Source organism: Lycium ferocissimum, chromosome 9 (genome assembly GCF_029784015.1).
Source record: "Lycium ferocissimum isolate CSIRO_LF1 chromosome 9, AGI_CSIRO_Lferr_CH_V1, whole genome shotgun sequence".
Taxonomy (NCBI): Eukaryota; Viridiplantae; Streptophyta; class Magnoliopsida; order Solanales; family Solanaceae; genus Lycium; species Lycium ferocissimum.
The window spans coordinates 53934633-54006721 of record NC_081350.1 but is presented as its reverse complement, the minus strand read 5'-3'; the positions used below and the strand labels follow the sequence as shown (position 1 = coordinate 54006721).

Here is a 72089-nt window from a genome sequence, read left to right as displayed (position 1 = left end):
ATTTGGAGTAGTTGGACCCTCTAAATGCAACTGTTGTACTACTCCACATGAAGATTCTATGGATCACAACTTTTTCACAAGTTGGAAAGCTCAAAAGATTTGGCAACACTTTAGTCAACCACTTGGCATCACTCCTGGACCTGATCTGAAACAGACCATCATGAAGTGGTGGCTCACAAAAGCTAAAAATGATATTCATGCTTTTTCCCTCCAAGCTGTCCCCTCAATCATTTGTTGGGAATTATAGAAGAGCAGATGTAATGCAAGGTATAATGATTCTAATTTCTTTACATCCACTAACAAGCTCATTGTGCAGGTCAATTTTCTCAGTTCCACCCTACTCAGGACTCATTGCAAAAGCATGAGCTGGAAGGGGAAATGGCCAGATATTTGTAAGACCATTGAAAGATCCGAACACCTTCTCAAGATCACTAAATTTAAATGGTTCATGCCACCATCTGGGAGGTTAAAGATTAATACTGATGGGAGCAGCGATTCTCACCAACAACAATCTGGAATTTGTGGGGTTGTTAGAAATGGAAATGGAGATGTAATTATGGCTTTTGCCAAATCTCTCCATTTCTATACTAAGAATTTTGCTGAAACTCAGGCTGCTCTTTTTGGTATGCAATGGTGTGCCTCTAAAAACTTTAATAATTTTATACTTGAGTTGGACTCTATGCTTGTGGTTAATTTTTTGCAGGATCTTGCTTCAACTCCCTGGGATTTGTATGATGATATTCTGAAGATGAAGAGGATCATGGACAAGCATCAAGTGATAGTCTGACATTGCTTCAGAGAAGTAAATTTTGTAGCTGATGCTTCAGCCAAATATGGAGCTTCTTATGATAGAATGCTCATAGCAAAAATCTTTAATGAAGCTAGAAGCATGCCCAAAGAGGCCTTTGGACAAAATGGATAAAGCTCAAACGCCTAGTTTCAGGATAAGGAAAGCAAAACTGAACCTACAAGTTGATTGACAGGTTCCCTAGAAATAAATATGTAGAGACCACTTTTGTTAAATAACATGCCCACCTTGTACAGGTCGAGCCTAACCATCTTTTTTGCCAGTCAAAATATATAGGGTTGTGCAACATCTTTGTTTATAGTGGAGGCTTTGGTTATGTCATCGTCCACAAAGTGTAACTTTTTTTGCGAGATATATACAGGTTTGGTTTAAAAAAAAAAAAAAGACTTTCAGATATTTTTCTATCTTGTATTTCAGAGTTGTACTGTATTTAGAAGCTCTTGTATGAGTTAGACCAGGTTTTGGCAATTGTAAAGACTAAGTTATTTCACCGCGTTTTTTTATTCTATCAAGACTGTTAAATACCATTGATGTACTTAATTTCCGCATTTTTTTGTTTGTTATAAATGGTTTATAATTTAGGGATGGTTCGTCTACCGGGGGATAGTGTAGGTGCCATCATGATCCGTGAATTGGGTTGTGACAATTACTCCCTACGGTTCAAAATAAGTGTCCACTTAGCCTTTTAATTTTAGTTCAAAATAAGTGTCTACTTACATAATTAAGAAGGAATTAACTTTATTTTTTCAAATTTGCCTTTATTAAGTGCTAAGTGACCAAGTCCTAATATGTCAAGTTAATGGTAATATGCAAATTTTAATTAAGAGTAGTTTAGTCAAAATACCTATTTGTTCCTAGGAGTTAGTACTTTCTTAAGGGGTGTGTTAAAGGTTAAGCGGACACTTATTTTGAACCCGAAGGAGTAATACATTGCTTGATTTGTGTAGGAGACATGATATCGATAAAGTCATTTCATACGAAGATAAAGCATAAGAATGAGGTACATGATTGAGAATTAAGCTTTCAGAAACTTTTTCTCAATTAATTACTTTAATGCTTAGCTAAGATGTATGTAACTTTGTTGCCTTCTTTCACGGCGTTCCTCGGTTACTGGTATTTCCGCTCTAAATATTAATCACCTGCAATCATTAATATTGAAATATTGTTGTCACCATTACAACCGGTTTCACATTTCTACTGGTAGGCTAGTAGTTTTTCCATTATTAGAATCTCTAGCCCATAATTTGGGCACTAATATAAGCAGGTATGTTTGTTGTGTAAACGACATTTTTACTAAATCCTGCAATCCAGTTTCTTTGTTGATACGTTCACTACTAAAAACAAGAGGAATTAGTGGTTGTAGCAAAACAACAAAATGTGTCGTTAATCCTATTTAACGACGGATTATTATACAATGATATTAGCTACGAGCAAATTAGCGACGAATCATAGCTAATTTCAATTTTTTTTTTTTTTTGTAGTGGTTGAACAATAGGAAGTTTGTTAATTATGTGAAGCTATCCGGATGAAGTATTTGATTTTATTTAGGGTATTTCATCTCAAATCCAGTTGTAGTCCATCCAATGCTTATATTTATAATTTCTAAGAACTACATAGCTTAGTGTATGTATGCACTCTTTATACTAAGAATCCATTTGAATTGTACATCCAGATAAACTTGTCATATAAAGGAGGATTTTGCTTAATGTAAATGGATGAAATTTTGGGGAAAATTACAAACCAATACCTGTGATCTAGTTTATAAAATATATACAACACGTATGGGTTGTGTATACTTATACTAAAATATATATATACTATACATATAATATACATATCTATAAAATATACACACTATTATGTTGTGTATATTTCGGCCATGTTGGTAAACTAGTCGGCCGAACTGTACATATCCGTAACTTTCTCAAAATTTTATCCCTAATAAGTTTGTCATTTGCACGATTGCCCTTCAAAGGCACTGGTCTTTAATTTTTGCCCCTCAAATTTGTGGTCTTTAACTTTTATCCTTCGCTAAAAATCCTTTGATTTCGGATTCGAAACCCCGCTTAATCAAAAAAAAATTTAAAAAAAAAATCGCAAGGTAAAGTTTGAATTCGCAAGGCAGAGTTTTGCCTTCAGGAATAAGGCAAAACTCTGCCTTAAGGTAATTTTTTTTTTTTTTTTTTACTTAATTGGAATTTTACAAACCTCTGCCTTAAGGCCTAACTTTTGCCCGAATAGGCCTAATTTTGGGTAAAAAATTTTCTTAAGGAAAATCTCTGCCTTAAGTCCTAACTTTTGCCAGAATAGGCCTAACTTTGCTACAAATCTCTACCTTGCGAAATCCTTTTTTTTTTTTTTTACTGAGCTGGGGTTCGAAACCAGAACCTCAAGGTATTAGGCGAAGGACAAAAATTAAAGACCACCAATTTGAAGGGAAAAAATTAAAGACCAATGCCTTTGAAGGACAATCCGCACAAAAAAATGATAAGTTTAGGCAAATCAAAAGACCATTTTGAATATTGGGTTGGGTTCCGCTCCAGTATCCTCCAATGCAAGCTTAAATGACTTACACCTATCCGCTCTAAATTTAAGGCTTAGATTTAAGGGGAAAGGACACAAATGGTCACTGGGCCATAAATAATCCCACACGCCTACCATCTATTCCCAAACCCAAAAATTAGCCCATAAACTATTTCAATCCGCTAGCCAAAATCTGTAGCAAGTCTTCACCACAAAAGATTTAAAAAGTTGCCACTAAAAGCCCAGGCGCTTTTAAAAAAAGACTGTTTGTGGCGATTAAAAGTCGCCACTAAAGGGCTGCTACAGAAAAATCAGGCTTTTTAGTGACAATTAAAAAAGTCGCCACTAAAGGTTAAGCATCCCAAAACATATATAATATGTGTATATTTAGTAAGAAATATCCCAAAAAACTCTAAGACAATTTTTGCATGTAATATGTATCATTTGTGTATAAAAATATGTATCAATACCTATCTGTAATGTATAGAAACTGTATAAAATATAAATCACTAAAGTATGTATCATTTTTGTATATAATATGTATCATTTGTGTATATAATGTGTATTATAGAATAAAAAATTATATCGTTTTTGTATATAATATGTATCATATTTTTATAGAAAGTGTATATATAATTCCAACATGTGTATATAAACTGTATCAGTCTTGTATAGAAAGTGTATCATATGTATAAAAAATGTATCATAGAAACCGTATCGTTGTGGTATATAATATGCATCACTATTGTATATATATAAAAAAAATATCATATCATTATTGTATAATATGTGTATAATAAATGTATAATTAACGTATAGATGTATGATTAATTTTAGCATATGTATATAAACTGTATCATTCTTGTATATAAAGTGTATAATTAATTCCAGTATATGTATATAAACTGCATCATTCTTGTATATAAAGTGTATTAATAATTCCAGCATTAGTATATAAACAAACTGTATCATTCTTGTATATAAAGTGTATATATAATTCCAACATATGTATATAAAAATATATTATTCGTGTATATACTTACTAAATATACACATATTATACATATTTTGGGATATTTCTTACTAAATATACACATATTATATGTTTTGGGATATTTAACCTTTAGTGCGGCTTTTTTAATTGCCACTAAAAAGCCTAATTTTTCTGTAGCAGTTCTTTAGTGGCGACGTTTTTGTTTACCCCGAAACTAGGTAATAAGTTAAATTTTTAAATGAGGTATAGGATATATGGATACTTTAATCTATTTTGGTTAATGAAGAATGTATATGCAGATTCACTTATAAATGACTTAAATATATGTAAATCCGTATGCTAGTGATTTGGGCAAATATGTTAATATTGTGGATTTGAGCTAAGATACTTATGTATATTTCCGTGTAATATTGAACAATATAATTCAATGTATTTAAAGCTGTAAACCGGACCAAAATCAGAGAGAATACGAGGGAGAGAGAGAGAGTTTCAATATAAGTTCTAATACAATGTTTTGGATCTGAAAAGCCAACCCCTAAAAGTAGGAAAATGTCCTCCATTTATAGTTTTGCCTCATGGGCCTTTCATACTCCACCACCCTTTTGGAATAAAGGAAGCCCTAATATGGATAAGGTTGGGTCGTACGGTCTGACACCCGTACGACTGTCAGTAACAGGTGACAGAACGATCTTCACACGTGGCGATCGAACAACTGATTAACCGGACCAACGGCCACGATCACAACGGATATGAGAAAATCGGACTAACGACCATGATCAACTCAGCCATGCATAAGCCGGACCAACGGCCACGATCAACTCGGCTATGTAGGAACCGGTCTAACTGATACGTAGCTTGCCCCGGATAAATCGGACTCTACGATTTTCCTCCGGCTTCTTCTGATCAAGTGCTACCGATGCAATTCCCCCGGCCTGAACGCTTGTATTTGTTTTCTTCTTTTTCTTAGCCCTCGGTCTCACCGGCCAAACATTAATCCGGTTTTTACCGTATACGCTTTTTTGTGGCGACTTCTTCTTCTTCTTTTTTTTAAGCGTCTGGGCTGTTGGGCCGGTAGGTCATTTTTTGGTATTAATATGGGCCGCCCGGACAGCTTATGGTATTAAGCCCAAATATTAGTCAAATGTGGGATTAGTTTGACTGACTGAACACACAGTGTCCTTTTCCCTATATTTAAGGAAAAAGTACACCACGTGGCCTTTATTGAATACAAAAGACAAATTTTAACACCAAATAGGCATAATGACCCGAATTGAACCTTAGGAACAAACTAATGCCAATTTCTAGCCACCACATCTGATTTTCGAATCTCTCCCCTCTCTTGTTTTTTTCCGGACGAATTTTGTAGGTTTCGCCTGTCACCGACGCCGGCTGCATCTTTTGGGAGTTTTTCCGGTCTTTTGTTTCTTCTGTACCGGAGCTTTCTCGGCAGCGAGGTTTTCCCGATGAATTTCTTCTCTGAGAGGAAACAAGAACAACAAAGGTCTTCATCATGCTCTGTAATAAAATCATCTAGATACAAATCTGGCTGGAAAAAGTTTTTCGACAGTCTCCAGTTTTTCTTCGATAATCCTTACCAGTGTAAATCTGTATAAATAGTGTATAATATGTGTATCATTAGTGTGTATATAATATTATACTAATTATACATTTATTATACATAAATTATACAAAAATGATACATTTTTTATACATATATTGTAAGAATACATATTATATAGAACAATGATATAATTTCTATACGTATGATACTTATTCTATACAACAATGATACATTTTCTATAAATATACTGTAAAAATACATATTCTATACAATAATGATACAGTTTCTATACGTATGATACATATTCGATACAACAATGATACTTCCAAAACATATCAGTATGTGTATGAAAAATGTATCATTGTTGTATAATTTGTGTATAATAAATGTATGATCAATGTATAATGTAAACACACTAATGATACATATATTATATAATTATTATACAGAATTTATACACATGCAAGGATTATCAGAGAAAAATTAGAGACCACCAGAAAAGTTTATTGATACAGTTTTGATTTTAAATTGTATCATGTATCCGGCCAGATCTGTGCCAAAACGACCATAGATCTGATGATTTCACGGTGTTTACATGGACTCCGGCAAAAGCACATTCTCCTATGAAGTAGCAAAACCCAGGCGACACAGATCTGGCCGGAGGAGTTTGAAAATCTTGTCCTCCGGCGATTAACTGCTTCATCGGCGAAAAGTTTTCAAGATTTTCGATGTCGATGGTGGTTTGTCCTCCGCGATTAGCTGCTTCATAGAAGCGAGAGCGTTGGCTAGCTTCCGGCGGCGGAAACACAAATGGAGACCTGTTGGATTTAGTTTGGGACTAACAAATGGGTTTACAACATTATTCGGCCATCGACTGTGATTAGTTTGGGCCGGATGGCCAATTATGTCCTTTTTCCTAGATTTAATTAGTATGACCACCTATTTAACTATAGTTAAGAGAGAAACACCTATCCAAATTAATATGACCACCTAATAACGGAAATATCCTTCCAAAATAGGTGAATGAATTAAAGAAGAAGTTTAAAGAAATTTATAATGTGAATGGATCTTGACGATATTGTTAATTTTCAATATTTATCATTGTCTTATTTAAGGCAATTGAAAAATATATGAAAAATTGATATCCAAAAAATGTATTGTATGGCACACAAACAAAGAAAAACAAAAAAGCTATAAATTGCCAATTTGAATAAATCTCTACCGTTTTATTCGTACGTACTTTCTAATTGTGAAATTACTTAACTCTTTTTTCTGCATCTACAAAAGAAAAGCGACATAAAAGACGGGAAAACTTTGAGAATCTTTCATGTATAGTTGACTTAAATTGGTATATTTATATGGTTTTTGATGTGCCTTTTTTTTTTTTTTTGTGTGTGGTTAGATTCTGATGTGCCTTAATTAGGGCTGCTTATCGGGCGGATTATTACACTTAACGGTTCGGCTTATCGGTTATCGGCTTTTAAATGTACTAATTCGCTAGCCAACCGATAAGATATCGGTTGGTTCGGTATCGGGTTAGCAATTATCGGGCAGTTACCATGCGGTGTATCGGTTAAATTACGAGACAAACATGTAGTCCAACTTCCACCGATAAAATGGAAATTACAGCTTCCACTCCCTTTACGACATCCCCATATGTTCGTTACATATCATACAGTGACCGTATGACAGTTTACTTAGGGTAGAGTTTACGCTATCAATTCTACTGTAGCTGTTTCAAATATGAAGTAGGCAAGTGGTAACTGAAGGCTTTAATGATAGAAATAGTGTATATTTCATTATATAATCATGTTTGGCCAAACAAAGAGTTAAACCTATTGGAATATAACAAAAGTACTTTTGCAGTTTGTGATTTCACATATACCTAGGGATAAAAATATAAATATAATAATTTTTAACGGGTTAACGGTTTATCCGATAAGAAATTTGAGTAATCCGCCCTTGCACCGATAAACCGTTAATTATAAAATTTTAATCCATTCACCAACCGTTAATCCAATAATCCAATACCAGTAAGCCGATAAGCCAATTTTGCGGTTGGGTTATTGGTTACGGTTCGATTTTGAACAGCACTAGCCTTAATACTTCTCGAGGCTAGAAACCTATGTACTGCGTTTATTAGTTCTAAGAAGAAAAAAACTACCAATCAATTCGATTAACGATTATATAACAATAAATTATCACTCCTAGGCCCTAGCTATTCCAAATATTCCTTTCCATTTTTATTTTCTCCTCTGCTCTTCCTTTTTTATTTTCAATTAATTAATTTATTTATTTATTTACTTATTACTCCAATTATCCGTTTCTTTGTTTATCTATTCTGTCGTGATACTGTGGTTCATCTGGAGCAGATGCCTGCCCTGCTGCATCCTATGACAGTGAGTGAGTATATTATATTGTCTTCTTGTCAAAAAACTTTGTTTTATTTATATAATAATAAAATATATTTAAATAAAGTCATTATTAGAAAGTGATGGAAGGTTAAGGGCCAAATCACACCTCTACGGTTTAGACAGTTGCAAGATTCTTACATAATCTTTTTTGCTATGCAATTATTTTTTAATAAAGAATCAGTGATGTCAGGTATAAACAATCGTTCTTTTTGTTGTACTTGTCCTCCTGATTGGAGTTTATGTTTCTTTTTTTTCTTTTTCTTTTTTTAAAGTAATCAAGTTTACAACGGAGTGTAGTAGATGATTGAGATTCTACCTATTTTTTTGAAAAAAGAAGAGTTTTAGGTTTGAGTAGTAGAAATAGATAACTTCATGATTAAAAATGTAACTTTTTCTTAGTTAATATTTTGATGCGAATTTAAATTAATCGGCTCGGTAAATCTTGAATACTGAATGCTTGAAGCACAAAAAAAACAAAAGTAAAAGCTTACGTCCAGATGGTTTGTCGACATGTTATGTTTAAAAAGTAATGTCTCCATGTTATGTTTAAAAAGTAACAAGCAAAGAGCTTTTTAGTTTTTTATTTTAAGCATAAAATTAAGGATAAACCCACAGATTAATGGCATAGTGGGATGGATAATACCAAGGGCGGCTGAACGGTTTGGGCGTTGAAGCCATTATTTTAAGTTCCAAATATTAAATCTTCCTAAAGTATTATCATATATAGTATAAATTATACATAGATAAACATCTTAATTTGGCCTTAACTGGCAACTAAATACCCTAATTTTAAAAATGCATATTTAGACACCTTACATAATGCAATTACAATAATGTGCAATGTAATTACATAGTTTGATTGCATCCAATTATACTCAAATTCAATTCATTGCAAAATGTTGTGAAAAGAATTACTAATCTCATTCAAAGAAAATGTTGGTATATTTCCTTAACTTTTAAAGATAGGTTAAGTAAAACTTTCTCTATATTAGACTACACCATCATTAATTTCAATATAAAATAATGTTAGCCCTTTTGAGTATTCAAAGTCCACTTGAAACCTTAGGAGATACAGAGATCCAGACATGAATAAAGAATGCAGCAAGTAAGAGTGATCTTTCTTTGATTTTTTTTTAATTAAAAGATATGATGCCATATCGTGCATAATCAGTATAGTTTAAAGAACTCATCTTTTTAAACTCCTTCAAGTCCACTAATGGTTCCCCCCCCCCCCCTTTTTTTAATTTCTCACCCGGTGTCCGGTATTTAGATTGGAGCTTGACTAAATTTGAATTACATGTTGCATGGCTCATTTTCGGTTGGGGGGGGGGGGGGGGGGGTGGCAATGCTTTAACAGAATTTTTTTCATTTTCGAACGCGAATTCGGGGCATACAATTAAGGGTGAAGGAATTTTGTTGTCCTACTACAATCCGGTGGTCCACTTCTGGTTTCCACCATATACAAATCTATACCCAACACTATCACCTCATACATACTTCACCTTATGGTTTCCACCATATACAAATCTACACCCAACACTATCACCTCATACATACTTCACCTTTTTTTATGGGTTCTGCAGTCAAATCCTACTTAGAAATTGTCTAGCTCATTTGGATGGATACTGATTGTCTCTCACTGCTTCGATTGGTACGTACACGAATACATCACTTTATTTCATTGATTAAGAGGTTTAAGTTATATACAATGACGCTTCGAAAAATAACCTTTCGTTGATAATATATTTTACTTGTTAACTATAACATGTTATGTACTTTAGCTTATTTTTGTTACAAACTGTCATTTGTCATTGCAAATAACTTAATCCGATGATGAAAAAATAAATATATACATGTACAATCAATGCATATAACTTAAACCCTTGAATAAATTGCTCCATGAACTTATAATTGTCTATATATAAACTTGAAATAAAGAAAATTGTGATGTTTTAGATGCACACAGATGTACAAACATACTCTCCTTGTCTTCAGTTTATGTGTTGTATTTTTCTTTTTAGTTCGTCTGAAAAAGGATGTCATGCTTCTTTATTTAGAACGAATTCAACTTTGAATCTTCATTTTATTATCCTTAATGAGTGAATTTATTGGCACACAAATGTTTATGACCTATTTTAAACCACAAGTTTCAAAACTCTTTCTTTATTTCTTAAACTTTGTGTTCAGTCAAACGCTGACACATAAATTGAGAAAGAGAGAATGTTTCGCATAAAAATTTTGAATTGGTATAATGGCACTTTTGATTCCTTAATAGTAAATTTTATTTTTGATCCTTGTGATATTTCACTAGCCATATTTAACCTTAAATTAATTAACATGTGTGTTTTGTCCCTTTACAGAGGAAATAAGTTACATTTAGATCATTCTCTCGACCTCTCTCATGCACACTAGATCATTCTCTCAACCTCTCTCTCATGCAAACCCTAGTCGAGTGAACCCCTAACACCATGACCACGGTGGCCGCCGGCCAGTCTCAGGTGGCTGGCTAGCCTCCATCCACATCAACTCATCATACTACAACACTTTTGAATCAGTTCCCACCTCTAAACCAAAAGAATCCTGCCTCTTCTACACCTACAAACCTTACATCAATTACATCATCTTCCCCACCAAACCAAATGAACCCCAACCCTAACCCTTCTATCCATACTAACCTTACAGTAAATTATGTTGATGCTCTGAATACTTCCATGATCAAATCCTCAATGATGAACAAGGGGCATGTGGAACCAATTCCTATCAAACCAGTTACAATCATCAATGGAAAACATGTTAAATGGATTGAAGCAGAAGTAGCACGTATGGAGCAAATTGAGAATCTTCAATATGCAATGATAGAAATATTTTCATATGGATGGCCAGACCTGGAAGAATTGAGGAATATTATACCTGCACAATGTGGAATTAAAGGTATCAGACTCTCTTTAATGGAAGACTTTATTAATTTGGCATCCAAAGGAGCATACTATCTCAATGCTAAAAATGGACTATCATATCAAATGAGACCACTAATATCTGATTCTAAATTCAAAATTGAGGAGGAAACATCAAAAGCTATGGCATGGATATCCTTTCCAAATCTTTTACCAACATATTTTGTAAAAGAATCATTATTCTTATTAGTCTGCAATAGGAAAGCCATTGCATTTGGATATGGCAACAATTAATAAGACAAGACCTTGTTGTGCTAGGGTAAAGGTCTTAGTTGACTTACTATCAGACTTACCCGAGACTGTGACAATGGAGATTGAAGATGAAGGAACAAAGGCAACCAGGACAGTAACAGTGAAAATTCAATATGATATGGTTCCAAAATACTGCAAAGAATTTAAACTGCAAGGGCATAATGAGAAGGAGTGCAGATCATTACATCCTGAACTGATACAAGGAGGAGCAGAGAAACAAGCAAACAGTAAAGACTCCATTAAGCACATTAGGGATACCAGGCCTACCAACAAGTTTATTGCCAAAATGTTTTCTAATGGAAAGGTGGTAGGCAAAGCAGGTAACTGGAATGTAGTTAAGGATAACAGAGTGTTCAATAAAGGAAATGCTGCTGGTGATAAGATAAATGATCAGAAGGAAATGGAGCAAGCAAACATCCAAGAGATATAAGTTCACAAAAAATATGATGCTTTGGCAGATTAAGATAGTCAGACCACAATGAATGATATAGAAATTCAAAAGCAAGAGGACAAAATTGATGAGGAGGCAGTCCATAAATGCTCCAATGTTGAGGATAATGCAAAGACTAATGCTATTAGCCCAAGAAATGAGAAGCAATCATGTATTGCTATTCAGGATAATGGAGGATAAAGTACCAAAGAGTGGGTGGAATCATATTTTGGCAAGGTTTTAGGGGACAAGGTTCTAGATCTTAAAGAATCGATTGATGACTCTACCAGTATTGTGTCTCAAACTCCTCTAGTTCAGGCTAAAGCTCTTTGGGGTGAGAGGGTAAAGGAAATGAAAGACTTTGATAATGAGCATGTAATCAAGAAGAAGGAAGAGATAGAAATGGAGCAGAGAATGTATCCAGCAGAGGCAGATTTAGTGTTGGAGAAAGATGATGGAAACAATCAATCTACTTTGAATGAAATATTGCCTAGCATGAAGATTGGGGTAGAAGCCTCTAATGATATTAACAATTGTAAAGAAGTAGCGAAGGCTATTGAAATTAGTGATGACAATTCAAAAATATTAGGGGAGAAAATACCAGAGGTAATAGAAGATGATCCAGTTGACTTGGTGAATCCAAAGCCTTATATGATTCCATTAGAAGATCTGCAACACCAACAACATCAACAATAATTAAAGGGGGAAAACATCAAGGAGGATTTAAATCAGGAAATGGAGGAAATACTGAAAACTAATTCAAATCACTGTAGTCCTGAACCAAAATCTGTGTATAATAAGACTTCTCCTAGCAAGGCTTTGCTTGAGATTGTTACTCATCAAGTAACAGTTGAAGAAGTGGAAAAAGCTAAGGAGGATGTGTAACAACTTGAAGATGAAGAGAATAGTATAGAACCTCTTAAACATGCTATTTAAGAGGCTGATGTGTCACCAAAAGTAACAACAAAAGGGGGGAAGAAAGGCAAGAGCATATAATCAACTCAAGTTAAGAGGATCTTACCAAAGAGGACTATAACCCCGTCCAAGTCATGATTACAACAATTATATGGAATATAAGATCTGTAAAGTCTCAACATGCTTTTTAGAGACTTATTAATTTAAAGAAGCAATATAACAGTTTCATTATGGCATTAATGGAACCGTTTCAACATAGTAGGCACATTCATAGATACAAGAGAAGAATAGGGATGGAAACTACTTTATTTGATATCAATGAAAGATTTGGGTTTTCATGGAGGCTGCAGTTCAATGGGAAGTGTTACTGGTTATTAATCAACAAATCTCTCTGAAAACCAAACATCCTGTAACTGGATTGGAGATGATTACTACCTTTGTATATGCAAAATGTGAGAACAAATCTCTCTGAAAACCAAACATCCTGTAACTGGCTTGGAGATGATTACTACCTTTGTATATGCAAAATGTGATGCAGTTGAGAGACTTGAACTATGGGATAATATCTATTCACTTGCTAGTGACATGGAATTACCTTGGTTGGTGGGAGGTGACTTTAATGTCATATTATCAGAAGAGGAGAAGATTGGTGGATTACCTGTTCATCCATCAGAATGTGATGAATTTGCATTTTGTGTTAACTCTAGTGTGCTTTTTGATATGGGTTTTAGAGGAAGTCCTTATGCTTGGTGGAATGAAAGAGCTGTTGGAGATTGTATCCTTAAAAGACTTGATAGGATTCTGGTTAATATTCCATTTCAGAATTTATTCCCTCATATTGAAGTGGAACATCTTACCAAAACAGGAGTTGATCTTTCTCATATGGTGTTGTTTTGTGATGAAGAGGAAGTTCTAGATTCTAAACTATTCAGGTTTTTAATTTTTTGGACTCAGCATGATAGTTTTCAGGAAGTTATTAGGAACAATTGGCAGGCAAACTTTGAAGGGAGTCCATTTCTGGTATTTGAATGGAAGTTGAAGAATGTGAAAATGGCTTTATCTGAATGGAGCAAAGAGACTTATGGTGATATCTGCAAAGAACTGGTAGTGAGAGAAGAAGTTGTAAAGATCAAAAAAGATTTGTTTGAGGAAGATCCTACTATTACTAATAGGATTGTTCTTCAAAAACCTCAGGCTGAAGTGAAGAAATACCTGCATTTAGAAGAACTATATTGGAAACAAAAAGCAGGGCTAGACTGGTATTCTGAAGGTGACAGAAACACTAGTTTCTTTCACAATTATGTGAATGGAAAGAGACCGAAGTTGAAGCTTAATTAAATTCAAGATGGGGATGGTAATTGGTTGGAAACTAGGGAGTTGATTACTATATAAGCAATTAGATTCTTCCAGAATCAATTTATACAAGAGGGTGTATAGAATAACTTTGATATTTTACAGTATTTACCTCTTCAATCACTGTAGATCAGAACAGGGAATTATGCAGATATCTTTCAATAGAAGAAGTAAAACAGGTTGTTGATGCTCTAAGTGAAGAAAGTGCAGGGGGTCCAGATGGATTTCTTTGGAGTTTTCTATCAAAAATGCTGAGCGATTGTGGTAGTTTGATGTGCATGCATTGGTGTTGGCTTTTTTTTACGGTGCATATTTACCAAAATCCATAACACATACTAATTTTGTGTTATTGCCAAAGAAATCAAAGGTAGAAACTTTTGCAGATATGAGACCTATAAGTTTGTCAAATTTCATCAACAAGGTGATTTCCAGGGTGATGCATGATAGACTCGAAGGTTTGTTACAGGTGTTGATTTCATCTAATCAATTTGGTTTTGTCAAAGGTAGAAGTATCTTTGAGAATATTCTATTAACTCAAGAAATTGTCTCAGACATCATAATTAGAGGAAAACCTGCCAATGTAGTGTTGAAATTGACATGGAAAAAGCCTATGATAGGGTTTCTTGAGAATTCTTAAGGCTTGTGTTGAGAAAATTAGGGTTAGCATAACATCATATCAATATGATATGGAGGTTAATTTCTAACAACTGGTACTCTATTCTGGTTAATGGACAGGCTACTGGTTTTTCAAATCTAACAGAGGGTAAAACAAGGAGATCCTTTATCCCCTGCTCTATTCATTATTGCTACAGAGGTGTTTTCTAGGGCATTAAATGCTCTTTTTGAAGACAGGAGATTTATTGGGTATGGGATGCCTAAGTGGTTTACACCTCTAAACAATTTGGCATAAGCAGATGACACCATCATCTTTGCATCTGCAGAACCAGAATCCTTACAGAAGATTATGATAATTTTGAGAAACTATGAAGAAGCTTCTGGCCAATTGATCAACAGGGACAAGAGTTCATACTATATGCATGATAAGGTGTCCTCCAATTTAATTCTATTAGTCGGAACCATTACCAATTTCCCCAAGGGGCAGTTTGCTTTTAAATATCCAGGTTGTCCTGTTTTCTATGCAAGGAGACAAAAGATCTTTTATGCAAACATGATCAAGAAGGTAAAGGCTAAGTTACATTCTTGGAAGGGAAAGCTGTTATTTTATGGAGGCAAAGCTATTTTGATCAAAAGCATACTGCAAAGTATGCATGTGTATATGTTATCAGTGGTAGCTCCAACAAAGAATATTTTGGTGGAGCTTCACAAAATCTTTGCTAGATTTTTTTGGAGCAACAAAGAGGAATGAAGGAGTAGGCATTAGGCTTCATGGAAGAATATGTTTTTTCCTACTTAGGAAGGAGGATTGGGGTTCAGATCTCTATTTGATGTATCTAGTGCTTTATTTGCCAAATTATGGTGGAGATTTAGGAAATCTAATTCTTTGTGGTCAAACTACATGTGGAACAAGTATTGTAAAAAGATCACCCATACAGTGGTTAGATGGAAATCTGGAACACAAATATGGAAAAGGATACTAGAAGCTAGGGAGATGGTAGAGCAGGAGACTTGGTGGAAGATTAAGGGTGGATCGGCTAATATTTGGCTTGAAATTTGGACAAAATTGGGAATTCTTTACCATACAGTACCTGTTGATTTTCCTATCAATAAAGATATTGAAGAAGTGTCAGAACTAACTATTGATGGGGGGATGGAATGTTCAACTACTGCAACAAACTTTCCTTGAGGAAATGGCAGAATATATCACTTCAGAGATTCATATTGATGGATTAGAAGGAAACTGGGACAGACTAGGGTGGATGGCAACTAGTACTGACAAGTTTTCAGTTAGTAGTGCTTGGAATATCATCAGACAAAAAGATCATATCCAATCAGCCTATGAGAAAATGTAGATAAAAGGATTGCCTTTTAAGATTTCCTTTTTTATTTGGAGACTGTGGCAACTAAAAATTCCTACTGATGACCAGTTGTGGAAGATGGGTATTTCAATTGTTTCAAGGTGTTGGTGTTGTAGGGATTACTATCAAGAAACAATCCAATATATTTTCTTGACTAGTTCTTTTGCTAAGAAGGTCTGGTTATTAATCGGAAAAGATGCAGGAGTAGATGTTCCCTTAATCTAAGTGGATCAAGTAATTACGACATGGTGGGAGGTAAAGTATTGTACCAAACTCAAGCCCATTTATCAAGTTGTGCCAGCAATAGTAATTTGGGAGTTATGAAAAAGGAGGAACACTTAAAAGCATGCGGGCCATGTCAGTTTTAAAAGAGTGGTTCATGAAATTAATAATAACTTATACTACTTGGCAAAGATGAGATATCCTTGGTTAAAGAATATTCCATATCTTTGGCCAGAGCTGGTTAAGTTCATGGAAGACTATTCTCCTTCTGTGAGAACTCAGGTTGTTTATTGGCAAAAAACTGAGGTGGGATGGTATAAATATAATACAGATAGTGCTTCAAGAGGCAATCATGGACCTAGTTCCATTGGTATATGTGTTAGGGATGAATTAGAGTATTTAAGATTTGCAAGGGCTAAAGTTTTAACTGATACTACTAATGTAGTAGCTGAGGCAAAGGCAATGTTGGAAGGGTTAGATTATTGTGTGAATCAAGGATTGGCACCCCTTATCTTGGAATCTGATTCATTAATGATGAAGAAGGTATTGGAGGGATTTGGGAGTCACCTTGGTCAATCATTGAGGCAGTGGAGAAGATTAGAAAGATGATAAGCACAACCACTGTGCTTATTCAATATGTATTTAGGAAGGACAACACCATGGCTGATTTTTTAACTAACTATGCTTTTTATTTTGCAGGTGAAGTTTCATTCTATTCATTTTCTGATTTTCCCTCTGCAGGAAGAAGAATCCTGAATCTAGATAAGGCACGAGTCCCTAATATAAGGAACATGAATATACAAAATAGGGAACCAGACTGAACAAGGGACAAGGGAACTATTTGGGAAGCAATTTGTTGTATATGGATAGTAATCCATTGTGTGGTGTTAGCTTATAGCTCATCTTATTGGTTTGATATCAATATGCGACAAGGCTTACCGTATAGCTACCCTTGTAGCAGCAGATTAAAGTCTATTTGGTGCTTGAGCTTGCGTGTTAATTAGAAATCTCTGCTACTGCTAGTGATTTATTTCTTCTAATCCTTGAGAAATTCTCATTTGGTTAAGATTCATAGAACCGTGAGATTGAGGTTCTTCTACATGATATTAAGCACGAGGATAAGGAAGGAAATCACTCAAACATAGCAGTTTTATTCTAATTGCAACAAGTTGGGAAGCATCTAACATAGATACATGAAGAGTAATATAGATACATGAAGATTGGAGAAAACGGAGACAACTTGCCTATTTACTCAGCTCGACGAAGAAGATGAAGGGTTCGATGATCTCAACGGGGAGAAGATGATGCAATCCTAGTTGCTCCAAGGTCGTCTACGTGGAGTCAAGTTAAGGAGCTACATACATCACAAGGGTTGAACATGAAGATAGGTGCCCGTGAGCATGCATTGGCGCCATACCGAGGATCCCAAGTGTGAAAGATAGCATGGGAGGACGGAATGGAGAAGAGCGATGAAGATGGCTATGCATGCAAAGAGGCTAATCCTTAAATGCAGGCTTTTTCAAGTTTTATTTTCAAGAAAGACCAACCAAACAAGGCCCTTACTTTATTAAGGGTATAATTGTAATAGCGAGCTTGTCTTTCTTATTTCTCTAGTATAAGTAGTAGACTTAAACATTTCCTTAGAGTAGACTATTTTGATTATTGATATTACAAATACACTTTGAGTGTTGATTGCTTGTGTAAGCTTGTGATTGAGAACTTGTTGAGAGGATTGGTTGTTTGGTATTAAAAGTCCCTTGAGGTCATCTTAAGATATTAGGTGCCTGTATGCAATTGTGGAGGTCTTAGCTAATCTAGAACTTTGGTTGCCCAATTATGTCTTCTTTTGTGTCAATCTATCTATTCTTTAATTTTCTTGTTGTTTTCTTGTCTTTCCATATCCTTTATTGTACCAGAAGACGAGAAGGATCCAGTTAATTCTAGCAGGTCAGCAACGGAGATCAACGGAGGCAGATTGTTCATCTCAAGCTTAGAGGAAGATCTATTGAACTGCTCTTGCCAATTTTTGTGCTAAGACTTAGGGTACTGGTCACTTGACCCGATCCCCTTTCCCTTGTGGTTTTTTTGTTCTTTTGTTGTTTTATTTGGCTCGGTCGGTTTCCCACCTTATGTACTCTTTTTTTTTTTTTTTTTTTTTTTTTGCATTAATAACAAGCTTAGTGGTATTTAATTAAATAAAAAAAAAGTTTTATTTAGATCATTAGAACTATTTACAATACATTAGGGACACATTTTTTTACACGGATAAAATTTAATTAAAAAATAGAAAAGAATAAATTATACTATTATTACATGATCAAGCAATATCATCAGCATTATTTAACTATATGCCCAGTTAATAAGGTGGCATTTGGAAACTTTCTGGAAAAAGCGTTCAAAAAAAGCCTAAACGGGAGGGTTAAAAAGGATAGATATTATAGAGTAGATGCACAAGAAATCTTCATCGTATCAAATATTCTTTTCACTCAAGCATTTAAAAAGGATTTCAATAGTTGTTATTCTTGAATCAATACTAGAAAGTTACTCCGTCTGGCCTATTTTGCATCGCTTTAAATTTAGTCCAAAATAAATATAGTTTCAGGAAACAAAAAGTATATTAATTATTTTTTCAATATGCCATTGCTTCAATAAATGATATGTATACGCATACAATTTTTTAAACTCTCTCTGAAGAGAGATTAAAGGTAACTTAGTCAAATAAATTTATGATTAATGCTACAAAATAACTTTCTCAACGAGGGTCTCAAAATCATAGTATACGGTATTTAAATGGATTGGAGGAAGTAGAATTAATGAGAAAAAGTACTTAACAACTGAATTTTAATTAAGACAAATCTCTAAAAACTTTACATAAAATGAGGAGTTAAGAAGTGATCTCTTTTATCTGTCTAAAATTTTATAATAGGTGAGCTACCTGATATTTATGTTGGTAAGGGATAACAGATATCTAACAGCATAGTTAAGGTATATATGGATATGTTGGCTCGAATATCATCGTCATTATTCAAACAAAAAGTTAATTGAAGATTATACTATCATGTCTCTTAATGAAGAAAAGAATGCCTTTGTGTAAAAAAGATTGTCGCACATCACAAGCTTGAATGCTGATCTCAATAGCCATGCCCTTTGTAAAGTGAATTGTGCATCATTCCTCTTTTATTAAAGTTTTCAACTTTTCGTGCCCTAATTTTTTTCTCTCAATAGGGTGTACGTACCGGGGGCTATTTAGAGGTTTGGCAACACCTACTGTTACAACTTACAATATAGTTGTATTGGGCAAAATGCACATCCGGGCTAGTCCTCGCAATCGGAAGCTCAGAGAGTCCGGGGTATCTACACAACTGGCCTCCACTCTCACCAACTCGGGTCATGTCCACAGACCTCGACCGGTGTGTCATGGCAGAGACGCACGTGGGGTTACAGTCATGTCACAATGAATTATCTCTTTCCTCTCACTATTTGTAACCCTATCATTTTCTCTAAGGCAATATACACAGAAGCTCATGGTTTTTTGCTCTTACTTTATTGCATTGTTATTCCTTATTCTTTCACACCCGTGCTCATCATCACTCCAAATCGATCTCACTAAAGAGTTCTCGGGGTTGGATACGGCCTACATTTCTTTAAACCCTATAAAAATAAATCGCTAACTGATTTTTTGGTTAAATCTGATTTCACCGGAAAATAGTTTGGTGTCGTCTATGGGGATAGACAGTTGTGGAGTCGTCCTGATTCATAGCAGAAACTCTTAAAATTTGTTTGCATTTGGAGCCGTTCTAGTGGAGCACATTTGACCATGCCTGAATCAGCTAGTAGCACGTCCGGAAGCTGCACTTCAGTCAAAACGAGAAACCCGCGAGGCTCGCGGTCGTTGAACCGACAAAACCTTGGTGGGAAGAGTAACCCGCTTGGATAACCAAGGCGAAAGGGAGGAGGCAGCACCGCCCCCGATGGAGGTTCGCAACAAGATCCCGACTGGGGAAGACCATCCTAACCGATCGGAGGAAAGTAGGGAAGTGCTCCCCAGAAGACGTTACTTTGGAAAGAGGAAAAGACGCCCTCACTCTAGAGTAGTGGGAATGTACAAAATGGAGGACCCCTCATCGAAAATAACTTGCCTGGGGTCTTACCGTCGAATGACGCGATGATGGAACATATGGGGGAGCTTTTGGATTCTCTGACCGAGAAAGCACCGGTCAGCCACCCTTCGAATAACCCAGACACCATGAACAAATGCGGAACAGGTGGAGTTGGAGCTAGTTGGGCACAACACAAATCTAACGAGAATCATCAAGCTGGAAAAGGAGCTTCATGACCGGATGAGTTAGGTACCCAGGGCCCCTCCTATTTTGAAAGGGGAAGGATCAAGAAAATATGGAAAGATCTCATACAAACTCTGCGCAGCTCCCGCACCTATTCCAAAAAAGTTCAAGATGACGGACATACCCAAATATGACGAAACCACAGACCCAAAAGAACACATGACCACCTCTGCAGTGTCATTGACAGATGGTTTAAACACCAACTATTCGGATGCATCGAGAAAATTAAAGGAAAGCTTGAGAGAGTTCCCAACCAATTCCTGGAATGAGGTAAATGACATATACATAGTTGAAATAAGGATAAAAGATAACCTCAGAACCGGTGCCCGAAGTGAAATAAGAAGCAAGCCGCAGGAAAGACATATGAACGTTCCTCATGTCAGGCAACTGAACCCGAAAGGTTGGTATGAACCGTATGTTGCCCGCCGTCCTCCAAGGGCCAACGCAAGAATTCGTAGGCCATGGTATGGGCAAGGCCAACCCGAGAAAGCCAGGGAGGCACCACTGAGAATCTCATGGAACGACCGAGGCCCATCGAGTATGGCATCGTATAATTTCCACAAGGAGGTTGATGAGCTGGTCATGGCAATAAAAAAATGAAAGAAGCGAGGTTCCCAGTAGCAACGCGATCTAACCCCAATAGGCGTGACGTGGAGTTATGATGTGAGTATCATGCCATTCCGGGGCACTCAACCAAAGACTGTAAGCACCTACATTATGAGGTGGAAGATCTGTTGCAAAGGGAGCACCTGAAAGAATTCTTGAATGGGCGGTCTGGGCACACCCGGGGGAAGAAGTAGGGACTATGCACTAACAACTGGCGCCCCCGGGCATTATCAATGTGATTTTTGAAGGGAGAATTATCAGGATGGTGTCCCAAGGGCCTCTTGGGAGAATACCTTCCCCTTTCTCAAAAAGGGGGAGGGATCATTCGGGAGATCGCGTCACGTTCAGCAGGGCAGAAGGAAAAAATATCGGGGGATCACACACCGATGCACTGGTAATATCTCTCCAACTCTCTAACTTTAACATTAAGCGTGTTCTTGTCGATCTAGGTAGCGCCATAAACGTGGTGCAACTCTGAGTTGTCAAGGAGATGCAAATAATGAAGCAGGTGATCTCGGTGGTCAGAATCTTGACCGTATTCAACCTGTCTAATGAGCCCACCCGAGGGAAGATTGAGCTAACTACACAGATGGAAGGGGTCTCTTCGATGGCCTTGTTCGATCTTTGTTTAATCTGGTAATAAGAAGGCCCTGGTTACATACCATGATGGCAGTCCCTTCTACCTTCCACCAGATCCTGAAGTTTCTGACCTCCTGGGGGATCGCCGAGATTCGAGCGGACCCAGAGCCCAGCGGGGTTGCGATCCTAACCACTACCAAAGATGGTCCAGAAGGTGGAAATAGCTAGCAATTGCAGAATTCCGACTTTGGCGCTCAACCTGTGGTCGAACCGAGGGAGGACTGGGTAAGAGCCTACCCAGTAAGGATTCGCAGAAAAGGGTACCAAGAGGATTCGTCGCACCGAAAGAAGCAGACGAGGAAAGTATTACGATGAAGGCTGTAGAATTATTTGATACATTTGTGCGGACACACAAAGGAATAGGTGTGCACAGGCTCGAGCCTAATCCTAGAGTCCTGAGAGAATTACTCAGATTCTTGACAATTAACATGAATAGCTTCACTTGGTCAGGTTTGGATATTGCAGGCGTTCCTCTAGAATTGGCCACCCATAAGCTGAGCGTGAATCCGATTTGCCAGCCCATCAAATAAAAAAGGCGCCTGGTGTTAACAGAACATAGCCAATTAGTCAAAGAAGAGGTACCCCAGCCCATCACACGGGGAATAGTCCGAGAGGTAGAGTATCCTGACTGGTTGGCTAATGTAGTAATGCTTCTTAAGAAACCCGACGGTTTTCGAATGTATTTAGACTTGAAAGATTTAAATAGGGCTTGCCCGAGAAACCCTATTCCACACCTAGACAAAGTTGTCGACTCGGTGGCCAGGTACAAGTTGCCTAGTTTACTGGCATTGTTCTCAGGGTTCGACCAAATTCGATTAGACCCAGCGGACCAGGAAAAGACTTTGTTTAGTATGGGGCTAATTACTATCATGTCATGCCCTTTGGCTTAAAACAAATGCGGGAACCGCTTTTTATTGATTAACTAGTCGAATGTTTGAACAACAGATGGGTCGAAGTATAGAAATTTATCTGGATAATATAATCATCAAATCCCTGGGAAAAGAGAAACATCTAAGACATTTCTTTGAAATCGTTAGATATCCTTCACACCTACAACCTGAAGCTAGACCCAGAAAAATATGTCTTCGGAGTATGCTCCGAAGAATTCTTTGGGTTCATCATGTCCAAAAGGGGCATCGAGGCAAACCCGAACCATATCTGGGCCATCGAAGAGATACCAGATATTCTTGATAACAGCAGGAAAGTGCCGCAGTTGATCGAGAGAGTAACCTCCCTGGGGAGGTTTATATCGAGGTCATCCGAACGTTGCCAAAAGCTTTTTCAGCGTATTCAAAAGGAAGAAGTACTTTGAAAGGACCTCGAAATGTCAACAGGCCTTAAAAGACCTAAAGAAATCCCCTCAAATCCACCATTGCTCGCCAGTCTAGGGGCAGGCAAACCCTTGCTAATCTATTTTACAGTTTCACAGGCCATGGTAAGTCTTTGTGTTGGTGCGTGAGGAAAACATTACGCAATCACCTATCTATTATACTAGTAAGGCCATATCTGAGGCCGAGGTACGTTATCCGCACCTCAAAAAGTTATCCCTAGCTCTGATAGTCACGGCCCGAAAGATTGACATCATACTTCTAAATATCACGCGATCTATGTGATGACGACGTTCCCATTGTGGAACATCTCGCACAAACCCGAGCTCTCGGGTAGGTTAGCAAGCTGGTCAATCAAAATATGCGGGTACAATGTTTCTTATCGACCCCGGACTGCCATTAAGCCATAAGTCTTGGCAGACTTTGTCACTGATTATAGTCTGGGCCCTGATGCCTGGCTCTCAAAAGGAAGAGATTCGGGAATTCGAGGTAGCTTCCAAGTGTGGATCCTGTACACGGGCAAAGCCGCTAACACAAAAGGAACGGGGCTGGGAATCGTGCTGATTACCTCATTAGGAACTATATTCAGGTAAGTTGTTAAATGTTTATCTTTGACTAACAACAAGGCTGAGTATGAGACCAAAATTGCAGGATTAGAGCTAGCTCGAGGACTCGGCGCTGAAAGCATGGAACTGAAAAATGATTCTCAGTTGGTCATAAATCAGATTCTCAGCAAGAACGAGCAGATACTGGAATACTTAAGCAGAGTGGTGACTCTGCTGTCTCGTTTCCAATAATGGAAGGCCACCCAGATCCCTTAAGATATGAATGCAGAGGCAGATGCCCTAGCTAACTTGGGTTTTTCGACTGCGGCGGTTGAAGCATGGTCGGACTTTATAGTCCAACTATTGCACACGGTCCTAGATCTCGAGTTGCACTCTTTTTCTTGATCGCAGTTGTGTCCTAATTAGATTTTACTGGCAAAGTTTTTAATGAGGCAACCAATCAAAAGCGTGTCACAATTTGGTCGGCGCCGAATTCTTTGGAAAGTCGCGAAATGCTTGTGACCTGATCCTCAAAGTCCCTGGCATCACACATCCAAGCGCCAGGATGGGGATAAAAGGGGATGCCAGGTACACTAGTAAGGCCACTAGACGGAAGGACTGGGACTGATGACTAGTGGCAAAAATGCCCCGTCCTTTTTATGCTCTTATTAAGATTCTGTAAAAAGCTCATGTATGAATAGGATGACCAGCTCATTCCAAACTCAAGAATGGAATAAGAATCTACACTTACTTCCCAACTATTCTCGACAAGATACATGTTACACCTTAGAAAATTTTGCATCGTTTGCATTATGAGTAAACTAACGTAAGCCCAAAGTGGACATGAAGCCCTTACGAAACTAAGAAAGATATCCAACAAATTTTAAGTATGTACCTTAAGGTTTCGGAGTTAAATGAATCGGCGAAAGCAAGTTCGTTGAAGGGTAGAATTAGTGTCATGTTTTTGGAAAATTTTGCATCGTTTGTGCTATAAATTGTTTAGAATTAGCTTGATAGGGAGTTATAGGGATACTTAGATGGTTTATGAGAGGCTGCATAAGTGTTAAGAAGTTATCATAAGGATTGGAGGTCAAACAAATCAAAAAGAATGCATTTTCGCAAAAGGTGGAGTTTGTGAGAAGTTTGCGGCCGCATACTGAGTTTGATGCAAACTCTCATTTTTTAGGGACCTTACTACCCAGCACCACCCCCCATGTTGTGGTGGGAGTATGCGGCTGCGATCCCCCGCGCTTGTAGCGTCTCATCAAAACGCAACATGAAAACAGGGCGGTTTTAAGCACTTTTTAAGCTCCAAAAGGTCCCATTTCATATATACACTTTCCACACTCCTCTCTCCACCTTATAAGAGTGTTTTTGAAGGTTCTCAATCATTCCTAAATATTCCATACCATCACAAGAGAAGATCAAACTCCAAAACCCCAAGCTAATTCATAGAAAATGATTGTTCTTGTTTCTACTTGATGTTGTGGTGAATTTGGTCTTGGAGTAAGTGGTGTGAGGTAAAGTTTTTCTAGTATAAGGTATGTTATTCATAATATTTCTTATTATTGAGTTGACTTGAAGGTTTATCAAGTCTTATAAAGGAAGAGAATCATAGTAGAGAAGTCACAAGGTATTAAGTTGAAGATGATGGCTATGGGTTGATTTTGAAAGGGAATTTTGGATTAATTTGCATATAATTTCTTAGCTATGGTATTTTGATGTTTATTGTTGTTTGGGAGTTTTTTTGGAGTTTAGTAGAAGTAGATGATATAGGGGAAGTGCTGCCCAATTTTCGCTAGCTCACCAATTAATTTAGTTAATTTAGTTTAACCTTATGAGAGTTTCAATGACTTGACCTTAGTATGAATCATCTTTAATGTAGATTTATAAGCTTGGAAGGATAAGCGTTAAGCAGTTAAGGAGACGACAAGGTATGTTAAGGCAATCCCTTTCTTTCTTATAGCACGATCTTATTGATACAAATCCACATAAACGATATACATAATGTCCTTATTCCTAGAAATACTGGAAGCTTAAAGTTCTTCATGTTCTTATGATATTGTTGACAGTTGTCTCATGATTATTGATCTTTATCATATGGTTATTGATCTTGTTCATTGATGTTGATCTCATCTTATGATTATTGCTCCTTCAAGGTGAGATATGTTCATGATGATAGTTTCACAATGGTAATTAGAGGTTTACCGACCTTATGTCACTCCGATAAAGCTGTAACAATTCTTTGTACTCTCATGCATGCTTTATATATATGTAGCTATTTTCTCACACCGAGCCATGCTATAGCCGGCCAGGTATGGCACCTATTGTGCACACCACTACAGTGTGCATGTTATGATATTACCCTGGACGCGGGATGATACAGATGACACCGATCCTATATGGCCGGGTGAGGCATTATATAAGTGTGTGTGTATGAAAATATTTTTTTAAAAGCTAAGCATGCATAGAATCCACCTTAAGAGGCATTTAGAGGTACAGATTGATCTCCTTTATCTTATGTTATCTTCGTACTTTCATTATGTTGTTACTCATGCTTTATATGCTCGGTACATTATTCACACTGACGTCCTTTGTTGGGGATGTTGCGTTCATGCCCGCATGTAGATAGGGAGACGGACCAGACCCCTAGGTTGTTTCATAAGCAATTGTACAGGAGCGCTTCACTTGTACTGGAGTTGCAGTTCAGTTAGTATGATTTTTTTATGTGTATATATGGGCATGACGGGGTCCTTTCCCATCCTTACTATGTTATGCACTCTATGTAGGGGCTCGTAGATAGATGTGTACAGTTACATGTTCTATGACCGTTTCGGTCCACATTTTGTTATATCATTTTGGCAGCCTTGTCGGCTTGTATATATGGGCATATATCTTTTCGGCTCACGTCCCTTATATATTATAATATTTATGAGTTAGCTTTGTGGCCTACTTAGATATGACTATGAGATGTATGTCATGAGGTGCTTGGTAGTTAAGTTAGCTCCGAGTGCCCGTCATGGCCCTCCGGTTGGGTCGTGACAAAAGTGGTATCAGAGCAGTTCGTCCTAGGATCTGTCGACAAGCCGTGTTGAGGAGATAAGAGAGGCTATTTAGTTGTTAACCCAGTTAGTAGTCGTTTAGGCTCAGTGTTCGGGTACCGGTAATGGTGATAGGGTTGTTAGTGCCGGAGTTCGGGATTTTATTAATTTAGACCCCTCAAAATTCTTTGGGTCGAAACCAAACGAGGACCTGCAGAAATTTATAGATGGAATGTTAAGGATGTTGCGGGTGATGCATGTTTCAGATAATAAGTTTGTAGAGTTGGCCTTTTACAGATTACGGGATATGTCTGTTCATTGGTATGATACCTGGGTGTCATCTCAAGGGGTTAATGTACCTCCATCCGTGTGGTAGGAGTTTGTAGATCCTTCCTTCTACACTATTTGCCGCCAGAAATTCGACAGGCCAGAGCTGATAGGTTCCTGAACCTTAAACAGGGAAACATGAGTGCTTGGGAGTACAACATTCGTTTTAACTCATTGGCTAGATATGCTCCAGCTATGGTAGTTGATATGGGAGATTGTTTTTACCGGTTTGTGAGTGCATTGGGACCACATCTGATTAATGACTTCTTAACGGCCTTGCTTCATACAGGTATGGATATTTCCCGCATTCAGGCGCACGCTCAGAATCTTGAGGAGCGTCAGCAGCAGTGGAGGGGTGAGCATGAGCATGATAGGGGTTATAGTAAGAGAGTCAGATCCTCATGTGTTGTTAGTGAGTTTAGAGGGGGGTCAGAGGTAGCAGTATTCTAGGAACTCAGGCCATTCAGCAGGTAGTGCACCTCCACGATTTGCAGGTCAGAGATTTGATCGGCCTATTTATTCAGGACCCAGTCAGAGTTCCAGAGCCTCGAGTTCTCAGTATAGGGGTGATTCAGGCCAGCAACTTTACCTTGATGTACTCAGTGTGGTAAACTGCATTCTGGACAGTGCCTCTTGGGTTCGGATGCTTGTTATGCCTGCGGTTAGCTTGAGTGCCATATTATGCGTACCGTCCATCGAGAGGTACGAGGTGCATAGTTCGATCCATCAAGAATCGGTTCTTCATTCAATCAGACCCTCTTCAAGCTCATAGACCTCAGCAAGCCACGATAGAGGTAGAGGGGAAGCGTCCAGTTTGAGCGGTCCTCAAAACCGTATTTATGCATTGGTGGGTCGGCAGAACCTCGAGTTTTCGCCTGATATTGTTACAGGCATACTATCAGTATCTTCTCATGATGTATATGCATTGATTGATCAGGTTCTACATTATCGTATATTACTCCTTACATTGTTGTTCGGTTTAGGGTGAAACCCGAGTCAATTAAACCTTTTGAAGTGTCTACACCCGTTGGTGACCCAGTGATAACTAGACGGGTATATAGAAATTGTGTGGTTATAGTCCGTGACCGTCATACTAGGGAGGATTTAATTGAGCTAGATATGGTAGATTTTGATGTTATTATGCGTATGAATTGGTTCTCTTGTAATGCTAATGTTGATTGTAGAATGAAGATGGTTTGATTCTAGTTTCCAGGAGAACCAGTCCTAGAGTGGAAGGGTAATACAGCATCTCCGAGAGGTAGGTTTATTTCCTATCTCAAAGCAAGAAAGATGATTATCAAAGGTTGTATTTATTATTTAGTCCGGGTTCAGGATATAAAATCAAAGCAACCGACTCTTCAGTCTATTCCAGTAGTTAATGAGTTTTCGGATGTCTTTCCGGACGAGCTTCGAGGCATTCCACTAGAACAGGAGATTGGGTTTTCCATTGATGTGTTATCAGGTACTAAGCTAATATATTTTGCCCCTTATAGAATGGCACCTACAGAATTGAGGAAGTTGAAGGAGCAACTGAAGGATTTACTTTAGAAAGGCTTTATCAGGCCTAGCTCATCGCTATGGGGAGCGCCTGTGTTGTTTGTAAAAGAGAAGAATGGCTCGCTACGGATGTGTATCGACTACAGGTAGTTGAATCAGGTAGCGATAAAGAATAAGTATCCACTCCTGGGGATTGATGATTTATTTGATCAGTTGTAGGGTGCTAAATGGTTCTCAAAGATAGATTTAAGATCCGGGTACCACCAGGTGAGAGTTAGTGAGAAATACATTCTGAAGACGGCCTTTAGAACCTGATATGGTCATTTCGAGTTTCGGGTAATGTCATTCGGCTTGACTAATGCACCGGCGGTATTTATGGATTTGATGAACAGCGTATTCAGGCCTTTCCTAGATTTGTTTGTGATCGTGTTTATCAATGATATTCTTGTATATTCTCGATCTGAGGCAGAGCATGCAGGATCATTTACGTGTTGTCCTTAGAGTTCTTCAAGCCCAGAAGGTATATGCAAAGTTCTCAAAATGTGAGTTCTAGTTGAATTCAATGACTTTTCTGGGACACATTATTTCAGCTGATGGTATTCGGGTAGATACCCAGAAGTTTGAAGCTGTGAAGACTTAGCCGAGACCTACAACACCTACGGAAGTTTGTAGTTTTCTAGGCTTGGCAGGTTATTACAGAAGATTCGTAAAAGGTTTTTCTTCTATTTTTGCACCACTGACGATGCTGACTTAGAAATCAGCTAAGTCTCAATGGACGGATGCTTGTGAGCACAGTTTTCAGGAGTTGAAGAACAGATTGACTTCGGCCCCAGTTCTAACACTTCCGGAGGGATCGGAAAGCTATGTTATCTATTGTCATGCTACAGGTGTTGGATTAGGTTTTGTGTTGATGCAGCATGGCAAGGTTATAGCTTATGCTTCAAGGCAGTTGTGGAAACACGAGAAGAACTACCCGACCCATGATCTAGAATTGGCTGCACTGATTCATGCATTGAAGATGTGGAGGCATTATTTGTATGGCATCCATGTTGATATTTATTTAGACCATAATTATCTCCATTATATTTTCAAGCAAAAGGAATTGAATTTGCGTCAAATGCGGTAGTTGGAGTTATTGAAAGATTATGATGTTAACATCTTATATCATCCCGAGAAGGCGAACGTAGTAGCCGATGCCCTTAGTCGTAGATCTATGGGTAGCTTAGGTGATGTTCAGCTAGAGAAAAGGGAGTTAGCTCATGAGCTTCAGCAGTTAGCTAGCTTAGGAGTTCGATTATTGGACTCGGGCGATATGGGAGTTACTATTCAGGATTCAGTAGTCTCGTCTTAAGTAGTTGAGGTTAAGGAGCGCCAGTACGAGGATCCCATGTTAGTCTATTATAGAAATGCAGTTCCTCAGAATAAAAAGTCACCCTTTGAGATTTCTGCGGATGGAGTTCTTAGATATCGAGGCAGACTATGCGTTCCTGATGTTGTAGGATTACGTCGCTAGATTCTAGGAGAGACTCATTGTTCCTGTTATTCTATCCATTCGGGAACAATGAAAATGTATCATGATATTAAGGTAGTTTATTGGTGGGATGGAATAAAGAAAGACATAGCAGAGTCCGTAACTCAATGTCCTAATTGCCAATAGGTGAAGATTGAGCATCAGAAGCCCGGTGGATTATTGCAAGCTATTAAGATTCCGACTTGGAAATGGGAAGTAATTAATATAGATTTAATTACAGGCTTTCCTCGTTCTCAGCAAAATTTTGACTCCATATGGGTGATTATCGATAGACTTAAAAAATCAGCTCATTTTCTACCTGTCAGAACAACGTACTCGATTGAAGATTATGCCAAGCTTTATATCAAGGAGATAATACGACTCCATGGTGTTTCGGTATCCATTATCTCCGATAGACGTGCGCAGTTTACAACTAATTTATGGAAGCCTTTTTAGAAGGGTTTGGGGACTCAGGTGAACCTCAGCACAACATTTCATCCCCAAACAGACGGACAGGCTGAGCGTACTACTCAGACTCTCAAAGATATGTTATGGGAATGTGTACTAAACTTTAGAGGTAGCTAGGATGATCATTTGCATCTTATTGAGTTCGCGTACAATAATAGTTATCATTCCAGTATCCAGATAGCCCCATATGAGGCTTTATATGGGCGGAAGTGTAGATCACAACGTAGATGGTTCGAAGTATGGGAGACTAAGTTAGTAGGCCTAGATTTGATCTAGCCAGCAGCGGAGAAGGTCAAACTCATTCAGGATTGCTTATTGACAGCCCAGAGTCATCAGAAGTCCTATGCGGATAACCGCCGACGAGATTTAGAATTCCAAGTTGATGACTGGGTATTCCTGAAGATTTCACCTATGAAAGATGTTATGAGATTTGGCAAAAAGGGTAAGCTTGGTCCTCGATACATTGGACCTTACAGGATTGTACGCAGAGTGGGTCAGATGGCCTATGAGTTAGATTTACCTCCAGACTTGGAGTCAGTCCATTCGATTTTCCATGTATCGATGCTACATAAGTGTATTGGAGATCCCTACAGAATTATACCCGTAGATGATGTTCAGGTTACCGAGCAATTATCTTACGAAAAGGTCCCCATTGCTATCTTAGATAGGCAGGTCCGGAGATTGAGGACTAAGGATGTAGCTTCCATCAAAGTCCTCTGGAGAAATAGTAATAATGAAGAAATGACTTGGGAAGCTGAAGAAGATATGAGGTCCAGTTATCCACACTTGTTTCCACTCCCAGAGGAGGTTCAGATAGAGACACCATTGTCTTCAGGTGCGTAATATTTTTTTTTTTTTATAATTTCTTGATCGTGTGGGTCCATTATTGTTATTGTTGTTGTGGCCCTGTGAGGCATTTTATATTTTGGGTTGTTTTGACAGGATGGTAGTGGTATAGTTACAGGGGAAACTCTGCCAAAATTTTTATAAGACCCCTAAAAGCCTAACATTCGAGAACAAATGTTCTTAAGGGGGAAAGGATGTTACACCTTTGAAAATTTCGCGTGGTTTGCATTATAAGTAAACCAATGTAAGCCCAAATTGGAAATGAAGCCCTTACTAAGTTGAGGAAGATATCTAAAAAAAATTAAGTGTGTACCTTAAGGTTTCGGAGTTAAATGAATTGGCGGAAGCAAGTTCGTTGAAGGGTAGAATTGGGGTCATGTTTTTGGAAGATTTTGCATCGTTTGTGCTATACATTGTTTAGAATTAGCCTGATAGGGAGTTTTAGGGCTCCTTATATGGTTTATGAGAGGTTGCATAAGTGTTAAGAAGTTATATATGGATTGGAGGTCAAACGAATCGAAAAGAACGCATTTTCGCTAAAAGTGGAGTTTGTGGGCAGTTTGCGGTCGCATATTGTGTTTGCTACGCAGCATACTGGCCTCAAACTTTCATTTTTGAGGAACCCTACTACCCAGCACCACCCCATGTTGTGGTGGGAGTATGCGGCCTCAAGTCCACACTGGCTAGGCCGCATCTCCACCGCAACATGAAGCGGTGGGGCGGTTTTAAGCCCTTTTTAAGCTCCAAAAGGTCCCATTTCGTATATACACTTTCCACACTCCTCTCTCCACCTTATAAAAGTGTATCATTCCAAAACATTCTACACCATCACAAGAGAAGATCAAACTTCAGATCGCCAAGCTAATTCAGGGAAAATGATTGTTCTTGTTTCTACTTGATATTGTGGTGAATTTGGTCATGGAGTAAATGGTGTGAGGTGAAGTTCTTTTAGTATAAGGTATGTTCTTCATCTTATTTCTATGATTGAGTTGATTTGAAGGTTTATCAAGTCTCAAAAAGGAAGAGAATCATAGTAGAGAAGTCACAAGGTATTAAGTTGAAGATGACATTGAAGATGATGGCTATGGGTTGAGTTTGAAAGGGAATTTTGGATTGAATTATGTTTAATTTGAATATAATTTCTTGTCTATGGAATTGTTGATGTTGTTTGGGAGTTGTTTTAGAGTTTGGTAGTGTCACGACCCAACCGGAGGGCCATGACGGGCACCCGGTACTAACCCACCCGACACCTCTCATCGTACATTCATATTCACATCTAGGTGAGCTACATGGCCTACTCATGATTTCTATACATCAATAATATGAATCTCATTGGGCAATGACACTCCTATATCAACATCAACAACTACGCCCATCTTCAAACACAAAAGCCAACGAGGCTAACAAAATAATATACCAAAAGTGTGAGCTGACAAGCCAAAAGTGTGAGCCGACAAGGCAAAAGACATCTACTATACATGACTGTCTACGAGCCTCTAAGAAGAGTATGAAACATCATCATAAGGATGGGACAGGACCCCGCCATGCCTATAGCTACAGCTCCGGATCAAATGGAGCTCCTCTAAGCAATCCCTGGATAAGCAGCCTAAGGATCAAGTCTATCTCCCTGTCCACCTGCGAGCATGATATGGGTTTTGTATTCGGTAGCACGTCAATAGCAAAATCAATCTCCCGTTCTGGGGGAAGTCCTGGAAGCTCATCCGAGAATACATCCGGAAACTCATTCACTACCGGGACAGACTGAAGAGTTGGCGATTCGGCTTCAACATCTTGAACTCGGACTAAATGATAAATACAACCTTTTGTAATCATTTTCCTTGCCTTGAGATAGGAAATAAACCTACCTCTCGGTGATGCCGTATTTCCCTTCCATTCCAGAACTGGTTCTCCCGAAAACTGGAAACGAACCATTTTTGTTCTACATTCGACATTAGCATAGCAAGAAGCCAACCAATCCATGCCCATAATGACATCAAAGTCCACCATTTTTAGCTTATGTAAATCAGCAAATAGTACGATGATTACAAATCACAACTACACAATTGCTATATACTCGGCTAGCTATTACCGGCTTACCAACGGGTGTAGATACCTCAAAAGGTTTGATTAACTCCGGTTTCAACCCAAATCGACCAGCAATATAAGGAGTAACATATGACAATATGGAGCCCGGATCTATCAAAGCATATACATCATGAGAAAATACCGATAGTATACCTGTGACGATATCAGAGGAAGACTCAAGATCTTGTCGCCCAGCCAATGCATAAATACGGTGTTGAGGACCACTAGAACTGGGAGCTCCTCCTCTACCTCTACCGCGACTAACTGGAGTCTGAAAGCCTTGCCCCGAAGGGCGTATAGATGATGAAGACTGGATCCTACCCCTACCACCACTCGAGGGGCAGTCACGCATGATATGGCCTGGCCGACCGCACACATAGCAAACATCTGAGCCTAATCGACACTGACCCCAATGTAGCTTCCCGAACTGAGGACATCGTGGCATGGGTGGCCTTGCTGACCCGAGTCACCTCTGTAATGAGAACCTGAAGCTCTAAAACTCTGACTCAGCCTGAAATGAGTAGATCTATCAAATCTCTGGCCCGTAAATCGCGGAGGCGCACTAGTTATGGGATGGGCTGAATGCCTAGAAAACCTTGTCTTTTCCCTCTTCTAAACTCACTTGTCGGACCCGAAGATCTAGCCCTCTTGCTATACCCTCTGTCATGCTCACTTCTTTGTTGTTGTTGGCTTTCCTCTAAATTCTGGGCATGGGCTTGAATACGTGAAATATCCATGTTGTCCTGAAGGGACGCAGTCAAGCATTTATCAATCAAATGTGGCCCCAAGCCACTCACAAATCGGTGCACTCGATCACCCATGTCCGTTACCATGGCCGGATGGCCGGCGCATACCTGGCCAAAGAATTGAAGCGGAGACTATACTCTATGGCACTCATACTTCCTGGCCTAAGATTCAAGAACTTATAGGCTCTAGCCCGCCGAACCTCTGGAGGCAAGTAATGTCGGAGGAAGGCATCCACAAATTCTTGCCATACCGGGAGAGGTGCATTAACTCCCCTTGAAGGCATCCAAACCATATACTAATGAACTGCGACATAGCGCAATCTATAGGATGCTAACTCTACCGATTCAATGTCCGAAGCATGCATTAACCGAAGTGTCCTCAACATCCCATCAATAAAGTTCTGAGAGTCCTCATCCAGCTTTGGCCCGAAGAATTCAAGAGGGTTCAAGCAAATGAAGTCACGGGCTCTTGCACTAACAGCCCTATCACCTTGACCCGTACCTTGCCGCTGGGTCTGAGCGGCAACCAACTGAGTGAGAAAATGAATGGCCTCTTTAACATCTTGGCCTGAAGCATCTGGTGGAGGAGCCGGGCCGGGGCCGAGGCTCCCACGCTCCTCTCGGGCGGGTAATGAGTGGGAGGATCTAGATGGAACCTCATTCTGGGATTCATCCCCCTCTATAACTGGTGGCGGTATTCTTTCGGCCCGCTTTTCTGCCACTGTCTTGCCCTTTTGGGCTATCGTAGCTTTCCTCTTTATAGGCATTTCTGAAATACATAGCACACAGTTAAGGAAAGAGAAATCCTTATATCATAGCTCTATCGCACGATCTATGAAGAAAGAAGGTCATTCATTCCTAAAATGCCCCCAGCCTCCTGTTTATAAGTGTGGCACGCAACACACCCATAAATAAGCCTCTACTGGACACGGCTCGTAGACACCCCCTAGGGTGGAACTGCTCTGATACCACTTTTGTCACGACCCAATCAGAGGGTCATGACGGGCACCAGGTACTGACCCACCAGGCACCTCTCATCGTACATTTATATTCACATCTAGGTGTGCCACATGGCCTACTCATGATTTCTATACATCAATAATACGAATCTCATTAGGCAATGACACTCCTATATCAATATCGACAACTACGCCCATCTTCAAACACAAAAGCTGACGAGGCTAACAAAATAATATACTAAAAGTGTAAGCTGACAAGGCAAAAGACATCTACTATACATGACTGTCTACGAGCCTCTAAGAAGAGTATGAAACATCATCATAAGGACGAGACAGGACCCCGCCATGCCTATATATACACAAAAGAATAGTACCCAAGTTGCAGCTCCGGATCAAATGGAGCTCCTCTAAGCAATCCCTGGATAAGCAGCCTAAGGATCAAGTCTATCTCCCTGTCCACCTGCGGGCATGACGCAGCGTCCACAAACAAAAGGACGTCAGTACGAATAATGTACTGAGTATGTAAAGCATAATCGATATCATAATATAAGCATAAGAAATGACATAAGATAGAGAAGTCATGAGATAATGAAGCCATTTATACCTCTAGCGTTGTTCATCCTATTTACTTACCCCCTTTCTAATGGGAACCTTCCATTTCATACATTTATACCTGTAGTAGTATCATACAAAACCATAGAGGTTCGGTGTCTTACATATCCAACCATGATAAGGTTCGGTGTTATACGTACCTGGCCCTACTAAGGCTCAGTGTTATCCGTACCCAACTGCAGTAGTATGCGCGCGATAGGTGTCATACTCGGGAATATAAGCTCGGTGTTCTTAGTAGTCATACTTTAATACATAAATATGTATACATAGGAGTACATACATGTTCTCAACATCATCATCATCATCATCATCATCATTTTCATTATATCCTCCCTTAGAGAACCAACTATCATAGGATGGGACCAATGGTATCATGAGATTTATTAAGGATCATGAGCCTTAGCGATTCTAGGAATGAAGTCATTTGGAAGACGTTATAGAACTCATATGAAAGTATTTAGCAATGGGACCATGCCTTAATGAAAGAAGGGTTAGCCTTACATACCTCGTTGTTTTCTTAACTACTCAACGTTCACCGTCGAAGCTTGGAAAATCTACATTTAAAAGGATTCGTACCTTGGTTAAGCCTTAAAGATACTTTTAAATTCAGACTAGAACAATTCATGAGTTAACGAAAATTGGGCAACATTTCCCCTATTTCATTGACTTCCACCATATTACAAAACAACCCCCAATAACCATAACAACATCCACAATACCATAATCAAGTGATCACATTCCATTAAGTCTTCCATATTCATTCTCACATTCAACTTACACTAACAACTTCACACCAACCCTTTGCACATTTTTCATAGAACGCTTTCTCATCATCATTATTACCTTCTATAATAAGATTATATCCATATCATACTAAGAATCATGATTCAAGTTATCTCACTACTCAAAAACATCATGAAAACTACATTTAGACATCATCTTCTACTTTCTCCTTCTACCCAAGTTGTTCAACAACTAAACATTTTTGATAACATGAAATAAATATGAAAACTAACCTTTTATCTCGTAAGAATGAGCTTTGGAGCAAGTTATCAACTTGTGCAAAACCCTAGCTACAATACCCAAGTAAATCTTGAAATCTACTAACCCTAGGGAGTCTTCTAACACATGAACACTTCAATTCTTACTATTTGATCTTGGTTTTCTCTTAGGTTGGAGTGGAATATGCTTGGAGAAGGGTTTGGAGATATCAATACTTGGAGAGAGGGTGGGAAATGAAATAATGAACAAGGGGGCCATATATAACAAAAAATGAAATTTTGGCCCGACTAGGATATACGGCCAATTATATGGGCCGTATAATTTATACGGTCCGTATAATTTATACGGTATGAAATCACCCCTCTCTGGAAGTAATCTACGGACCATTATACAGGCCGTATAATTTATACGGTCCGTACAAATGGCCGTACAACTGGGAATTTTCGAACTTCACTCTCGACGATTCGTTCAACCTCTAATCCTTGTGGAACCTTATTGGAACTTATATAATGCTTCATTAACCATACGATAGGCCCAATAGCATCCCCACAAGACATCTCTAAATACATATCAACTCAACTATCACGAAAACCCTTCCAAACATGACTTACATTCACTTCCTTTAACAAACTTAGTCTCACATATCCATATGACTTCGAAATCTCGTGGTATGCATTTTAAGCTATCTAATACTCTCCTTAATCTCATAAGGACTTAATGTTAATCTTAAGCTAACATTAGTCTATTCACAAGACAATAAATCTGGAATTTCCGAGATGTAACAGGTAGAAATGGATGATATAGGGGAAGTGCTGCCAAATTTTTGCTAGCTCACCAATTAATTTAGTTTAACCTTATGAGAGTTTCAATGACTTGACCTTAGAATGAATCGTCTTGAATGTAAAATTACAAGCTTGGGAGGATAAGTGTTAAGTAATTAAGGAGACGACAAGGTATGTTAAGGTTGTCCCTTTTTTTCTTATGGCATGATCTTATTGATACAAATCCACATAAATGATATCCATAATGTCCCTATTCCTAGAAATACTAGAAGCTTAAAGTTCTTAATGTTCTTATGATATTGTTGACAGTTGCCTCATGATTATTGGTCTTTATCATACGGTTATTGATCTTGTTCATTGATGTTGATCTCATCTTATGATTATTGCTCCTTCAAGGTGAGATATGTTCATGATGATAGTTCCATAATGGTAATTGGAGGTTTACCGACCTTATGTCACTCTGTTAGAGCTGTAATGTTTCTTTGTACTCTTGTGCATGCTTTATATATATGTAGCTATTTTCTCACACCGAGCCGCACTATAGTCGGTCGGGTACGACACCTATTGTGCACACCACTGCAGTGGGCGTGTTATGATGTTACCCCAAACGTGGGATGATACAGATGACATTGAGCCTATATGGCCGGGTATATATATATATATATATATGTATGTATCAAAATGTTTTTTTTAAAGATAAGCATGCATTCCATCCGCCTTAAGAGGCATTCGGAGGGACAGATTGATCTTCTTTATCTTATGTTATCTTCATACTTTCATTATGTTATTACTCATGTCTTACATACTCAGTACATTATTCGCACTGACATCCTTTGTTGTGAACATTGTGTTCATGCCCGCAGGTAGACAAGAAGACGGACCAGACCAAACAGGGAGACAAACCAGACCCCTAGGCTGTTTTATCAACGATTGTATAGGAGCGCTCCACTTGTACCGGAGCTGCAGTTCAGTTGGTATGATTCTTTTGTGTGTATATATGGGCATGAAGGGGTCCTGTCCCGTCCTTACTATGTTATGCACTCTATGTAAAGGCACTTAGACAGATGTGTACAGTTACATGCTCTATGACCTTTTCAGTCCACATTTTGTTATATCATTTTGGTAGCCTTGTCGGCTTGTATATATGGGCATAGTTCGATAGCGAATATATGTGAATATATCTCTTGGGCTCACGTCCTTTACAGATTATAATATTTATGAGTTAGCTTTGTGGCCCACTTAGATATGACTATGAGATGTATGTCATGAGGTGCTCGGTAGGTTAGTTAGCTCCGGGTGCCCGTCATGGCCCTCTGGTTGGGTTGTGACAATACTTCATGAGCTTAAAACGTTCAGGACATAACCAAACTCGGAGGACACACGGCCCCGTAAAACTGCTTCTAACACACGACACGACCTTAGAGCCTCCGAGCATGCAGGTTCCATGAACCTTTGTGCTATTAAATGAGGTCGAGACGTCTTCCTCATCAGCACTGAAAGTGAGGGGCCCCTTTTATAGCGAATCGGATGATTAATTCCTGATCGCAAAAAGTGTTTTCGAAAGTGACATGCCCGTATTGAGTTAAGAATGATGACCTCAAACACAAAATACTAAAATGAAAAACTCGTGCATCGGTCATCAGTTCTTAACTTAAACACCAACACCCAGATATGAACATAGTTTCGGTAGACGGGCATAGCGGTCACGCCCAGACAGTTAAGTGTTAAAAATAAAAACCAAAAGGATTACTAGTAATCATGAGTTTTGCAGACAAAGAGCATGTCAAAGCGTAAAAATGAGCATAGAAATGATAGTAAGCACGCAAACATCATTCATTCATTACGAAAGCAAAAATAAAAGAGCCCATGGCTCAAGCACCAAGCATTCAAAGGGCACACTGGCCCAAAAATCCAACAAGTAAAATATAAAAGTGGCACATAAGCCATAGCATCCTGAAAAGGAACGTAGGCCCCCAAAAGCGTCATCACAAATGAAACAAAGAGGGGCATCTTCACCACCCGAAGAATCATCAGAGGCAGAGGGGGTCTCATCACAGAGATCCTCCAGAGTTATATCGGCGGCAGCTACGTCCACCTCGGCGTCCGTCAGGGCTGAAGAAATGTCCATAATGCAACCCTCAAGAACCTCTAGGAGATTATCCGCTCGGGTCTTCAAAACAACAAAGTCTTTCGTGATATTAGCCGCATTCTTATCAGCAGCCCGGTGAAGTCGCAACCGATTAAGATGAGCCCAAAACTGATCCCGAAAAGCTTCTAATGCTTGCACCCAGCCTCGGGCAACAACCATTTCTGTTTCAGCTCTATCCGCCCTCTCCTGAAGCTCCTGATGAGCAGCAGTTAATTGCTAAAAAGCCCTCTCATGATCAGATTAAGCTCTCTTGTCCTCCCGCTACTTCTCCGTAGCGGCAATATGGCGAGACGTAACTCCTGAAAAGTCTGCACAGAGGCGCAAATTCTCGAACTTCACTCTCTCCAACTCCCCTAATGGAGGTATGCTCTTGGCCTTATCAATGGCGGAAACCGTTGTAGCGTGACCCTACACAAGCAACAGGTGAAAAAATCATATAAGGACCTTAGCGAGAAAACAATAAAGAATCCTACATAAAGGGGATCAACTACATCCATGAAGACATAGTTCAGCCATCTGAGAAAGGGATACTTCCAAGTCGAGGCGAGGCCTATCGAGAGACAACGGCCGAACTGAAGTGCCGCTACCCTCATCGTCGGGTGCATCCCTGGCATCCCCAAGGCGAGTTTCCTCAATAGCAGCAGCAGATGGGCCCCTAGCAACTTTACTGGCCGCCGCCCCTTCTTTATCTCCATCCAAGTTGACCACCCCCTGCATGGCTTCTTTCCAATATTGGACAAGCCTGAGACAAGTCCTAACCCGAAAACCTATCCCCCCCGAGGTAGAAGTGCCAGCATCATCCGAAGACCTCTATTTGTGGGAACTCGAGGTAGCGGCTGCAGCCAGCGCGATATTAGTCCGGGCTTCCTCTTAATAAGGGACCCTTCGAGACGATGATCCACGAACGGGAATGCCTGTAGGAAAGTTTCGTTGAGAAGTAAGAAGGGTGAAAGGGGGTGAAAGATAATTTAGGAAGCTTTTTCCCTACTTACCAAGGTTCTTACATCTCCAGTGGTCAGCAGAAATACTCCTCCAAGTCCTCTCAACCTCAGGGGATGCGCGCAGGATGTCCATCAACTAGCCAAAGAGGTCGGGCATGAAATCTTGTTAAATTGGGACCGCTGAGAAAAGTGAAATAGTGGTTAGAGGTGAGACCTATCAATACCGGATAAAAACGAAGACATAATAGTGCGAGGAAGGGATACATAGGGGCAGGACTTTATTGTTCAGGGAAGGATCAGCAGATGCGCGATGTAAAAGATCCATACGCACCATCACAAATCGGTCGTACCAACCTCGATCGTCGTTATCCTCGGTACTAGTGATAAGGCCCCGAGAACATCAGGAAGCCAAGTTTATCATCCCTCTCCAGAACAGTCGAGGGGAGCACAGATGAATCAGGTGATTCAAGGTAAAGGGAAGCCCAACCTAGTCTGCTAGGAATTGGATACACTGTACTATCCTCCAGATTTTTGGAGCCATCTGAGCAACGCATACTTGATAACAGCGACAAAATGCTTCGATCACTTCGTGGACTGACAAAGTAAAGCCTACGGTGAAAGGGTAGGTATAAACCATCGACATGCCTAGGGTATGGTGAGAAATGCTGCCATCCTCCGGGGCCAGAGAAATTTCCACCTCAGGACCCCATTGGTAATCGAGCCGGACCTGATATGTGAGACCTCTCAAATATTAGGGAACTCATCCCCAAGACCGATCTCAGTTGCTGGCTCGAACGAAAATCGTTCGAGAAGTTAAGAATGGAAGGAACAATATATGCAGTAGTAGATCCCAAATCAATTTCTTGGGTGTCGGCGGAGGAGGAGGAGTCAGTATCACGGTCAAAAAAGACGTCAAAAGCCCTATCCAACGGCTCCTCTAAAAGGAAAAAGGGCTCGATTTTGGGAAGGAGACGAAGACGAAACATGGATTTCTTTTGATTAGCATGAAGGAAAGTAAGGGAGAATAAGAAAGAGAAGTTAGAAGAATATGGAGAAATTTTGAGACAAAAGTATTTTCGGGAGGATTGTGCAAGATCTCAGTGGGTGTGAAGACAACATAAATAGATGGAAAGGTGATCATTAGTCTCGATTTACGAAGCTGCACGCCTGCTCCTATAACCGTCAATCGTGGCCTCTGAAACGATGCTGCCGAATGAATAAACAGGTGCATTAAAAGTCTTCCTGACGACACATCTAATCATGGGGGTGTGGCGACGTTTCGCTAGTTTCGCCCTTTAAATTTGAAAAAGACAGACTCTTCCACTTACCGGTCTCATGATCATGGAAAAGCTGGAAAGTGGGGACTATCTGTATTGGGCAAAACGCGCATCCGAGCTACTCCTAGCAACCGAAAGCTCAGAGAGTCCGAGATATCTACACAGCTGGCCTCTAATCTTACCAACTCAGGTCATGTCCACAAACCTCGACTAGTGTGTCATGGCAGAGACGCACGTAGGGCTACAGTCATGTCATATCACCCGAACTTTAGGGTTAGAAAAGTCTCTCTTTGGCTTATATAAGGAAGCTTAGGAGCAATGAATCATCTCCTTCCTCTCACCATTTGTAACCCTATTATTTTCTCTAAGGCAATATACACGGAAGTTCATGGTTTTTAGCTCTTACTATATTGTATTGTTATTCCTTATTCTTTCACACCCATGCTTTCCATCACTCCAAATCGATCTCACTAAAGAGTTTTCGGGGTTGGATACGGCCCACTTGTCTTTAAACCCTATAAAAATAAATCTCTAACAATTTTTTTGGCTAAATCTGATTTCACCGGAAAATAATAGTAATATCCTAATAAATGCATATATATATATGTTTAAGCTTCCAATCGATGTTCGATGATCGTATTGGAGTCCGACTAATTAAATTTACGCAGGAAAATGTCATATTGGAGTAAAGCGTTCCCTAGCAATGCATGCATACAATAGTATTATGCTTCTATCATTTTTTCGACTAAAATTATGTAAATTGTACACAAAGTTGAAGAATTTTTATAAGTATATACTCATTTTAGAGAAAAAAAAAAGCCTAAAATAGTCCACTATGTTTGGGTTTGGACTCAAAATCATCCATGTTCTTTTTACTTGGAACACTAATAGTACACAACGTTTACTAAAGTGGTGCACTTTTGGTCACTCTCTAAAATTGTGTTAAATTTAACAGAGACGATCACCTGAGCAGCAAACGGATGAAACCCATTCTTCTTGACAAAACTACAACTACATTACCTGTATATTCTTTACCTTGTTATATTAGCAATAACAAAACAATCTCTTCCTTAGATAATGCGATCCAGATTTTTTGTCAAGATTTTCAACTAACTGCACCATTCTCCACCTCAGATGAGGCGGACTCGTAATAATCATTCCCGAGACATTCATGTTGAGCTCTTGGGGAGCCATGAAAAGTAGGCTTCCCTAATTAATGGATTCTAAGCCAGTACTTACGTATGCGTGTTTTTACTGCCAAAGACTAACCACTCTAACTAAAGATCTGATAAGATTCTGATTTATGAAGTCTTTTCGTTAGTGTTGGACTCTCAATCAATTAAAACCTTTTTAGCCGTATTGCATAATCAACTTATAACAACAAAGGTTTATCTCTGCAACTCCTCTCAAGAACTCCTTTTTTTTTTCTCTCTCTCTTTTTCTTTGGTAAATTAGGACTGTTGATCAGTTTTTTGTGAAGATGGACGCTGGGCTTGGTTGGGAAAACATGTCACGTGATGAGCACGTGACTCCAGCTTCATCTTTGTTACTCTCTCCGTCCCAATTTATGTGGTACGTTTCGCTTTGACTAAACATTGAAGCTAAATTGAATTAGATTAACTCGATATTTTAACATTAAAATTTATATATTTGAAAATTAAATGAAAAGTACTGTAAATTGCAACTTTTCTCATATTAACTTGATGAAAAAATACATCTTAAAATGATGATCAAAGTTCATACCATTTGAATCTCGGAAAGCGAAAAGTGTCACATAAATTGGGACAGAGGGAGTAAAATTTAACGGAATTTTTGGAGAGTGACCAAAAATGCACCACTTTAGTAAACATTATGTACTATTCGTGCTCCAAGTAAAAGAACATGGATGATTTTGAGTCCAAATTCAAAGATAATGGACTATTTTAGGCATTTTCTCCTCATTTTATATTGTAATTGTCTTAATTTATCCAATATTATTTCGTTTTTTCTTCAAAAAGATCAATGCTTTCTAATACTCCCTTTATCCTAATTTATGTGACATTTTTCGTTTTTTCGAGAGTCGATTTGATTAAACTTTGAAGCTAAATTAAATTAGATTAATACTTTAAGATTAAAATTTATATATTTGAAAACTACATAATAACTATTATAAGTTGCAATTTTTCTCATATAAATTTGGTAAAAAAGTACATCTTAAAATATTGGTTAAAATTCATACAGTTTGAATCTCGGAAAGCAAAAACTGTTGTATAAATTGAGCCAGAAGGAATATATAAAAACTAGCCAATTGTTAATATTTTCACTGACAAGATTTGTGGTGATCTCTATTGGATAAAAAGAACACTTGGTTTATTAGAGTACTTCTGATATTCTATAACTACGAATCTAGATTCGAGCCAATTTTTATTCTTAACTCGTATTCAGGTAAATTTTGTTAAACAAATTGGCAAAGAAAACGTAATACATATAAACTACCTCCAGCGCCTATTTTAATACTACTTGAGCTAATTCCTAATTGTTTTGTCGCATTAAAATTACCAACACATTATATACATTTATGAATTTTCTTTTCATGCAAATAGTACGTGACTTTTAAAATTAGGGCCAAACCCATCACAAACACATGTGGTCGTCCACTTCTTTCACTTGAGCACCTAAAGTGATCCTTGTTCCATTTAAACACTTTAGGTGGGTCATTCCTATTTCACTTAGACACTTTTTGCACCGTTATCGGAGCAAAACCAACACCAAAGGGGCACCACCTAATTGCACATCCAATGTACCCAAAAGCCCCAATTTTTAATGGTCAAAACTCCACGAATTTACAAATTAGTGAATTTACAATTTAAATGAGTTGACACAATTTAATTGAGTTGGTACAATTTAAATGAACTGGCACAATTCGATTGACCACTTAATCCACGTGGGAGACGACTGGTGTTGGTTTTGCTCGATGCGGTGTAAAAAGTGTAATAAAGTGGAATAGGAATGGCGCTGAAGTGTGCAAATGGAGCGAAATTACTTTTAGTCTTCAAGTAAAAGAAGTGGACGACCAGAGGTGTTTGTCATGGGTTTGGCCCTTTAAATGTCAAGACATGGATCCAATTTTGCCTTTATTGATCATCAATGAATTATTACATTTCACTCTATGCTCGTTTATTCACCGCTTGTTTTTGTCTTAATATATAATCTAATCAATCGAAAGAAAATAGTATTTTGACTTTAAAACACAAGGACGAACAAGAAAATATAGAGAGTGATAAAAGGGGAAGAGGATCAATCTCCATTCATGGAAAAAAAAAAGTATTTAAAGTTGAAAAAATAAATCTTATGTAGAAAATAAAGTAAGGATCTTTAGGTATATTCTAGTTGACCCTTCACTTATTTGATTTTCCAACTTATGTAGAGGCGTGAACTAAGGCAGTCACATAAAATTTAAATTTCAAGAAAATAAATTTGCAAATAATCTATGGTTGTAAATTAAAGAAAGAAAAAGCTCTTTTTTTTTTTCCTTTGTCTATATATAGGTACCTAACTCAGTGTCTTTTAGATTACATAAACTCAAAGTCCTCCACTTATTATAAAAAGTCACTCTTTTTTTTTTGTTCTTCTCATTCATTTGTTTTCTGACACACCAAAATTCAGGTATGTACATTATTTAGTTCACTCTTTCTTGTTTTTTTCTATGTTTAATTGCTAATAAATCAATAAGAACTTAGTAGACATTTGGCAATAGAAATCAAATATTTTTCACTTTATTTAGAATTTTTGAAGATGAAGTTGTGTTTGATTATAATTTTCGGAAATAATATTTGGTTGATTAAACTATTGAAAGAGGAAAAAATGAAAAAAAAAAAAAGTGAAAGGTTTTAGGTGTTAACATTAATTTTCAAATAAAGTGAATAAAAAATCCAGGAAAAATGAATAATTCTGATGGCCAAACAGGTCCTTAAACTCATTAAAGTATGGTGATTTTTTTGTATGGCTAGAACAAAATATGGTGGTCCCTTGTTTTTGTACTTTTATGGGATTTTGATGATTTTTATGTTTATGTACATTGTTGCAGGGTCTGTTTGGATAGTGAGAAATGGGGACTCGTAATTTGGAAAAAATGGCATCAATTGATGCTCAGTTAAGGCAATTGGTTCCTGGTAAAGTATCTGAGGATGATAAACTTGTTGAATATGATGCTTTGCTTTTGGATAGGTTTCTTGATATTCTTCAAGATTTGCATGGGGAAGATCTCAAAGAAACTGTATGCATTTCCCAAATTTTTTTTTTCTATGAAAATTTATTTTACCTATGAATGATTAGCTGTGTATAGTGTTGATGAAGTTGTGTGATTTTGATCTTTGGATTGACTAAGGGGTGTTGGTTTTATTTCCCCTTTTAATCTAGTTTATTGCTTGAAGCTAAAGATTGAATTTTTATGTCACTTATCAAGAAAAGGGGAAAAAAAAAAAAATTGGAATTTTATGTATGTTCTGATTCAGTGTCACAAACACTTGAGTCTAAAGTGTGTTGTAACACTTATATATGGTATTTCCACTTTTAATCTGGTTTATGGTTTGAGCCTAAAGATTGAACTTTTATGTCAGTTATCAAAAAAAGTAATAAAAAGATTGGATTTTTATGTCTGTTTCTGACTGAGTTGACTACAAACACTTAAGTCTAATATATGTGTAATGCTTATAGATGGTATTTAGATAGTGTTATTTATACACTTCAGTAGTTTGACTTGTGTATCAGAACTGTATCCATTTGCCACTTCTTTTCTTGTTCTTTTTCTTTTTCTGTTTCTGGGAAAAATAATTTAACCTATGAATGATTAGCTGTGTAACCCTGTGAAGTTGTATGATTTTGGTCTTTGGATTGAGTAAGCGGTTGTTGTTTGATCTTCCACTTTTAATCTGGTTTATTGCTTGAAGCTAAAAATTGAATTTTTATCACTTATCATAAAAAGGATATAACGATTGAATTTTATGTCACTTATCATAAAAAGGATACAACGATTGAATTTTTATGTCACTTATCATAAAAGGATTGGACTCTTATGTCTGTTCTGACTGAGTTGACCAACATACACCTGAGTCTAAAGTGTGTGTAATACTTATAGATGGTATGTACACAGTGAACTTGATATGCTTCAGTATAGTGTGACTGTGTTGGGTGGACGGAAACGTCATGTGTATGGTGACCTGAGATCCTAAACTTGGTGTTGTTAGTTCTTTGAGACAATTAAATTAATTGAGATGTACTTTTTTTGAGTAGGAAATTAATTGAGATGTACTTTTTTTGAGAAGGAAATTAATTGAGATATACTTGCAAACTATGTTGTTCGACTCTCCAAAAATGCACTACTTTTAGAGGATCTGACACGCATTTTTAAGAGTACAAAAAACATAGCTTGCAAATGACTGGTGTGCATTAAAGTCTTTGATTTGTTCAATCTCATATTAGGTCCAAGAGTGTTATGAGCTTTCTGCCGAGTATGAAGGCAAGTATGATCCGAAAAAGCTGGAGGAACTTGGCAGTATGTTTACAAGTTTGGATCCAGGGGATTCAATTGTCATTGCTAAAGCTTTCTCTCACATGCTTAACTTGGCCAATTTGGCCGAGGAGGTTCAGATTGCCTACCGTAGGCGCCAAAAGTTGAAGAAAAAGGGAGATTTTGTCGATGAGAACAATGCAACAACTGAGTCAGATATTGAAGAGACCTTCAAGAAACTGGTGGGGGACTTGAAGAAATCTCCTCAAGAAGTTTTTGATGCTCTGAAGAATCAGACCGTGGATTTGGTCCTAACTGCTCATCCTACTCAATCTGTCCGAAGATCATTGCTCCAAAAGCATGGAAGGTTTGGTCTCTAATCACCATGTTTATTGTCTTCAGCAGTTAGTGTGGTCTTCTTGGCTCATCACATTTGTTCTTAAGTTAGTTTATGCTTCGTTTGTTCCATCCACAAAAGGAAAAGCACTTGCTCGTTGGTTATTAGCAGCATCCTGAAAACGTCGGGGTCGAAATATGGCTTTCAAATTAAGTGGTTAATGATACAATCGACCAATGAATTATGACTTAATTATTCCCTCGCTATGACTCATCCTGTTCAAGAAGCTAAGAACTTCGGATTGAAGTAATAAGATAAGTGAGAATTTAATTCTTCGTTTTTCAAAAACCTTATTTTTTTTGGAAAATAGGAATAAGCTGTGACACGTTCACTAGGAGACATTGCTTTTGCTATTTCGAATTGAAGGGTGATATAAAATTGGTCTATTTCCGGCATCATCGTTGATCAACACGAAGAATATACGGCCTTGCGAGAGTGTATTACTTTAGGAATTCCAACAATTTGTTTAACTGATACAAATTGTGACCCCGATCTCGCAGATATTTCAATTATAGCAAGATGCGAAAGAATCTACATTCCCTATTTCGTATTTTCTATCCCCTAAATTAGCCTATTTTAAATTGTTCAAGTGGGCTGGAGACGATCTGCGCTATCTGCCTCTTGGCTTATGTATAGATATTGATTCATTCACAGAACAATTTGCTTCTCGTATCGACGAATTAGAATGTGGAACCTAATAGAAATTACTAGTTTTAGAATCTAGTTGGACAAAAAAAGATTTATTCAAGTGAGTTCATGTTCTCATCATCTTTAGTAAAATCAAGTCCTCCACGACGACACCTATAGGATTTAATGATTCCTAACAACGGATTCATCTCTTTCTCTATCTGCATAATAAACACAAATGGAAATTCTCTTTTCTGCCAAAATTTCTTGCTTTCTTTGTTTGTTTAGTTTCTTTTAACTAACTTGTTCTAACTAAATTTTCAGGATCCGTGACTGCTTGGCTCAGTTGTATGCTAAAGACATTACACCTGATGATAAACAGGAGCTTGATGAGGCTTTACAGAGGGAGGTAATTATCGATGTTTAGTTCATGCATGTGATTTTCCTTGAATGGAATTCTGTGATTTGTACATTCAATTTCTGGTGCTTTTCTGAAGACTTTCTGACCCTACTAATGAATATTTTGGTGCTTCAATATCTTGTAGATATGTCTTCATCTTTCTGTCTGTCCTTATTTATCTATGGCCAGCCTGTACTCCGTCCCATTTTAACTGTCGCTTTAGCTCAAAAAAAAATTATCCCAAATAATTGTCGCTTTAGGAATTCAAGACTTGAGTTGGCAATTAACAACAACAAATACCCAGTGTAATCCCACATCTAATAGATAGGGGTAACTGAGTAAACTATACCTTGTATTCGTTGTTTTTCTTAATGGGCATGAAAAGAGCTAAAACGACAATTAAAATGGGAAGGAGGTAGTATTAGTGTAGTTCTATTTCTAAACTGCATGGATAGGACACATTAATGGATCTGCTGTTTTATCCCTCTCATGGTGAATGGAGAAGCAAAACTATCTCATAAATTAATATAGTTTCTGTTTGGTTATTCAGCTAACACTCCAAAACTTTATTATGCATATTATTGGATGGAGCTTTCCACAGAAAATAGCTATTATTCTATCTATCCAGAGTCTAACTGTGTTTCAACTTCCATATAGATTGATAAATTCTGAAGTGTTTAATTTCTTACTGCGGCAACACTACCATTTTATCTTTGCCCCTTCATTCATCTGAATTGTATTTTCTGAAGCCAGAAGATGAAGCAATACTGAACTTGTTTTGTTTCTCGACTCAGATTTATAATGTAGCTATCTTCAAACTCATATGTTTCACATTTTGTGGATCATGATTTATTGGTAAGATGCACCCATTATTTTTATCTTTTTTGACAAATATCTGGTCCTTACTTCTTGTGTAGATTCAAGCTGCTTTCCGCACTGATGAGATCCGTAGAACTCCTCCAACTCCACAAGATGAAATGAGAGCTGGAATGAGCTATTTCCATGAAACAATTTGGAAGGGTGTACCAAAGTTCTTACGCCGTGTTGATACAGCTCTTAAAAACATTGGGATTAATGAACGAGTTCCTTATAACGCTCCTCTTATTCAATTTTCCTCTTGGATGGGCGGTGATCGTGATGGTATGATTCCTCTCCTTTAGATAACGTTTGCAGTTACTTTAGCTATAAGTTGAGAAAACAAAACAAGACTTAGGATTACATTATTTTGGAGGGTGGAGGGAAGCAACATATTCCTTCTACTCCTCTCTGGATATATATTTTAGAGATAATTACAATCCGATGCCTTTTGGTGATCTAATTTACAAAGTAGCCATCAAATGTATAGGCTCAAGTATAAATATACATGTAACATACATATTGTGTACATAAATATACATTATCAGTTTATGTTTTGTATATTTTGGCTAGCCCGTTATAAATTTCGGCTGACGGGAAAAAATTGAAAAAATTCCTATGTTTCTTTAATATATGTCAGACTTCTTATTTACTACATGCAGTAGATAATCTTTCTTTATCTGTCAACTGTTTGCTACCAAATGCAGGTAATCCAAGAGTGACTCCTGAGGTCACAAGAGATGTTTGCTTATTGGCCAGAATGATGGCAGCTAACTTGTACTATTCACAAATAGAGGACCTCATGTTTGAGGTATCCAACAACTAAATTGTTTTAGTGACTTTTGTCTTGATCCATTTTTGAGACATCGCACCATCCATTTGCACTGTTATATTTTTCTAACTTGTACATGCTTTCAGTTATCTATGTGGCGCTGCAATGAAGAGCTCCGCGTGCAATCAGATGAAGTACTCCACAGGTCTTCAAGGAGAGATGCAAAACACTACATAGGTAAACTAATGTGATTGCTGTTGAGGTTGATCCATGAAATTGAATTAAAGCAAAGTTTGCTAGTTGCATATAAACTTGATAGGACGGTCAAAATGCTTGTTTGTGGTATGATTCAAATTTTCTCCTTTCAAGTGAGCCAAGGATGTTATTTTCATCATTGCCTATCAAAAAAGTAAGAGAGGGTGAGCAACGGGTGTTAGTTTTTATGATTTTAAAGAGAGAAAAAAGAGGTCATTCTAGCATCTGGTACTCTGGTCAGTGTTTATTTTAAAGAAATTGCGTTAAAGGCTCTCTCTATTTCTCTTGGACAGATATTCCTTTCTTCCCAAAAAAAAAAAAAAAAAAAATTCTTTGGACAGAGAACTTGCATAATCTCTGATCTTTCTGAGATTTTCTTCTGATGCAGAATTTTGGAAGCAAGTTCCTCCAAATGAACCGTATCGTGTAATTCTTGGTGATGTGAGAGATAAGCTGTATCAGACACGCGAGCGTGCTCGCCAACTGTTAGCTCATGGACACTCTGATATTCCAGAGGAAGCAACTTATACTAATATTGAGCAGGTGCATACTATTTCACAACTTGACATGTTATTCAGGGAAAAAGGGAACTAGAAAAACATGAATATGTGTATCTCTTTCTGTTGAATAACAACATAATTATTTGCATGGTTGTTCACTTGTTCTATATAACCAAAATTTATAAATATCTGTGTTGCCTGTCACATAACACTAATATGGTGATACATTTTATGTAGTTCTTGGAACCTCTTGAGCTCTGCTACAGATCTCTTTGTGCTTGTGGTGATCGCCCCATCGCTGATGGTAGCCTTCTGGATTTCCTTAGACAAGTTTCTACGTTTGGACTTTCACTTGTGAGACTTGACTTAAGACAAGAGTCAGACCGCCATACTGATGTGCTTGATGCTATTACCCAGCATTTAGGAATTGGTTCATATCGAGAATGGTCTGAAGAACGTAGACAAGAGTGGCTCCTGTCTGAACTCAGCGGCAAGAGACCTTTATTTGGACCTGATCTTCCAAAAACTGAAGAAATTGCTGATGTTTTGGATACGTTCCATGTCATATCCGAACTCCCAGCAGACTGCTTCGGGGCATATATCATCTCAATGGCTACCTCACCATCTGATGTGCTTGCAGTTGAGCTTCTACAGCGTGAATGCCGAGTGAAGCAACCTTTACGAGTTGTTCCACTTTTTGAGAAGTTGGCTGATCTGGATGCTGCTCCTGCTGCCGTTGCACGTCTTTTCTCAATCGAGTGGTACAGAAACCGGATTAATGGCAAGCAAGAGGTCATGATTGGATACTCTGACTCTGGCAAGGATGCAGGTCGGCTATCAGCAGCCTGGCAGTTATATAAGGCTCAAGAGGAGCTTATACAAGTCGCCAAGGAGTTCGGTGTGAAGCTAACTATGTTTCATGGTAGAGGTGGTACAGTGGGAAGAGGAGGTGGCCCCACTCATCTTGCTATATTGTCTCAACCACCCGACACAATTCACGGTCATCTCCGCGTTACAGTTCAGGGTGAGGTTATTGAGCAATCTTTTGGGGAAGAACACTTGTGTTTTAGGACACTCCAGCGCTTTACTGCTGCTACTCTTGAACACGGGATGCATCCTCCAGTCTCTCCCAAACCAGAATGGCGTGCTCTTATGGACGAAATTGCAGTTGTTGCTACAGAAAAATATCGATCAATAGTTTTTAAGGAACCCCGATTTGTCGAGTATTTCCGCCTGGTAAGTGTGCTAGGAATGAACTTCGTTATTTGTCTTCTGTTTACAAATATTGCCTTGAGTTGTAATAAGTTACTTTTCATTGATCATGTTTCCAGGCCACGCCTGAGTTAGAGTATGGTCGAATGAACATTGGAAGCCGTCCATCAAAGCGTAAACCCAGCGGAGGCATAGAATCACTTAGAGCTATTCCATGGATCTTTGCCTGGACTCAGACTAGATTTCATCTTCCAGTCTGGCTCGGCTTTGGAGCAGCATTTAAGTATGCCATTGAAAAGGATATCAAAAACCTCCGCATGCTGCAGGAAATGTACAATGCATGGCCATTCTTTAGGGTAACTATCGATTTGGTTGAGATGGTGTTCGCCAAAGGAGATCCAGGCATTGCTGCATTGTACGACAAGCTACTGGTGTCCGAAGATTTGTGGTCCTTCGGTGAACTTCTTAGGTCAAACTACGAGGAGACAAAGAGCCTCCTGCTGCAGGTAATTTTCCTACCAACAACAAACAAACAACAACATACCCAGTGTAATCCAACAAGTGTGGTAGGATGTACGCAAACGTTACCCCTACCTTTGTGGGGCAGAGAGGCTGTTTCCTACCGAGGTGGTTAATTTGACATATACAACAACAACATATAATTTGACATATACCAAGTGGTTAATTTCATAGTTCCGGTCAAATCTAACAAACAGAGTTTAATAAATATTTGACAGAGACTAAAAGTGTTAATTTTTGGCAAATTTGAAGGACCAAACTGTTAAGTGCATACTTAAGGGACTATTTTGAACCTACCATCAAACCATAAGGAACCATTTTTGTCATCTTCTCCTTATCGTGCTTGAGTGCTTCAAAAACTGGTGCCAAGTTATCACATATAAAACTTACTTTTCCTTTTTTTAATAGATTGCTGGACACAAGGATCTTCTGGAGGGTGACCCATACTTGAGACAACGACTGAGGTTGCGCGACTCGTACATCACAACATTGAACGTGTGCCAAGCGTACACCCTAAAGCGTATTCGTGACCCGGACTATAGTGTCACACCAAGGCCTCACATTTCAAAGGAATACATGGAATCAAAGCCAGCTGCTGAACTTGTGAACCTGAACCCGACTAGCGAATATGCACCTGGCTTGGAGGACACACTCATCTTGACCATGAAGGGTATTGCTGCTGGAATGCAGAATACTGGTTAAGTTAAATCCTATTTCATGTCCTTCGTATTTATACTCGGAAAAGAAGAAGCGTCACCTGGAATATGGAAGATGTTAATCGTCGTGTTGTTGACGACTAACATCAAGATGATGTATCATAATGTTCTTGGGACCATCATTGAGCAAACTTGCACGAAGAGTGAACTAGAATCGTATGCTGGTCATGGTTCACTGGAATCCCTACTGCAATTTTAGTAACTTTGAACACTAAGGACCCGTTTGGTTTGATGTGTTAGGTCGAAACAATCATGGTATAAAATATGGTATTTGCTTTATACAGCGTGTTAGTTATATTTTGAATCTTGCATAACTAATCGGGGTATAATTTAGAGAAAATACATCATTTCCCCCCTAAACTTGGCCGTACAACTCACTTTAGCAACTAAATTTAACTTGTAATTATATACCCCCTATCTAGTATGAAGTGAAATTAATATCACCTTCCATGCTAATGTGGCAAAAAAAAAAAATATCAAAGCGCGTAAATATTTAAAAAAAGTGACACGTCAGAATTTATTTAATTTCTTTTTACCACATTTTCCTTTCATTTTTTTCCACTTCCATCGTCTCTTTCCAATCTTCCTTCTTTTCTATTCCCTTTGCTTCAAGCCTTCAACTGATACTCCACCACTTTGTCTGGTTCCATCTTCTCTCTCTCTTTTCTTTACAAAATGTTCAAGCACCATTAGCCGAAGCCTTCATCATCATTATACATCTAAATTCGTCACCATCACCACACTCAAGAATGACAATATATTATTTCAGTAAAATATTTCTTGCAAACTATCAATAACATTCTTAATCACAGAAGAAAAAAGAGGAAAAAGTGATAAAACTAATCCACGCACCCTTAGATCGTTGAGATAAAAAGAAATAAATAAATCACCTCGTCATCGGAAAAAATGGTAGCGGCGAACACTAATTTTCCCAGCCAATTGAAAATTCCCCTCGATTTCTAATCTATTTAATTCCCCTTTTTTCTCCTTCATTCTGTTGAATACCAAATTCACCAACAAATTTTTCTACAAAAACGCAGTGTAAGAAGGAGGACAATACTCTTCTCTCCATAACTTCTTAAATCATGATTTTTTTTCATTCTTTTTGCACTGCTCAGTAGAAGGGAAAATATACATACACCCCCACCCCCCACCCCCACCCCCACCCCCCAAAAAAAAACTTGGAAGATCAAAGAAGAATCATTTTGTTGGGTCATGTTTGTCGATAGAGAGAGAGAGTGTGTGTGTGTGTGTTCGACTGAAGCAAAGGAGAGGGAACAAATTTGGGGAATACTAAGTTCATTTTTTGGAGCAAATTCCTTAAACCCAGTTTCATTTTTTGTCTTTGGAGCAAAATCTCCTTCCATCTGGAGTTGATTATGGCGAAAATTTTCATAATTGTTGAGTGATTTAATTTGATTTTTCCGAATTTTTGGAGTTTCATGGTTGTTGATGGAAGAAGAAAGGTAGCCATTATTGTTGATGGAAGGAAAAAGGTGGAGAAAGAAAAAGAAAAGAAAAGAGAGAAAGAGAGAGAGAAAGTAGGGTCATTTAATTATTGGTGACTCTTTAGTTTTTTATTTTAAAAGAGTTGATTCAAATTTTAATTATTAGATGGAGGTGATAATTTTTTATTAGTGATTAAGGGGTTTTGAAGTTGTCCAAAAATTTTAATTTTAATACTTTGACCCTTAATTTTATTTTTAATATTTTGCATTTAAGTTTTATTTTTTAACACTTTGATTCACCTCCGCCCCCGCCCGTACCCGCCCCCGACCCTATGCCTCCCATGCCCCTTCCCCCGAGCCCCGCCCCCCCACCTCACCCCCTGCCTATTTTTTTTTTTTTTTTTTTTTTTTTTTCACCCCCTCTCCTCGTCCCAACCCCCTAACCCCCCACCCACCCACCTCCCCCGTTTCAATTTATATGAATTCCCCGACATTTAAGAAAAAAACTTTGAAATAATTATTTTTTTTTTAAATCATTCATAAGGTGAATTTGTTTTTCCCCATTCTTCCTCGAACAAAAAAACAAATAGGTTCAAATAAATTGAAATGGAGAATTACTTAATTTTTTTTTCACCCCTCCTCCCCCTCATCGCCCTCCCCTCCCACCCCCAACCCCAACCCTCCAAAAAAAAAATTAAAAATTTTAATTTTCTTTATTTGTTTTTTCAACCCACCACCACCCCCAAAAAAAAATTTTAAAAAAAGTTTTGATTTTTTCTTACCAAATTGCCTCCACTCCTCCTCCCCCCTCACCCCCCACCCCGTCTCTCCCGCCACACCCCCACCCAAATAAAATTTAAAAAAAATTTGATTTTTTTTTTTGTTTTTTCACCACCCCCGCTCCTCTCCTCCCACCCCTCACTACCCCCACCCTAAAAAAAAATTAATTTTTTATTTTTATTTTTTCACACCTCCTCCTCCTCCAACCCCTCCCCCAACCCCTCACCCCCCTCTCCCCCAAAACAAAGTTTTGATTTTTTCTTACCGCCTTCACTCCTCTTCCCATCCCATCAAAAAAAAAAAAAAAAATTAATTTTTTTTTTAAAAAATTTTTTCACCAACCCTCCCTCCTCCTCGCACCCTCACTACCCCCCCCCCCCCCCCCCCCCCCCCAAATTGCTTTTTAAAAAAATATTTTGAAAAGTTTTTCTTTTTGCCGCAACAACTATGTCATTTGCCGCAACAAAGATACTACAGTTGTTGCAACAGATACTACACTTGTTGCAATAGATATTACAGTTGTTATAACAGATGTTACTTGATTCACCCATATTTAGTGATCAACAAAGAGAATCAATGATATTTAGTGATAAACAAAGGAAATCAATAATAAGTAGTGATCAATATATAATACTTAATCAATTTGATGGTAATTTGAGTTAGGAATATGCACTAAATCTAATGATCATTAGAGTGAATTGATGTGAACTACTTGATTCACCTATATTTAGTGATAAGCAAATGAAATCAACGATATTTAGTGATCAATATATAATACTTAATCAATTTGATAGTATTTTGAGTCAGGAAAGATGATCTACTAAGTTAGTATGCACTAAATCGAGTGATTATTATAGTGAATTGATGTTAACTTCTTGATTCACTCATATTTAGTGATAAACAAATGAAATCAACTATATTTCGTGATCAATGTATAATACTTAATCAATTTGGTGTATTTTGAGTCGGGAAAGATGATCTACTTAGTCAGTATGCACTAAATCGAGTGATCATTAGAGTGAATTGATGTGAACTAATTGATTCACCCATATTTAGTGATAAATAAATGAACCAACGATATTTAGTGATCAATATATAATACTTAATCAGTTTGATAGTATTTTGAGTCAGGAAAGATGATCTACTGAGTCAATATGCACTAAATCGAGTGTTTATTAGAGTGAATTGATGTGAACTACTTGATTCACCCATATTTAGTGTTAAACAAATGAAATCAACAATATTTAGTATGTATATATATATATATATATATATATATATATATATATATATATATATATATATATATATATATATATATATATATATATATATATATATATATATATATATATATATATATATACGCTGTCTTAACAGATACCACGGTTAAGCTTGTCGCAACGTATACCACAGTTGTTGCAACAGATACTACACTTGCTACAACAGATACTACAGTTGTTATAAAGGATACTATAGTTCCAACAGATACCACAGTTGTTCCAATAGATACTACACTTGCTGCAACAAAAACTACACTTGTTGTAACAGATACTACTTTGTTCACCCATATTTAGTGATCAATAAAGGGAATCAGCCATAATTAGTAATAAACAATGGAAATTAACCATATTTATTGATCAATATATATACTTAAGCAATTTGATGGTGTTTTGGGTCGGGATAGATGATCAACTAAGTCCAATACGCACTAAACGGAGTGATTATTGGAGTGAATTGGTGTGAACTACTTGATTCACCCATCTTTAGTGATAAACAATGGAAATTAACCATATTTAGTGATCAATATATATATACTTAAGCAATTTGATGGTGTTTTGGGTCAGGATAGATGATCAACTAAGTCCAATACGCACTAAATTGAGTGATCATTGGTGTGAACTACTTGATTCACCCATATTTAGTGATAATGGATCTAAATCAACCAAAATCAATATATATATATATATATATATATATATATATATATATATATATATATATATATATATATATACTAAAATCATTAGTAATTTGTTGCAACTTCTTCCACAATCGTATATGATATGTTGCAACAGATTAGTAACTTGTTTAAACAAATTAGTTATTTGTTGGAATAGATTAGTAACTTGTTGAAGCAGATTAGTAATTTGTTGCAACTTCTTCCACAATCGTACTAGTCTGTTGCAAGATTAGTAACTTGTTTAAGCATTAGTTACTTATTGGAACAAATTAGTAACTTGTTGCAACTTTTTCAACAACTGTATGATCTGTTGCAATCATTTAGGCAACTTGTCTAAACAGATTAGTAACTTGTTTAAATAGATTATTTACTTGTTGGAACGGATTAGTAACTTGTTGCAACTTTTTCAACAACTGTATGATCTGTTGCAATCATTTAGGCAACTTATCTAAACAGATTAGTGACTTTTTTAAACTGATCCATCTGTTGAAACAGATTAGTAACTTGTTGCAACTTCTTCAACAAATGTATGATCTGTTGTAACAATTAACTCATCTGTTGCAACATATTTTTTAGATAATTTAAGCAATTGTTTGATTTTTTCCAACAAGGTGAGTAATTTGTTGCAACAACTAAGCAACTAAGCAATTCTACTGTATACATCTATTGCAACAATTAGTAAGCAAAATAAATAAGTTCATAAATAGAAATTGTTCAACAGCCACCTTGGTTCCAAATACCACAACTAATCAAAATAAATAAGTTCATAAACATCATTCACAAATAACATAAAGGACCAAAAAAAAAAAAAAAAAAGAAATTGTTCAACAGCCTCCAAATACCACAACTTAAGTAATAATTTGTTCAGCAACTACCTTCTGGGGTGTAGCAGATTTCCTTGATCTACTTCATCTCCTTCATTTCCATCATCAGTTTCTTCATCTTCTAGTTCTTATTCACTTTCTTCATTTGTATATACTGCTTCTTGGCTCTGTTCTTCATCTCTTTCTGAGGATTGATTGTCAATTTGGTTGCCAATTTGACTATATCTTTCCTCAACATTTGCTGATTCATAAATAAATTGTCTACTTGTTGCAACAAGTGTAGAACTTGTTGCAACAAATCTGTAGGATATCCTCTACAAATAGAACCAAATAACTGAAGTTATGTGCAATAGATTTGTAGTTGTTGCAACAGATTGTCTACTTGTTACAACAAGTGTAGAACTTTTTGCAACAACCAGAAATCTGTTGGATTTCTTCTACAAACAGAAGCAAATAACAGAAGCTATGTCCAATAGATTTGTAGTTGTTGCAACAGATTATCTACTTGTTACAACAAGTGTAGAACTTGTTGCAACAACTAAAAATCTGTTGGATATCTTCTACAAACAGAAGCAAATAACTGAAGCTATGTCCAACAGATTTGTAGTTGTTGCAACAGATTGTCTATTTGTTACAACAAGTGTAGAACTTGTTGCAACAACTAAAAATCTGTTGGATATCTTCTACAAATGTTAAGCAAATAACTCGAAGCTATGTCCAATAGATTAGTGAGTTGTAACAGATTGTCTACTTGTTGCAAAAAATGTAGAATTTGTTGCAACAATTACAAAACTTGGTTATCTTCTACAAATAGAACTAGATAAATACCAGGACAAGAACAAAAAAATATTTGTTGGATATATTTTCCTAAACCCTGAACCATACTAGGACAACAACAGAAAAACCATCTATTTCATGACAAACACATAACAACAACCTAAATTTTATCCAAACTTTTCCTAAACCCCAAAAAAAAAAAAAAAATTCAAAACTTCCTTTCAAGATTTTTTTTGGAGTGTTGGGGGGGGGGGGTTGCAAAAAATAAAAAATAAAAACTTTTCAAAACTTTATTTTTTAAAACAAAATTAATTTTTTTTGGGTGGGTGGGGGAAGTAAGAAACCAAAAAAAATAATTCAAAACTTCTTTTCAAGAAAAATCATTTTGTGGGGGGGGGGGGGGGGGGGTGGTGCAAAAAAATAAAAATTTTCAAAACTTTTTTTTTTCAAAACAATTTTTTCCGGAAGGGTGGGGGGTGAAAAAAAACAAAAATAAAAACTTTTCAAAATTAAAAAAAATGAGGAGGGTGAAAAAAAATAAAGAAAATCAATTTTAAAAAAAATAATAATTGGGGGGAGGAAGAGGAGTGGAAATTTTGTGGGGTAAAAAAAAATTAATTTTTTTTTAAAAAGAAAATAAAAAATTTATTTTACAAAATTGGGGGGGGAGGAGGAGGAGTGGGGGCTGATAAAAAAAAATTAAAATTTAAAAAAAAAAATTCGGTGGGGGGGGAGGGAGGGGGGGGGGGTTGAAGCGGGGGGAAGGGTTGGGAGGAGGAGGAAGTGGGGTGAAAAAACAAATAAAGAAAATCAAAATTAAAAAAAAAAAATTAGGGGGGAAAGGGTGGGAGGAGGAGGAGTGGGAGTCTTTTTATATTTTGTAAAAAAAAAATTAATTTTTTTTAATTTTTTTTTTGGGGCGGTGGGAGTGGGAGGGTTGGGAGGACGAGGAGGGGGATGAAAAAACAAATAAAGAAAATCAAAACTTTTTTTTTAAAAAATAATTAGGTTTGGGGTAGGGTGGGGGGTGGGGGGAGGGTGGGAGGAGGAGAATAGCAATATTAATGATGGTGAAAAAGAAAAAAAATTAAATATTAATATTTTTTTTTTTTGGTGGGGGGGGGGGGGGGGGGGGGAGGATGGGGGGTGTGCATGTGTACGTAAAAAAGCAATAAAAAATTCAAAGCTTTTTTTAAAAAAAAAAAAAAAAATGGGAGAGGGGGGGGGGTGGGTGTGGGCCGGGGGAGGGGTGGGAGGAGGAGAAGGGGGTTGGTGGATTTTTTGGATTAAGTTGGGGTCTTTTTATATTTTGTAAATGATTAAAAAGTTAGAAAAAAAATACATTTTGGACCCCAATTTTCTTAATCCCAAATTTAATTAGGTTTTGCTTTCAAGTAGTCCCCTTGAGTCACCTATACTAATTTCACATCTAAAAAGTCACCTATAGCGAATTCTTTCGAGAAAGTAGGAGGAGGAGGAGGAAGAGAAAGAGAAAAGAGAGACTATCTGATGTGTTAATGACGTGTCGTTGAGGTGGCGCTTATGTGGCGTGCGTGTATAGCACCTTCCAACCATGAAACTGGTATTGCACGTATAAGATGGAATTTAATTAACTTGAAATTTGTTTAGTGGGGTAAATAAACGTCCATTAAGTTAAATTGCTAAAGTGAGTTGTGAGGCCAAATTTAGAGGGGAAATGATGTCTTTTCTCTATAATTTAATACATCAATTGATGTATTATATTATACCTTACATCACATGGAACAACAATGCATGGATTAATTAAAGGAAAATTTCGTAAATAGCAATATTAATGATGCTTATTGCTAATTATAATGATATTACATAGCAACACTAATTTTGCAATTATGTTTAAAATCCAGCTAATCCGCGTATCTGCATGTATATTTTTGTATTTTGTTGTATGTGATGTATGCATTTGACATACGTTTGATATACACAAGACATGCTTGTAACATATAGTGATATACATAATTTTGTTGTATGTCATGTATGCATTTGACATACGTTTGATATACACAAGACATGCTTATAACATATAGTGATATACATAATCGAATGTCGCTACATGTACTTGTATGTCGTGCATGTGTACGTAATTGTATGTACAGTGATATATAGGATATATTTTAAGGTATGCTAAACATACACCGGACATATATAGTAGACTTATGCTAAACATACACCGGACATATATAGTAGATGTATGCTAAACATTCACCAGACATAAAATGACATATTTACAGTATACATGCACCATTTTTTACCTTCAAACTACTACCACGAAAACCACCATAGCCGCCACCACAAACCACCATAAGCGCCACCTATTCCATCATAACAACACAAAGGAGATATAATTACCTTGCTCAAGTAGTTATGTCACCTAATTTTCCCTTTAAACTATACTACATCCCCATCGATATTGCAAAGGTCCTTGAGACTCGTGGGTATATGACTATGACTATACTGTCATTTGGCCAGTGCTTATATGACTATGACTATACTAGTGTCATTCGGTCCGTGCTACTACATTAAAATTTATATTTACAACGTTTTTTTTTTCTTTTTGATGTAACACTATATTAGTTGTAAAGGTAGTTCAGCAATTTCTCAATGTTTTTAAAATATTGAATCGTCTACAAATTATTTTTCTTAGAGTATATTTAGACTTCCTTTTTATTTTTAAACAAATGCATACACCAAAGTTCTTCTCCTTTTTATTATACTGAAATTTTTTGAGGTTAAATTCTTTAATGATTCAATCTTTTTTTTATTATTATTACATAGGGGGTAGGGGAAGGAGAAATGCGGAGGGGATTACAACATGGGGATTCGAACCCTCACCAACAAGGTGAAAGTTCAGGTAGCCAACCAACTGAGTTACTAGATCCCTACTTTAATGATTCAGATTGAATTTTATCTTATGTTGGATTAACCTATACATTATTTTCTCAATTAAACTTATATTGGCTAACCCGTTTTTGGGGAAAAACAAAATATTTACGGTAATAAAATATTTGATGCTACACAATGTTGTATGATGAGTCAATGAAGTTAACTTATAAATAAAGATAGCATTTAAAATTAAATAAATAAAATTCTTGATATGACGAAATACTTTTGTAGATGTTTCTTCAAATTAAATTATACAAAAGAAACTAAAAAATTTATAATTAAAAAAAATTCTTACTTTAATCTTTCCTTTCCTTACAAAAACACATGTTAAGAAATGATATATTTTTTCTTAATTTATATATATATATATAAATAGTTTTTAATTTAATAATTAAGCATGTACTGAGGTAGAAAGAGAATGTCATGATAATTTTTTTACTTGTCTATAATAAATTTTATAGGAATAAAATAATTTGAAACAAGTTTAATAATCAGTTCCACATAAAAAAAAAATTAAAAAAAAGACAATAAACTTTTTGATCAATTTAAAATTTTGTTGACTAAATAAATTTTCTTATAGTGTCACTATCACTTTTTCCACATCATCACGTAGCATTGGAAAATTAAGTTATTCAAATTTACCAAAATTAAGTTTCAGCTAGAAGTAAAATGGATAAAAAAATATTAAAATTTGATTGAATAAATAGATTTTTTTTTTTGTAGTGTCACCATCACTGTTTACACATCATCACTCTTTATAGTATTAAAAAGCCCATATAGTTATTCAAATTTACTAAAATAGGTGATAACTTTTAGGTAATTAAAGCTTCATTTGAGGGTAAAATGGACCAAACAAATCATGTGAGGACTACAAAAGATGGGGATTCTCCCTTATATATTGTAGTAATTAATCTTTCCTTTCCTTAAAAAAATATGTTAAGAAATGATATGTTTTATTTTTTATTTTTTGTAATTTAATTTATTTTTTTTAAAAATTATATTGTAATTTCTTAGACGTGTATGTAATTACTTTTGTCAAATATTTTTATCTATATATAAAATAATTTTTAATTTAATAATTAAGCATGTATTGAGGTAGAAAGAGAATGCCATGATAATTTTTTTTACTTGTCTATAATAAATTTTATAGAAATAAAAAAAATTGAAACAAGTTTAATAATCACTTCCACATTCAAAAGAAAAAAAAATGGGACAACAAAATTTTTGATTAATAATAAGCTTGGTTGAATAAATAGATTTTTTTATAGTGTCACGATCACTTTTACTCCTTGTAGCATTAAAACAACCCCTATAGTTATTCAAATTTACTAAAATTAAGCTTCAATTGGGGATAAAATGGATAAAAAATATTTAAATTTGGTTGATAAATAGATTCTTTTGTAGTGTCACTATCACCTTTTACACATCATCACTCTTTGTAGTATTAAAAAGCTCATATGGTTATTCAAATTCACCAAAATAGGTGATAACTTTTAAGGTAATTAAAGCTTTATTTGGGGGTAAAATGGACCCAAAAAAATCATGTGAGGACTACAAAAGTTGAAGATTCTCCTTTATACAAGTGTCATTTGGCCTGTACTAAGTCCGGGCCCAAATCGATGTTAAAATTAAATTTGCAAATAATTTAAATTTTTTTGTTCTTGCTTCTTTGTTTTTTTTTTTTAATATTAGTTTGACACTTTCTAAAGAATTCTAAAATATTAAATTGAAAAAAAGGTATCTGAAAGTTAAAGGAAAACATTCAGAAAATATTTTTCTTAGTTTATATATTAGACTAACGAATGAAAGCTTTTCTAATTTCTATTTTACTGACTTGAACCTATATTAGCTAATCTATTTTTTACAAAAAGATACTACTAATTGTCAAAAATATTTAATGCTACAATATTATTGTATGATGAAATCAATAAAGTTGACTTATAGGTCAATATAAATAATTAAAAGTTTTGGTATTGCAAGATACTTTTGTATATGTTCTTTCAAATTAAACAATAGAAAAAGTACTGCAAAAACAATGAAATTAAATTGTTCTTACTTTAAGCTTTCTTTTTCCTTCCAAAAAGTGCATGTTAAAAAAAAAAAAAAAAAAAACCTTTTCTTGATTTAATGAACTTTTTTATGGAATCTACATTGTAATAATTTTTGCATGTTGAATTTAACTATTTTATTCGAATTATATAAAATATTGATTATCCCGTATTTCCCAAAATATTTTAATGTTAAAAAGTGAAAATATACTTTTGCAATTTTTCAGTCTCATTACTGCTTGGAGATCAAATTGTATTTCCATTAACTACATTTTTCTTCGAAGAGTTTCATAATATATATGAAAATAATGTTTTATAGTTCCTCTCTTTAATATAGTCATTTATTAGATAAATTTTATGTTAAAAGTGTATGCACGTAAGTTTAGATTAATTTACATTTCTGATACATTTTAAAAATATTTAAAAATGATATAAGTTATTCTTTTACTTTAAAACTTAATCCTACCTTAAGTGAAATCTTTGTTGATTACGTATGCTTGCAAGCACGTAACAACAACAACGACATACCCAGTGAAATCTCACAAAATGGGGTCAGGGGAACGTTTGCTTGCAAGCACGTATAATAAAAAAATTATAGGAGAAAATAAAATAAAAAAAATTTATGTTTAATTGGACGAATAAAATTTAAACTATCATATGATAAATGGTAAATATCATCAATAAAAAAAAATATCAGAAGAACAATATTTTAATTCAATAATTAAGCCTATATAAGATATAAATGGATGATTTTTTTTACGTGTCTATAATAAATTATTAAGAAAAAATATAATTTAAAACAAGCTTAATATAATATTTTCACATTAAAAAAAAAAGATCATAAAATGTATGATTAGTGTGCTTCGTGGGGCCCATTATCACCTTTTTCATGAAATCTCACTTCTAATGGTATGGAAAAAGTCCTTAGAGTTCCTAAAATTTACCAAAATGTATGAAGACTTTGTAAGTCATTAAAACTTTAATTAGGGGTAAAAAGAAACAAAAAAAAAATTCATGCAAGGACTGCAAAAAATGGGTATTCTCTCTTATCTATATATAATATATAAAGTTAGGCATAGACAAGCTGATGTGGCACCTCTCTATGACCTCCATCAGCATTTGTCTTTTTTCTCAATTTTTTAGCTTTTTACCTCATTTTTCTTATTAAATTAAATATATTCATCATGGAAGAAAACCCTAACTAAATGCAAGCATAAAAAGATTACTTATTGCAATTAAACGCTCAATGTTCATCTGTGAAAAAACGTTAAACATAATTTGATACAACTCACAAGCACAAAAGGACTATTTATTGCAGCTTTTATGCTCAATATTTACCCATAACGTGAGAAATTTTTTTCTAATAATAATTTTTCAACCTTTCATATTCCTTATTTATGAAGGAAAAAGGAAGTTACATGTCTAAATTAGCTGGGAAGGAGAAAAGCGAAGTCACACATCTCTTGGCCAGCTTTATTATTTATGTTTTTCCTCAGTTTTTTGCATTCATCTTTTATTGTTTGCTTAAAATTTTGCAGAAAATGAATAACCCTTTTTAATTCTCATGATTGCTATTCTATAATTATTGCTTTCCGTTATTACGTGTCACTTCTTCTTCGTAACTGACCCTTAATTATCTGCTTATTTTACGTTTTGAATTTTCTTAAAATATATAGTTACTACCCCATAAATGCTTGAAAATTTTTCTGGACTCATATAACCGCATACCTTCAAAACACAGAATTGTAGGATCCAAATCCTACTGCAGGATTTTATTCACTACAAAATCAAAGATTTTCACCTCCATCTATCAATTTACCAGAAGGTTTGAAGGTGTTAGATCTCAGAGTGATTAGTGCGCAGCAACTTATGCTAAACATATTCATGTGAATTTCTAAGGCTTTCGACTACGCCGACAAGGATCTAACAACAAAGAGGATCGCCGACAAGCATCTAACAACAACAAAGGTGGTTGTGGCGTCACTTCTATATGTGGCTAATTATAAGGAAAATAAGGAAGTGGAAGAGGAAGAAGACTCTGAATAAGAGTTTGCTTCAATATTTACAATTCATAATTCCATAAGGCAAAATGAATGTGATCATAAGGAGAAAATTCAGTGATTTACATGGTTAGATTGACATGAAAGACAGGAGAGAGTGAGAGAGACAATGTATTTGCAGAAAAAATAATACTTCTAACTCCTATATGAAACGAGTTGAAAAAAATTGGTTATTTTTTTCCGCTGTCATTGCGGGATATACGGAATCAGTGTTTGCCCTTTTTATTTCTTTTCCTTTTTGATACGTCCAAATTACAACTGTAAAAATGGGAGTAAGCGGTCATTGTCAAATATAGAATCTAACAAGGTTGGGGTCGAATCCCACAGAGAATACAATGAAGAAATATACTTACTAAGTGTAATGCTCGACTATTAGTCTATATTTCTAGAGATGGGGGTATAATAATAATGTTTGGTTTTAATGTTTGTCACATTACTTGATAGAGAAAGATTATGCTTGGATTAACAATTATGTAAAAGCTCTAAGGTTGCGGTCCTAAAGGAAAGTAATGCAAATGGGTATCAATCTAACTTCTTTATATGTCTAGATGTATTTAAATATGGGCTGCGTAGATTTATCAAAAGTCTCTCGACCAAAATAATAAATATCATTACTAAGCTTTCTCAAGCCTTAGAATGTCGAAAATGTGAACACCTATTTTGTTTCAAGTTAGCCTTCCCATCTCTAGCTCAAGCTATTAGATGGGGTTTAAAGTCCCAAATCCTTGCTATCTAATCTTTTCCTAACTTTTACTTTTTTCTCAAGCAAAGGAAAAGTGACTAGGCACAAATAATGTTATACACTATTAAATGTCATTAAAGCTTGAAGAGTAAATAGAAAAACATCGTTAACATACAAATGGAGTTTGAATGCAAAAATCCAATCACATAACTAACACATTTGGTCAGACAACCTTAGCTAATGGGATTAGCTACTCATTTCCATTAAATAAAAGACAAAGATAAAGAAGGTATTCCTAAAGCTTACAATGGTTTAATGTAGAAGATGACAAGAAGAGTGTAAGATTCTTCACTACCCAACAAGGTTTGCCTTTAATGCTAATGGGCAACGAAAAGTAAAAGTGCAGAATATTCAATAATGTTCCCAAAAAACTAGACACAAGTATTTATAGAGAGAGAACAAAAAGTACAAAAGTTCCCTAAATGACGATGACATGCGGCGCCACGTATGCGGTCGCATCAGGAGTGTGCGACCGCATCTGAAGTTTGCAGTGTCGCATGTACTCCGTATTTTAGTGCACTTCGCCTGATTCACTGGTTGCTCGGAGCTGGAGTATGCGACCGCATCTGGAGTTTGCGGTGCCGCATCTTGCTACATGTTGGTAAACTCTCTGTTGATTTGTGCAAACACTTTGCGACCGCATTTCGAAGACCCATAGCTTGAGAATTCCCCAGTCGTTATTTGAGCTTTTCCAACTAGCTATGCGCTAAATAAGCCCTCCCTAACCTATAGCAAAAGTAGTGCTACTAAGCGAAGGCGAAGGAGGAAGTTTCGGATATGCAGTGCCGCATCTTGGTCGCATTTTCGTCATTTTTCTCTTTTTTCTGCCACTTTGTTCCCTTTATGCTCTCGAACTCATTACACACAAAAACATAATAGAAATAGAGAAAAATACTTGAAATGACTCCTAAAAAGCATAAGTAGTGGATGTAGAAAGCCTGAAAATCCACGACTTATCAACACCCTCAACTTAACCTTTTGCTTAACCTCAAGCAAACAACACAAAACTTATGACTCAGACTAACAACATGGAATTCATATGACTATGGGTTGGTACCAATAATTAGGCTGCAAGTATGTGAATCTTTAATCGAATAACTCCCTCATTTCCAAATATGGTTTTAAGAATGCAATAGAGCTTCAAAACAATCAAGCAACAACACTTAAGCCTCAATAAGTGACTCAAAACCACTAGCTTACTAGATATGTTCACTGGACTCAACTTGGGATTCGTTTCAACATCACCAATCTATCATAGTTCATATGCCCTCACAAGAAAAAAGTCCCCAAAATCACTATAGTCACAACAATAACACACGAGACATAACACGAAATCACTCACACAAGGAAGAAATTCAAGTGCTAGCAGATATCATACCATATGCTTGCCCTTATTTTCATTCATCACTAACTCAAGAATGTTTGGTTGGAAATCACATAAGGACTTTTCAAGCTTGTAATGCAGGCTTAGGGATAGATAGGATAAGTATTTGGGATACAAGAGACTACGCCCTCCTTGAACACTACACACACTTTTCATTTAACTCTTTGTCCGCTTTCCTCTTCATTAGAACACATTGCTCCTTCCTTTGCATTCTAGTTTCCCCACAATTATTGCTAAAACCCTTTTTTTATTTTTTATTATTAGGTATTTATTTACAAAATCAAAACACAATTCTTCACCACTTCTCAAGCAATACTTGTTGACACCTAATTTTTACCTTCCGTAATTTATTTTAATCAATCAAAGTCCTTGGGTAATAAATAAAATGAGCTGTGCACCCTGAAGAGTTTAAATGATTTTGAAATAATTTTTCAGATCAATGTTTTACTCCTTCAAATTGGTAAAAGGTTTTTTCATGACAACACAAATTATTTAGAAAATAATTGTACCTTTTATGACATTTATGAGATACTTGTTAGACTTAATCAAGAAGAAAAAAGGGTATTTTTGGTAAAAATAATAATAATAATAATAATAATCATTTTAATTGTTTAAATTGTCAAAAATGAAAATTAGCAAATACTTTATTTAACCCATGATATTTGAGTAATTTAAATAATTAATCATTTGATCCTTTAATCTTTAATTTTGCATAATTGTGTAAACTACCAAAATTATGCATAATTGTCCATAAATGTTTTAATTAGGTTAATTAATCAATTAGGTGATCATTACTGCAAATTGATATTTTAATTTTTTAATTATTTTTGTTATGGCCACAATTAAATTAATCAATTCATGATTTAAAGAAGTTAGGGTCATTTTTGCAAAATCAGCCTCTTAATCACTTTATTTGAAATAACCAGATTTCATTGGTTCAAATTTATTAAGGTCATTAATGCAATTTTAATTTCAAAATTTGCTAATTAGGCCAACTGTGGACATAATTGAAATAATCAGTTGGATTAGAATTAATTAAGGCCATATTCACAATTTTAGGCCTATTTACACAGTTGGCCATTTTTTAAAATACTTTAATAAAATAATCATGTCCTAATTTCGTCTATAATTAAAATATTGTTACTAATAATCGTCTTAATTGTCAAATTATCTATTTTCTCTATATATGCATATACTAGGTATACATATACATGTATACACTAGGTATACATATATACGTATACAATAAAAGGGGCCATATCTTTTTATTTAAAAATCGGACCAGGCCCAGTCCACTTGATGGACCAGACCCGGCCCAAATAAAGGCTTAATGAAGGGAGTAATACTCCCTCATTTCATTTTCTGTCAAACAAATGCAGCCTACCCCTCTATTTCCCTCCCTTTCCCCTTTTCCCTAAAACCCTAAAGGCGCCGCCCCCTTTGTTTTCATGCCAGAAATGGCAAAAATCCAGGCTGCTCAGACTTTTGACAGTCTTTGTGTGATCAAAAGGGTGAAACCATTAATAACGCGATTTCATTCAAAATTTTCATTCCAAAGACGGTAATAGACCCCTCTTTTTGCTTATTTTTTCAGATTTCTAGTCAAACTTATGATTTTTTGTTTCTTTAAGGTTATATTGTGTTATTGTTTTCACGATTTCCTATTGGTCCTTAAATATTGGCTCAGATCGACCCAAGATTGGTCAGATCTGGCCATATACGTTGCCATGCCTTTGGATCTGGGTCGTTAATTCCATATGTTGAATGTTTGGTTCTGGAAATGAGGTTTGTACCACATTGGTGATGTTAGTCTTTGGATAAATTTTGGCCGAGAACAAAAAAAGGAGAAAGGATCGAAAAAAAGGGAGAAGAAAAGTTTGAAAGGTTCAAGAAGCTAAAAAATTCGATTTTTAAAAGTTTTTCAGTAAAATTTTAATACTTTGACTTAAAGAGTTGGAGTTTTTTCTCAGTTCTAAAGTTATTTTCTTGCTTATTCTCTATTTTGCGTGGCTGAGTGTCGAGATTGGAAGCATAAGGCTCCAAAGTCCATTTTTCTTAGCTGCACATATAAAAGGTAACTCCTAATTCATCTTGTTTCCTTTACTTAGAATTTTGCCTAGTCTAAGGGTATTGTATTGTTTAAGCTGCTTGGTTTCTAATATTTGCCAAGGATGGATCATACTGTTAAAAGCTGTCTCATTTTGTTGTGTGTTTAGTTTGTGGTTCATTTGAGAAAAAAGATGGTATAACCAGTTTGAATATCATGTTGAGAAAGAGAAAACTTGTTTTGCTTTGACCTGGATTGCCCAAAAACTGAGACACTACCTATCGGTGTTCACCACCCACCCTATATCCCGAATGAATCCACTGAGATAAATTTTCTGGCAACCGATGCCCATAGGAAAATTGGCTAAATGGCAGATGCTACTGAGCGAATTCGACATCGTGTACGTAGCGCAAAAGGCAATCAAAGGAAGAGTCTTGGATGACCTGCTGGCAGAAAGTCCCGTCGATGACGAACTTGAAACATTGCGGACATTTTTCCTAGACGAGGAAGTGATTGCTATGGAAGAAGGGGTGGTAGAACCATAGTCGGGCTGGAGACTATTCTTCAATGGAGCAGTCAATTACAAAGGATCAGGCATCGGGGCGGTGTTAACATCAGAAACAGGAAAACACTATCCGATGGCCGCAAAACTCAACTTTAGATGTACCAACAACATGATGGAATGCGAAGCATGTATCCTCGGCCTCAGGACGGCGATGGACATGAACATACATAAGTTATTGGTAATCGGGGACTCCGATTTACTCATAAACCAAGTGAAAGGAAATTGGGCAACCAAAAATGATAAGATACTCCCATATGTAAACCTGATACAGAGATTGTGCGGGAGATTCAAGAGTATTGACTTCAAGCATACTTCAAGGGCTCAAAATGAGTTTGCAGACGCATTGGCTACGATAGCATCTATGATCCAGCACCCTGAGAGTACTCACATTGATTCGTTAGAAATCACACTGAGAGAAGAACAGGCTCACTGTGCCCATGTCGAGGCCGAGCCAAATGGCCGACTATGGTATGCCGACATCAAGGCCTACCTGGAGAAAGGAGAGTATCCCCCAGAGAGTTCAGCAAATCAAAAGAAGACCATTATGAGGTTGGCTAATGCGTTCTTCTTGAACAAAGAAGTGTTGTACAAAAGGACCCCTGACCTTGGGTTGCTCAGGTGTGTGGACGCCGAGGAGGCTACAAAACTGCTAAAAGAGGTGCACACAGGGGCATACGGACCCCGCA

General features: G+C 36.8%; 1 protein-coding gene across 2 annotated transcripts; it reads left to right on the top strand.

Moving 5' to 3' along the window:
- The first annotated feature begins 45591 nt into the window (after window positions 1-45591).
- LOC132031299 (phosphoenolpyruvate carboxylase) lies at window positions 45592-54125 on the top strand. Of its 2 annotated transcripts, none has more exons than XM_059421207.1 (11): window positions 45592-45750; window positions 46172-46360; window positions 47566-47960; window positions 48942-49026; window positions 49935-50157; window positions 50580-50683; window positions 50791-50881; window positions 51288-51442; window positions 51637-52635; window positions 52731-53117; window positions 53539-54125. In XM_059421207.1, the coding sequence occupies exons 2-11, from the start codon at window positions 46193-46195 to the stop codon at window positions 53830-53832; spliced, it is 2901 nt and encodes a 966-aa protein (XP_059277190.1). In that variant the 5' UTR covers window positions 45592-45750; window positions 46172-46192; the 3' UTR covers window positions 53833-54125. The 2 variants fall into 2 exon arrangements, with proteins under 2 accessions (XP_059277190.1, XP_059277191.1); XM_059421208.1 differs by having other exon boundaries at window positions 45599-45753; window positions 46161-46360.
- The last annotated feature ends 17964 nt before the right edge of the window (window positions 54126-72089 follow it).

What these genes read in the sequence shown, in the direction of transcription:
- LOC132031299 (XM_059421207.1), top strand. Translation starts at nt 46,193, where the DNA reads ATGGGGACTCGTAATTTGGAAAAAATGGCATCAATTGATGCTCAGTTA. An exon ending in GATGGGCGGTGATCGTGATG is followed by an intron (nt 50,158 to 50,579) that starts GTATGATTCCTC and finishes TACCAAATGCAG; the next exon opens with GTAATCCAAGAGTGACTCCT. An exon ending in AGATGCAAAACACTACATAG is followed by an intron (nt 50,882 to 51,287) that starts GTAAACTAATGT and finishes CTTCTGATGCAG; the next exon opens with AATTTTGGAAGCAAGTTCCT.